Source organism: Vigna unguiculata, chromosome 2, assembly GCF_037176805.1.
Source record: "Vigna unguiculata cultivar grain cowpea cultivar isolate G323 ecotype 2 chromosome 2, ASM3717680v1, whole genome shotgun sequence".
Lineage (NCBI taxonomy): Eukaryota > Viridiplantae > Streptophyta > Magnoliopsida > Fabales > Fabaceae > Vigna > Vigna unguiculata.
Window position 1 is genome coordinate 23,040,070 of NC_140793.1, and position 69,620 is coordinate 23,109,689.

The window sequence follows — 69,620 nt, forward strand, 5'->3', positions numbered from 1 at the left end:
AATAATAACTTATTAAAGAGTAAAATTGAAAAAGAAATGTGCATACTAAAATGGAGAATCATCTTTATATAATAGTATAGAAATAATATAGATAGTATATATGAGACCCCTTTTATTATTCTTTCTTTCTCTTCTTTGCCTAATTCACAAAACTTGCATTCTTCCTAAAACCACTCTCACTCTGCATTCTTCTTCCTTTTTCCCACTTCCTCTCTAACAGGGGGCTTGAGCTCCTACCCAATTCTAATCCACTCCTCTCTTCCTGTTGCAACAAGCAAGCCTGAGACTAGTGTAGAACCTCTCCCTCAAGCTGAACATCCTTCCCCTACACGTAAGTCAACTTCAATTTCTCCTTTCTTTTCAATTTCCGAATTCTGGAGCTCCATTCTTGTTGAGTCGAATTAGGGTCTCATTCTCACTTTGTGTATCTATATACCTTAGGTTGTGCAGTTGTGGTACCTTCTTGTTGAGAGTTATTCCTTGCAAGGGGTGATTGTAGAGGTAAGGGAAACTGACTGTTTTTCTTGAATTTCATATGGAAACCATCCTAATGACCTTGATTGCATGTTTGTGTGTTAAATTGATGCTTGAACTGTATGTTTGGGTGTATGATTGAATTTAGGCATGAATTATGGACTGTTGCATGAGAGAACAATTGGGAATCTGGTATTTTCGCCTAAGCGAGCAACTCTCGTCTGAGCGAAAACACAAGAAACTCATCCTTGTCACTGTGCAAGTTGTCGCCTAGGCGATCCGGTTTCGCTTGAGCGAGAGACAATCTTGCCTAAGCGAGACAGCTTAGCTTGAGCGAGAATTCGTTCAGAGTTTGGGTTGTTCTCTGTTTCAAGTCTCGCTCAGACAAGAATGATCCGCCTAAGCGAGATAACTCTTTTGCCTGGGCGAGATCTTCTAGCTTGAGTGAGAACCACTACAACTGAGTGTGAATTTTCTGTTATTGCTAGATGAGATTATACCTAAAATGTTAAAGTGTGGCTTTGATAATGATATGTTTGAATTGGTGTTTTTGGCAACGTGTGTGGCTTAAATGTATGAATTTGATTATGAGAAGGTGCGGTTGAACTAGAATTTCAAGGGAAATCCTAGAAGGAGTATGTTTTTAGTGTATGTAAGGTCATAAGGACTCACTATTGGAGGTATCTTGAAACTCCAATAATCATTCAAGCTTAGATAGAGCAGAATGGATTGTGTCGTGAGGAGTAGCAAGAGGTCCTAGTCTTTGGACTTGATCAAGTCTTAAACGAGAAGGGGACTTACCTTGTGAGTGGTTGAATGATAACCCCTTGAGGCCAAACTCTGCAGAGTTTGGAAACCATCACAGGTGTATGCCACCAAGAGGTCCAATGTCACTTACATAATCCGGATATCGAGTCTAGAGTAATATATATATATATATATATATGTGTGTGTGTGTGTGTGTGTGTTGTGTTGTGGTGATCTAAGTGATTCTGGTGAAAATGAGAAAGATTATATGGTATTTATAACTGAGTTGCATGTTTCTTTTAATCAGATTAGCTTACCCTTTTTATTTTCTCTATGTGTTCTATGTTTGGTTTTTTTCTTGCAATGATCACTGTGGTGTGAGCAGATAAAGGTGCAAATGAAGATACTCCCCTCTTGTATAGGAGTTGAGTTAGTGGTTTGAGAGATATCCAACAGTAGACTCAGTTCCATGTTTTGTTTAACAGTTGGATTTTCTGTTAACTTTTTCTAGCATAGGCTGTAAATATAGTTGGTACTTCTATGGTTATTTTGGATGATTGCATTAATACTCTATATTGGCCTATTTCTACCATCTGCTTTGCTTGATCATGATATAATGTTTTGTTTAGTAGCGTAAAAACTATTAAACGGGATATTACGATATACAAGTATAGATAAGATCCAAGATAATGAAAATAAAGAGTAGTTTTTATTTTTATTATTATAATAGTTATTTTAGTATAAAAAAATTAAATTATACAAAAAAATGTCAAATTGAAAAAATGGTTAAATTTAGAAAAAAAAAATTATCACTCACAAAGTAAAATTAGTAAAATAATTATTTTGATTTAAAAAAATGGTTAAAAGGTAAAATAGGAAACGAAATGTGTACAAGTAATCCTATATAATAATATAGAAGATAAAAATATTTAAAAAATAATTACTTATTAAAGAGTAAAATTGAAAAAGAAATATGCACACTAGAATGGAGAATGCTCCTTATATAATATTATAAAAATAGTATAGATAGTATACAAGATCCAAGACAATGAAAATAAAAAGTAGTTTTTATATTTTAAAATATTACAACGAAATCATTCAATAACAATGAAATTTTGAGATAAATAATTAGTATTATATGACTAAGTTAGAGATAACTTTATAAACTATTTTTTTATATCTCAAATATTTTTTATTATTAATCAAAGAATTATAATTAGTTTGTATAGAGTTTAAATTGATTTCTAACCTTAATAATAGATATTATTTTATGCTAATAATTTATAATATAAAATGTCTTTAACTTAGTCTATATAATGGCTACTTATTTTTTGTCTTTAAATGTAAATATTATTAATAATTTTCTTTTAGTGAAATATAATAATTAAATAAAATATTAATTAAAAAAATAAATTTTTAAGACTCTTACCTTAAAATAAAAGTTACATGTCAACTTTAAAACCAATAAAGTAAAATATAAATTTATAAAATGTAAATTAATATTATCTAATAAATTTTCTAAAAGTCACTAAAGATGACAACATCTTCAGTGTTTGTGTTTGTTTCCAAACGTCACAAAGTTTCAAAGGTGTGGACATCTCTCTCATGCTGTTGATACAATGACAACATAATGTGAGAACATTATGAATCCCTCAAACATATTCATACCAAACAACAAATGTAGCTCATTACCATAGATTACCATGATTTCATAACTAATTATATTATTATTATTATATGTAAACAGTTTTAGCAGCAATACTTGATGTTATTTAATTAGCAGAGTGCAGAAGAATCTCCACACAAACATAACAAAAAGTTAAACTCATAAAAGGCTTTTCTAAACTTACAAAACTCATGGTGTTTTGTGAATGACAACATAGTGACACGAGGCCTTGATTTTTATATATAAAGAAAGTTGCTGGTCCAACATACTGAATCTGCTGTTTTTCTCATCAAAATATTTCAGTCAAGTCACAAGGTTAATTTCAGAGGAGTGAATTTGACAACACAAAGCTGATTTGTGGTTCATATCATTATTTGTTGGTATTTTGGTGAATTTACTTTGTGTTCTCATGTCACTTCTTTGAGCCAACATGTTAACGACATTCACCAAAACATGTTTTCAATTTAAGGAAATGTTGCAGAGGTTGCCTTTATACATGGTATAGAAATCAATGTTGTTACTTTTGCACTTCATTTTCTATGGTTTTCCTCTACAGCTCTCTTTTGGAGAAAAAAATTGGATTCTGTTCTTTTCGATCAAAAGGAGTTGCAGTGGAAGACCATAAAAGTAGTGTAAGAATGATACACTAGTGCAGAATTCTCATTTTACCTCGCCTTATATGCCTCGGTTGGTCAGGAACCGAAATATATAATGGCGCGGTGGCATTTTTGCAATTAGAGCCAAGTTTTAGGTCTCGGTTCTCTAAATACCCGGAACCAAAGAGGGGCCGGTATAGGCCCTGGTTCGCTCAAAACCGGTGCCAAAGAGGGATATAGGCCACGGTCCAGTAGGACCCGAAGCCAAAAAATGGCTGGAAATCAGGGTATAGGCCTCGGTCCAAGGAGACCCGGTGCCAAAAGGGGATTAATGGCTTCGGTTCCTCTAACAACCGAAGCCATAGAGTTTATTTAGGGTTTGAAATTCCTGAACCCTTCTTCCTCCTCGCGCCAGCGCTCCATAGGGTTCCTCTCTTTGTTGCTCTCTCTCGCGCGGTCTCTCTCTCTCTCTCGCTTTCTTTCGTCACCGACAACGGCGTCAACCGCATCTCCAGCAACAACGACGACTGCATCGCCTTCGCCCTCGACCTCTCCCTCCTCCTCCACGACCTCCGCAGCACCGTCGCCATCGCCTCCGAGTACTCCGCCTCCTCCTCCACCGCCACAACCTTCTGCAATCCTGCGTCAGCATCTTGAACCCTCTCAACGTAAAGGTCTAGCTGCTGCTTCAACGCCAAATCCTCATCGGACTGCACAAATTGCGACAGAACAATCGATTTTAATTTCTAACTCTCAAAAAATAGCCTAACAGGCATTAGAGTTGAGGAAGTAGTGAAATTTTGATGCACAACTTTTGAACTTACCAGATCTTCGTTCTCGACCTTTTTCTTTGAAACAGCGTCGTCTTTGGCCACACTGGTGCTGGCGCTGGTGCCGTCGCGGTTAGGGGACATTGATGATTCTGGTGCAGAAGCTGTGCGATAGAAATCCTGTGGTGGGTATGGGACTGGAACGTAAGAAAATATTTATCACTTATGGCCTAGGCAGAAAACGGTGTATATGGCACCGGTTTAAAACAACCGAGGCTAAAATGTGTACCTTTTGGTCTCGCCCAATATATTTCGGTTTCAGACCCGAAACAAAATGTGAAAAATAATCGAGACAGAAAGCCCTTACTACACTACTGAAATCATTGTGGTATACAAGTGTTTCTAATTGTGGTATACAAGTGTTTCTAGTTGCAGACATTAGAAAATGACCATATTTTGAGTTATTACATACATCGGTTTTAGGAACGCAAAATCAGAAGATTCCATTGTCAAGATAAGACTCACCTTGTCTTCTTTTACTTCTTCTTTTCTTCAAGTTGATGGTAATAATTGTGTTTAACTATGGTATAAATTCGAAGTTCTTTCTATTTTTGTGTTTATTTTGATGCAGGAAAATTAAGGACAATGGAAAGTTAAAATACAAATGTAAGCAATTTTCAAGAAGTTCTTCTATTGAGAAAGAAAAATGGTGGGGAAGCAATTAAGTTGTCTCAATTCTAAAACTATAGTCCTTAATAAACGATGTGGCAATGTTGGTGGAAGGCATTTCAAGTACAAAGAAAGCATGAAATTGAAAATGATTTTTTTTCTCATGGTGTATATTAATCAATATTTCATCTCAAAATAATATAATTTAAATAGGATATGAATCATAGGATTGAGATAGTATTTCTATCATTATTTTTAGTTCCATATTAACCAACCATTTGTGTTCATAATCAATCATTGAAGAATATTATGTACCACAAAGGAGGAAAAAAACACCGATCATGTGTACCAAATTCTATAGGCCCAATTCAAAAAATCTATCAGGGTCTTTGAACGTTCTATTTATCTTTGAATATCAGGTCGGATTTCGAACTAACAAAACGCTACACCTTTTTTTTTCCATGTTATATTTTAATCATTTTTTTATTTTTAATATTTTTTAAAATATTATGTAGTATTGACATAGGTTTAAATACTAATTGATAAATGAGCTGTATTAAATAAAAAATTAGATATGAAAAACATCTAGGTAGAAAATGTGATGAATGTAAATATGTTTAATTTACTACACGTATAAAAGTTAATTTCTAAGGGATCTATATGTGTTTAAGTTACTACATGTATAAAAATCCATTACTACACGCACATTGGTACAGTGTGTCTACAATTCTTCATTTTTTAAAGTCTTTTGAGATTTTTCAATACACATCTTTCTTATAAATTATCATATAGTGAATTCATAATATTTTGTATTTCTCGGTCAAGTTTTAACTTTAAAAGTATCAACTAAGATTTAACTTTTACATTTAATTTAGTTTATACTTTGTAAGGTCCACTTTTATTCTGTCCTAACTTTAAAAGGGTTGTCCAAATCAATTGGGTCTAAGGCTGGCCCATAGGGAGCCAAAAATCCTAATCTGTCCTAACCTCACTCATTCGTTTCTTTTTCAGAAAAACAGTTCCATTATTCCCTCTTAGAGCAGCTGCGAACTCTCTACTAGGGTTTAACCCTCAATCTTGGTCAAGGTTACTCAAGCTCGATCTCATTTTCCACTCCATGTAAGTGATTTTCCAGCTTCTAAGTTTGTTCCTTGAGCTGTGGTGCTCCGTTGTTGGTGTCGAGGCCTTGTACTAGCTCATTCCAGGTAAGGGAAGCTAGGATTCTTCATTTTTTTTGTCGTATGTTGGTTGTTTCACTTCTGTTTTATGATTGTTGTGCCTAGAAAATGCTTGTCTTGAAATAAGAATGAACTGGTTATCGTTGGGAATGTGTGTATGTCTCTGTCGCGTGAAGTAGGAGATGGCGAACTGATATTCTCGCCCAAGCGAGCTCATCTCGCCCAGGCGAGAGATGCAGAAACTCGCCCAGGAGTATTGCGCGAGTACTCGCTCAGGCAAGTGAATCGATTTTTGAGCGAGAAACCATCTCGCTAAGGTGAGATGGCCTCGCCTAAGCGAGCGTCCGCAAACTCTCCCAAGGCCATTGTCGCAGTCTCGCCTAAGCGAGAGTCTACAGCTTAAGCGAGGGTACTCCTCTCGCCTAAGCGAGGACGTCTGGCTTGAGCAAGACCCGCTGCAGGTCACGTTGTTTTCCTTCGCTTGATAGCTATGGACTGTTTGATTAATGAATCTACCCGATTTAAAATATGAAGCTTTGAAAATGCATGGAAATCTGTGGCTATGAAATTGGATTGATGTGTTGGTGTGATTTTGGTATGAAATTGATTGGATTATTGAATAACGTCATGAAAGGGATAAATATGCATGAGTGGGAGGGTGTATGGGTTATGAATGACGAACTGGATAAATTCTTGGCATGTAATGAACATGAGATGGTTGGTTATGAAAGTGGCATGGTAATAAGATGAGCTAAAATTTTATATTCATGGATGGAGTATGAGGAGTTGGTATGAGTTTGACCTGGAATATAAAAGGGGTTGATTATAAAGGTTGACATGGGATATATATGCGTGATGAATATATTACTTACTTGTTTGATTATGTTTGGTCTATGGTCAGTGTGTAATTCCTTGAAATCTCTAGGCGAGGTTTCAAGGTCGTGCTTCAGTGGTCGGGAAGTAATTCCATGGCCCCTATTAGTGGATGTCCATGGTGGTGCCCCATCTATATAACTTGGTAAGGATTCAAGGTAAGGACTGCATCCTGACACTCTAAGGAGTCAGTTAGTCTCACTTAGAGCGGACTGACTCATGTGGTGAGAGTAGTAGGAGGCCTGAAACTCATTAAGGGTTAACCTTGTGTGTGAGGGAAATTGATTCATTGTAACACTTGTAATACTTAGCTCGGGGGTGAGCAGAGGTATCCACCACAAGTGCAAGCATCCGCTGAATCCGACCAGGTTATATGTATCCGGATGAGTCGAGTCGAGTCTTAGTGTATTGTTTTGGAAGGTCATAACATGCTTGGATGATGTATGTATAATTGATTGTGAAAGTATATCTGATGGCATGATAAAACCACTTTTGGCTCTAGCTTACCCTCTGTTATTGTTGTGTGTTCTGCTGTGTGGTACTCTCTTTTGCGATGATCATCAACTTGTTGATGTGAGCAGATGCGAGGAACACCCGTGGTCAATAGGGAGGTGATGGTTCCGCTGCGTAGCCTTGGGATTGACTTCTGCTTTTGGGTTTTTCTTTAGGGCTATGACCCATGTACGCTTTGCTCTTTAGTATTCTATTAAATTTCGTTAAGTTCTTGGATTCTTAGTTGTATCTGGCATCATGGTGTGTCTTAATTTCTCCTAGCATTTTTGGATATTGTAAGGAGTAATGTTTATACTCCAGAACTTGTCTCTAAATTTCTATTTGTGTGACATATCTTTTATTTAATTTTATTAAATAAATGGGATGTTACATACTTTGTATAACTAACATTTAATTTTTTTAGTTGAGATTGGGTTTCAAATATCTTAGTTTATTCAAATATATTTCTCTTTAATATTGACTTCTTTAAAAAATATACATACACACATACCCAATAACATCAGTACTTATGCTGGTTACTATAAAGAAAATAAATTAAAACATGTTTTTTAAAACCTAAATTATAAAGAAAAAAAATTAAAAACACATATTTTGTATTTAGTAACACCGGTCAAATAAAAAATATGCAACGCCACCTCCACTGTTTGCCAAACTTATAAAAAATTTAACACAGTTGTAATTTATTTATTTTTCTGGTTAGATTTGTGGAAATCTTTATGATCTTTGCGCAAGTTTCGTGCTAAAAAAAAAACCCATCCCAAATTCATTAGAATTTGGACTTTACATTCTGTACTCTTTTGCAGTTGCATTGCAGCAAAGTTTGGCTCCCAGATAAACGTGAAAATCAGTGAAAGAAGAAAACGATGGAGATGGAAGTGGACAGCGAGAAGAAGCAACACGACGTGAAAGAGAAGGACTTGTTCAAAGCAGCTGAAGAAGGTGATGCTGCAACGTTCCAAGCGCTCTCCGCTGAAACCCTCTCTAAAGCGCTCTCTCTCAGAAACGAAGATGCTCGCTCCCTTCTCCACGTTGCCGCCTCTTTCGGCCACTCCCAGGTACCCTTTTGCCCCTTTTCAAAAGGGTCTCTTTGTTTTTCCTTCAATTGTTATAAATATGCATATGCATTCGTTGTGCATTTGCCACCAAAGTTTGAAATTAGGGTTTTTAGTTGTTGGAATCGTTGTTTTTATTGTTGTTCCTTGGAATGAATTTGTTTAGGTGGTGAACATACTGTTATCTTGTGATGGGTCTGCTGGTGTGGTGAATAGTGCCGATGAGGAAGGGTGGGCGCCGCTTCACTCCGCCGCCAGCATTGGGAATTTGGAGATAGTGAAGTCTCTATTGAGCAAAGGTCAAAAGATTTTTTTTTAGTTAACTCTACACATTACTTTTTACTTAATTATCATTATTATTTATTCCTGATCTCAATCAGCACCGTTTTCCCCCTTCAGAATTGAAGTGTAATCTGGGTGGATAAGTAGTTAGTGTCTGTTTACTAAGAACGATGATTGATTTTGTTGAAGATCTCACATCATATAGATGTGGCCAAATAATAATACATAGGTAGTTGAAAATCTCTTCTTTTAAAGTCAGTTTTGTAAAGATAAATTAGGTTTAAATTTCATCATAGTAAGAGGAGGTTTGTTGGTCTATTGTCTTATCTGTTATTTGGCCTTCCTCTGTTCACATGCCTAATCGTTAGGGTATGTGTTAGAAATCTCATATCTTCTAAAGATATGGCCAAATAATAATATATAGATGAGTACAAACCTAGTTTTACTAAGTCAGTTTTGTAGAGTTAAAAGTTTAGAGTTACCTTTCTAAAAGATTTGAATGCTACTGTATTGTGAGACTTGATATTAAGTAAGATGTTGTACAAAGGTTTTAGGAAGACAGTCCCGGTGACTGTGACCCTATGCAAATTTTTTGGGGTTTTTATGAAGGCATTAAAATCGTTAGTTCACCTGCATTGGTCGCATTTGTCAGCAGTCTACCACATTATCAAGGATAATGAGGAAACACTAATTCTGAGGGTAGCCACGGTTTAAAACCCTTGGAGCTGGTACTATTTATTTGTTTATAGTTGTTTATTAATAACCATCTTCTTTATGGGGTTTCTCTGATGTTTGATTTCAATTTCTTATTGTTATACAATAGAGTTGAGGACTTGATATGCATCTTTCTCCATCTTCATAGTGTTCCAGCCTTTTACTGCACATTGGTCCCATCTTTTGGCTCTGTTCAGATTGTGGATTAGTGTTGGGAAGCTTTTAAATTTATGTAGTTTGTGATGAAAATGGTGGTAACAGTTTGTTGGGTGCTTTCAAGTGTCATTTCTATTAATTTTCATTTTCTACATCGTTGATTGAATCTGTAGGCTACTATTGTGCGCTGTCTGTATTTTATAAATTGTGGAATTGCTCTTGAAGAATCACAAGTCTAGTGATAAAATGTAGCTCCTGCGTGTTGACCTATACCTTTCCAGACTAAAACTTCATTTGCTAAAGATTCATCAATCATCTCAAATGTTCTTGTTCTTCGTGTTTGGTAGGAGCTGATGTTAATCTGAAAAATAATGGGGGTCGCGCTGCTTTACATTATGCAGCCAGCAAAGGTTGGTTGAAGATTGCTGAAATCCTCATCTCCCATGATGCCAAGATTAACATAAAAGATAAGGTTGTAGCATGGAAACATTTGATGGGTTTGTGACACTAGTTTCACTGTATCCCTTTTCTTCATAATCGCATTGTTAAAGATAACATGTATACTAATTTAGTGTATGTCTTGTACTTAATCAGATTGGTAGCACTCCATTGCACCGGGCAGCTAGCACTGGTAAATCTGAGTTGTGTGAGCTTTTGATTGAAGAAGGAGCAGAGGTTGACATTATTGATAGAACTGGTCAAACTCCTCTGATGAATGCTGTGATTTGCCATAACAAAGAGGTATGCTTATTTTATATGTGAGCTTGCACACATGTGTACTCTGCAATAGCAAAAGTACACATTGAACCATATGAACAATTTTACTGAGAAATATGTTATATGGAGTTGTTAGATGTTGAAGGCACCTGAAAAGGAAATTTTGGCTGGTAGTTGTTAGATGTTGGCTATGTTTGACAAAACTTGTCAAGAAACTAACTATCTGGTAACTTGTTATATGGAGTACATTTCATGAATGATGAGGAATATGTTTTGGTGACAGTTTTGTTATACGAGTCCTATAATTATTGAACATTATACATCAACTCTTGGGACATAAACCTTTTTGATGTGTATGTTTTACAGGTAGCTCTCCTTCTGATAAGACATGGAGCAGATGTGGATGTGGAGGACAAGGAAGGGTACACAGTTCTTGGTCGTGCTACAGATGAATTAAGACCATTACTAATTGGTGCTGCCAAGGCCATGTTGGAGTTATCAGTATAAAAGAGTAGAGTCGTAGGGTTATGGTAATTATATTGCGATTCATTAGTAGTGGTTACTTTCTTGAAAAATTGAGACCATCATACCATTGTTCTGCACAGCCAAAAACTTATCTTTACCTATATATTTAGTTGTCAAATTTTGCCATCTTTTTAGATCAGAAAGATGTAGATAAATTATATATCGAATAATTTAATTTGGCTACAATATTAAAGTTAATTTAATTATGTAACGACATATTATTTACCGAGTTTATTAAAAAATATTTACTATAATTTTTAATATAAACTAGTCATATTAATTTTAAGTTATTACAATTTCATTAGGTGATTAAGTAAGTGGTGTAGTTTATGAAGTTTTAGTGAGTAAATCCTTAAAATCTATCTATTTGTATATTGGGATATAAGATACAAACAGTATGATACGATAGGATTTTCCACACTCGAGATATAAATCGTTGAAATGTTAGTATTTATATTTACTCTCCAATTGCTCTTGTATTATGTGAAATGTTTTCAAAATTGCACGAATCACGGTTCTTGTATGTATGGCATCCTGAATTTTAGTAAATGTAGAGCAAGGATGAAGCATCATCTCGTTGGAAGAAAAAAAGATGTTATTTTTTGTTGTAGTGTTTCAAACGAGGTGAAGGTAATATTTGTGAAGTTGTTAAAAAAAGTAAAAAGATAAAAAAAAGAAGAGGATAACAACTTTGATTGAGGAAAAAGTTACAAGAGAAGTTGAAAAAAGAAAAGAATGATCTCCAACAAATAAGAATAAATGCATGTTATAAGAATGGAGAAGATGTAACTCAAGAAGATTTTAACTACATGGTAATGCATTGCTAGTCTACTTTGTAAAAAGTCATCTTTTTATTCAAATGCTAAAGGCTATTTAGAGTATGAAAAAGATTTAAAGCCTCTTGCTTATTATAAGATAAAGGTTTCCTATTTAAGAAAAGTAGTGGATAATGTACAAAAATGTCTAGAAAAGTATAGGAGTGACAAAAACAAATGGGAATGCACGTTGATAATAGGGTTAAATATGTTTTTGCTCTTTTGACTTTTAGTGAATTTTGAAATTAGTCTATTTTGAAACTTTGAACCAATTTAGTTTTTCATCTCTCAAAATAGGTGGATTTAGTCCTTTTAAGCAAATTTTGTTAAGTTTATTTGACATTTGAAGCGCGTTTCATAATAGAATTTGACTTAACATTAAAAAAAATGTGTTAAACAATATAAATAACTCAAATTAAATCCTGAAATGTGTACGAAATATTAAATAAACATAACAAAATATGATTAAAAGGATTATATCCATGTATTTCGAAAGATAAATGATTAAATTGGTCCAAACTTTCAAAATGAACTAATTTCAAAATTCACTGAATGTTAAGGGATAAAAACATATTTAATCCTTGATAATAAGTAGTTAAATTTTGACATCATCTAAGATTTACTAATTTAGTCTTTAATTTATAAATTAATTGTAATTTTTTTATTTATAGTAATAACTATTTTAGTAGTTATCAGTAATTTTTAGTTTTTAAAATGTTTAAATTTTTATAGTGATATTTAACATTTATTTTTAAGAATTAAAAGTATTTAATAATATGTATTTACTTTTCTTCAATTTTTATAGTGATATTTAATATTTATTTTTAAGAATTAAAAGTATTTAATAATATGTATTTAGTTTTCTTCAATATACATCGCATCAAACATTTGGAACATTACTTTTAAACTCCTATTATAAATAAAATACTTCTGATTTCACTTTTAACATACGTAAAATTTATTAACAGTATTTTATCTCATAGATCATGATATTATATAGAAACACAAATATTTTCTTATTAAAAAATATTTATTATTTAACAATGTCATTTTAATGCATATACCATTTTCTTTTCATGTATTTAATTGCTGGTGATATTTAAAATCAGTATTTATGTATAGACATTAGTTTAATTATTTTTAATCCTGAAATTTAGGATAATTCTAGTTTTTATCCTCAAATTTTATTTTTTTAAGTTTCTTAAAATAAAAATGAAAAAGATTTTAATCCCTAAACAGAAAATTTTAAGGGTTAAATTAAAACAAGTTTAAAATCAAACTCTTAAACTTTTAATTCTAGCCCTCAAACCTTAACATCTAAATCCTAAAAAAAGCATTTAGTCTCCCAAATTTAGTGTTGAGTGAAAAAAAAACTTTATTTTCAAATTTAGGAGACTATACATATTATCTCAAATATTAAAAACTAAAAGCATAATTAAATCTTAATTTTTTTTTCTTGTAATCTAGCCTAATTAATTTTAAATATTTTATAAATGTAATATTTACATGGTTTTCAACTTAAACATTGTAAATTCAATACGATCTTATTACATAATCTATTCGACTTCTTTACACTACTTTTAAGTGATAAAATTTAAAAGAAGAAAAAAAAAGACTTACGAACATCAGATCTATTTTTTTTATTATTATTACTATTATTATTATTATTTAATGTCTTTAATAAAATGTAAATTATTAATAAAAAATTAAATTTAGTTAAATAACAACTAAAAAAGTACCATGTGATGCCGTTTAAAAATTGCATTAGTTTAATTGTTAAAGCAAAATATAGGAGAGTAAAAATTTAACATAACATAAAATAGATCATATAAGGAAGCAATATGAGCCTTCTGTTTCTGCTCTCCCTTATCTCATTTGCTTTTTCCTTCTCAGTGTTGTGCAGAAAAGGGAGAAGCCAATCAATCATGGTTTCCACTTCACTACCCTCTTTCATTCAGATTTCATCAACAAATTCTTCTTTCACTGAAAAACTCAGCACTCCTCAAAAGAAGTTTCAAATTAGAATATCCACAAATTCTTTGCCTTTTCCTTCTCTTCCTTCATGCAAACCACTTCAAAACTCAGTTCCTTTGGCTGCTTCACTTGCCATTCTTCTTTGGACAACCCCTGGTAGGTACCACTATCATGTGTTGCTGCTTTCTTGTACTATGTTGTGTCATTACGTGGTGTTGTGTCGGCTGAAATTTCATTCATTGATTTATTATTTTATCGATAAATGTTTGTTGGAAGTTTATTTTATAAGTCAAGTTTTTTAGAGTTGAGTTGAGTTAGACTTAAAGTGTATTCTTTAATAATGTTTTTTTCATTTCTCTTTTTAATCGACCGTACCAATCTTATTTTCCTGAAAAATATGGTTATTATTAACTGAAAGTATGAGCATTTTCGTATTATGCAGCAAATGCTGGATTCATGTCAGGAATTTCTGGTCTAGAGGCTGTTCCTGGTCCTCAGCTACCACAGATTGACTTTCTCAAAAATCTCAATGGTCCCAACTTAAACTATTGTGCTTTTGTTTTCTGAAATCAGCTGAAATTGATGAAACTGAAACTGGGTTCATTTCTGTTTTTGCAGATGAAAACCAGAAGAAATATGCAGAGAATGATGAAAGAATTAAGTCGTCTCCTTTGCTGAAGAAACTGCTTGAGCAATCCAAGTTGAATAAAGAGAAGTAATCTTTTTTGTTTTAATTGCGTGTGTTGTTTGCAGAGTCAAAATCTTATGATACTGCATTGGACTATATAGATGGTAAATGATAAATGAAAAATGCAAATATGAAAGTTGAGAATTGAATACCATACAAGACCATACAAGGATGAAGACTAGTATACTCATTATTTTAAGTTTTTGTGTTGAAAATATTGTTAATCCCTTATTTTTGTTGAACTCGACTCATGTCTCGTTGTGATGTTGTATTTTTCTGCTAATCTAAAGACCTCTCAAATTTTACTTATAATTGTATAATTTTTAGTAAATTTTAGACAATAATCATAGAATGAGTTATTTACCAAGTGGTTCAAAGTTTGAAACCTAATGTTACTAGTCATGAATAATCTCTACCAGGGCCATGTTTAAGAATTAAGAAAAATGAGTAAATTAGTTGTTATCTTTTTCAGTTTCTTTCCATGTAAAAATTTAGGAGAAAACCCTTATGACTGCAATCTAATACCTTAATGATTCGAATGACTTGTTTATGATTTTGTTGCATCTATTGTGATGAAGAAACAATGACAGTTTTTTGGTGTTCAGAAACCGTAAAGAAATTGAGAACAAGTACTGCATAAGAGGAGCAGAATGGGGAGTTGGAGATTGTTCTGCAGAGGGAATGTCTCCAGAGGAGAGGGACAAATTCATAGCAATGTTGAAGCAGAAAGCTGGACAAGAGTAACATCATCATCTCATTACACCATACAGAACAAAAGATAATCAAAAAGGGTTTAACATAAATTATGAACAGCTGCAACTTTAAGCATTTAGAATTCTACAAGGTGAAGAAACAGATAGGTCTATTGCAGATTTTCAAAATTTTGTTCTGAATCCTTCCCACATCATTTATTTATGTCTATTATTATTCAGAAAAAAACTCATACTTCATTCCTACTTTAGAAGCTTTCATCTCATTTTCCTTTATGCTTCTTTCCCCCTCTCTTGTTATGTTACTACCATTCTTGTGCAGGTTCATCACATCCAAAAATTGGTAAATTCATACAAATTCTGATAAGCATTCTAACAAAAAAAAGTAATAAAGCTTTCACAAATTAACATAAAAATTTGTCTGAGGATCAAACTCTGATCTCACATGCATGTATGAATAATTCACAAGTATCTATTTCAATACTTTCAGGTAAGATTTGACACCTATTTATCTAAATTTTATAATAAAACAAACACTCAAGTTCCTAACATCAAACATTATTATAGGTTAGAATGTCACATAAACCGTCGAATTGACAAAAATTAGAGAGTATTCGGATCAATTTGCCTATTCCATTATTGTATCACACTTAGTGTCGGGTTATTATCCGACTACTATTAATATTCAGTTTCAAGTTTTTAAGATATAGAAGTTTCGACATGAAAACTATTCTACATCAATTAAAAATAATATATAATAAGAATAAATTTTATTTTATGAATCGGTTTTATAAAATAATTTCACATCGATTAAAAATAAAATATATTTATAATATATAAGTAGGTGTAAATTTTATTTTATAAATTAATTTTATAAAAAAAATTAAAATTAAATTAAACTTAAAATCTAACATAAAAAATCATAAAATCAAATAGTACTAATGGATTGGAAAAAATACGGGTGTCAAAACGGATTTGGTTCAACGGGCTAGTCTGTCAGCCAGTGTTAAAAAAGACGAGTTAGGTTGAAAGTTTTAACCTGTTAGCCCGTTTTGGCCGTCTCGTCCAGCCCGTCAACTTGACAGGCCAAAGTATCGGCCAGCTAACCCGTTTTAAAAAAATAAAAGTAATTAAAAAGATTAATTTTTTATATTATATTTTTTAAATATGTAAATATATAATAGTATTATAATTTAAATCATTGATACCTACCAATTAAGTTTCAATTATTAGTTATAATTTAATAATTTAATATGTAAATTTAATAATTATTTTAATTTATCTAATTAAAAACATTAACTAATCAATTAAAAATTTTAAAAATATTTTATTTGATTAAATATGCCTTTAATAATAATTTATATGTAAATATAAACAAATTTTAAAAATAAAAGAATTAAAAACAAATTAAAAAAGTTTTAAAAAAATTTAAAAAAAAAAAGAAAAAAAAGTGAACGAAACAGTTCGACCAGACCTGTCCTATACGGACTAAATTGTAATTATTGATCGGTTTCTGTTTGATAAACTAGCTCGACTCGACCATTTTTTACAGGTCACAGACGGTTGAATAGACCGACCCATTTTGTCACGTCTGAAGAAAAAAAAAACAATTGCACGGTTTTCCAATCAATGTATTACTTGGTCACTAGGGAACATGGCACGTGAATGTGTGTTGAATCAGCATAAAGCAAGGGTTTTGTGTAGAACCCACTACAATTGTGTCCTTTTCCCCTTGCCTCTCTTGTGTTCGTCAGCATGTTAAGTTCTGGATTTAATTTGCACACAACTCAGCACACACAAGGAAAACTTGGTTTGTTTACGTAAAATCACTTCGGTCATTTTTGTCACGATGTTTGAAACTTGGGACTTGTGAAGTGAATTTCAGTAGGATCAAAGTTCTGAAGATGTTCAATATAAAACTAATTTGCAATATATAAATTGAGTAATTCTTATCTTATAATCTAATTTTATGGTATCAAATTAGATTTAAACTCGATTTTAATATAATATCACAATATTATTCCTAATTTATTTAGGAACTAAGCATTGGTATATGTAGAAACATTTTCTATTTTTTTTCTCGTTATTTCCTTTGTTTTGTCAGATTAACTGTCATGTCACGTTCAAATTAAGAATATCGATGGATACAATAAAAATTTGGTTAATATAACTTTCTCATATTTAAGAATTACGCTTAATTTGAACTCAAAGAATATCGGTTAAAATCTTTTTTTTTTTTCTAAAATTATCGTTACTATTGGAAGATTCACTTAAATATTATTTTGTTTGAAATTGATTGAATTATTATTCTTAGTACCTTGATGGCATGTTTGTTTATTCCCAATATTTTTTGGGAGATTTTGTATATAATTAAGTAAATACTTACCAAGATGAATATAGTTATTGATAGATTTTTTTTATTAATATTTTTGGTGTAAATGAATCTTAAATTTTCATGGAAATACATAATTGAAAATTTTATTTGAAGATAAATTTAGATATTTAATAATATATATATAATTAGTTAAGATGTGTACTCATAAACAGTGAATACGAACCATCATAATTGTATGTAAATAGTAACATTGCAATTATTCTTAAAAAATATTACGGGAAACTATTAAATAATCAATTAATTAATATTAATTTGTTGCTTAATCATTGGCACCGCAATCTGATAAAAACATTACCTAAAAGACAAAAATCAAACAAACGTAATCTTTTTTCTTTTTTTTTTTATATATATAAAATCAATAATTAAATAAAAATTTAAACTTTTCAAGCTCATCGTCCCGTGTAACCAGCAACAACAGTGTTGTATTATATCTCATTTGATCCCCAAATGAACAAACTTTAAGGAGAAGAAGCGAAAGAAGGTGCTGCTTTTCGAAACCCAGATTTCAGTTTCAGATATTAACGTTTTCTCCATGAGAAATTAAGGTTTTCCCTTTTCATATATATCAAAATTTGCCCCCTTCATATCGAAGGGAAATAATATGACGAGTTTTCCTCTTCATTTAGCCTTGAAAATTGAAAATCCTGTTTTTTTTTGTTATTGCGTTTTCTTCCTCGCTGGACAAATGTTAGTTGAAGAAAAGGTTTGCCCATGAAATTTGTTTTGGAATCTCATGTTTTGTTTTATAGGAGGTTCTCATGGTTGAGATTGTGCTGATTGAATAGCCAAGGTGTGAATTCGGGATTGTTAATGTGCAATTGTGGAACTTGCAAAGGTTATTTGGAAGAACCTCAACATAAGGATTGGTGCTGTTGATTTTAGGAGTCCCTGAAATGTATAGGCCTGTGGCTACTGCAGATTCAGCCACATCCCGGGGTGGATTGCCAAATGATAGTGGGGACTCTGTTGTGACTTTGGATCAAGTTCCAAGGTGGATTGATGCTGAACATTCCTTAGAGCATAACAACGGAGACTCAGCATTTTCTAGTTCATACTTTCCTGATCCCTTGACGTTCAAGTCCGGGACAGAGAGCGGTGGCAGTGGTTCTGAGTCAAGGTTTCCTGTTAACCATGAAGTTAATTCCAAGATATACTTGTGGAGGGGTAACCCCTGGAACCTTGAGGTGGATGCTGTGGTAAATTCAACAAATGAGGTGAGTGAGTGCATGTGTGTTTAGTAGTGACATAGTTTGGTTTTTCTTTACATATTTATGTAGTTTGGTTTAGCTTTTCTTGGTTTGGTAATTGAGAGTTAGTTAATGTTAAGATATTTTCTTTGTTTTTACTGTAATTCAAGTTGTGCAAACAAAGCAAGAAAATAGGATCACCTGTTGAAGGAGTTTGCGATCATTACTTGTTTGTGTCTACACTAGAAAACAATTGACATTGAACTTTTTGGATAAACTGTAAATTTCTACTGCTGTTCTTAAGTTAAGTTAAAGATTGTTTTAATTTCTGATCGGTTTTCCTTTCTTCATTCTTTTATGATATTATGATCTGTAAGGACTCCTAGGTAACAGTTTGGACTGATAAGGACGCCAGAGTGGTTGTTTTATCATATAAAGCGATTGCTTTATTCATGTGCATGTTCTCTCCAATTGAGAAAGTGTTATTGTTCTTCATGCTCAATTTATTTATTTGCATGCATCTCCTATTGGACACTGGCATTGATGATATTAGAATATCTATAAAATATCTCAGTGTCATTGTTTTATTTGAAGTATTTTGATTACTTTAAATGTTTTCTTACAATTTGTTTCCACCTTCCATAATATTTTGTTTGCTTAATTAATTATAACTAGTAGCCTAATATTATAATAAACAAGAGCTAATAGTTTGTCTAATGTATGACTTCATGTCCATCATGGGGGTGCCTTCTGCCCCTTTTTGGTCACTATTACCTCCCATCTTCAGACGTTGTTCTCTCTTGTCAGATGAGGCCTCCTTGTCAATGATTAGCATTTGCCACCTTCCTGAGCTTTAAATGTTCATTAACAAGTTGGAAGCTGAATAAGCTTTAGTTTGAGAATATGTAGAAAATATCTGATAGTACCTTTATGGTATTTTTGAGTATGTTCTCGTAGTCTAAATGGATTTTCCATATTTCAGGATTTGTTCCTTTATTTAACTAGAATTAGGATTTAGGAGCTCAATGATATTATCATAGATACTAAATAGACTATTCTGTCTTTTTTATTATCTCCTTTCCTCTTTCCCTATTAATTTCAACATACAAGAAACCCATCTTTAGAGAAATTGCATAAATATTTCTTTTTGAGTCATTGAATTCTTAGAGGCACTTGCTTTCTGATGCTTGAGTGTAATTAAATTTTCAGCTAAAAGTGACTTATTCCTGATAAGTAATAAAATCACACAATATTGAACCTTAAGAAAGAATCTCTGGGTAAATTTATTGAAATGATGTCATTAACGCAGGATCTATATTTTAAATAAACTTGACAAAGACCAATTTTTACCTGCCTGTTGCTCAATGCTCACTTTTTTCTGTCCTGTGTCTGTCATGACATTGGAAATTGAGTCACATATAAGTTCTATCAATTCTCAACAATTATGTTGCACCTTAGACTATTATGATTATGTATGTAATGATACTATACTATGTAGCAAGTCGGTACTGGACCTCCAGTAAATAATATAATTGAGCTAATAGCATTATATTTCTTAGCTTGCTTGCATTTATTGTCTACAGGTCTTGGATGAATCACACAGCAGCCCTGGATTGCATGCAGCAGCTGGACCTGGCCTTGCAGAAGAATGTGCAACTTTGGTATAGTTCTTATAAGTTATAAATTGTAATGTAATAATTTTATTATGCGCTCAATTTTATTTGAGCTCGTAAATTTAGTGATTATTATATTTTCTTTGGAATTTTTTATTTGTTGGGTGTGATAATATTTTGGTTGGGAGATTGAGCTCAAGATGGCAGCATTGTGTCATCATTATGTTTCAACAATCCATAAAATGACATGCCAGGAAGCAGCTTTCTTGAAATGGTTATGATAATTTAATTGATATCACATATCTCAATTGTTGACAGGGTGGATGTCGAACAGGGATGGCGAAAGTAACCAATGCCTATGACCTTCCTGCAAGGTTTGTATATAGACTCCCTTTTTTTCCTTTTCAAAGTCGGAAATTGCTATTACACTATAATTTTTTTTTGTCTCCACGCTATTACAGTATAATTTTTTTTGTCTCCTCTCTTGGAGAAAGGAAACTGAGAATGTCTTTAAGTCAGTGCTGTTGCATTCTCATGCTACCTTTGATCGCTTTTGAATTTTGATTGTATATTATGAATGGCATATGTGATCCAATGCACGTGTATAAGTGTACAGTGGCATGGATTTGGATTTGTAAATTATAGCATATGCGATTGTGAGTGCATGCATGTGGACACTGCAATGTGGACATTGGCAGAAACTTGTTTTCTCTTTTCGTATGTTTTGGTGTGAGATGAGATCATTAAGTCATTTGTCATGCTACACAAATTATGTTAATGGGTTCTGAAACCTTGTTTCTGATCTGTATTCGTTTGCATATATAATTCTCTCAGCTTGAAGTTAGATTCATTGCATAGGGTTTCTCCCTCTATGGCTTCTTCCGCTGCCACTTCAGGTGTGTCATCTTCAAGCACCTCTCTGTCTGAACCCTCTGTTTATACCAACTACGTCAATGTGCATTTATACATTGACAAGTTGGATGGCACAAATTATGTGACATGGGCATCCGATATCAAACTTTGGCTCAAGAGTCAAGGATATGAAGATCATCTCACCCAGAGTGTAACTACAGTTGCTGCAGATGAAGCTTCCCGCTGGACAAAAATTGATGCCCAATTATGCATCGTCATTAAGTCCACCATTACCTCTTCGCTGAAACAAATGTTTCGTTCATACGAAACATGTTCAGACGTTTGGGCACAAGCCAAGTTATTATACACCAATGACACTCAACGTCTTTATGGTGTTTGTCAGGATCTTCTCACGATTGTTGCTCCGCGGAGTCCTGGTCTCATGGCTGAATATTTGGGCAAAATTCATGCCCTTCTCCATGAGTTTAATGAGTTATTGCCTCCGGCCTCTACTCCAGCCAAAGAACTTGAGCAACGGTCAAAGTTCTTTATGTTGTTGGCATTACATGGTCTTTCCGATGAATATTCCCATGTTCGCGACCAGATTTTGGGGTCTTCTGTTGTGCCCAACTTTACTACTACTAGTTCTGCCCTTTTACGTGTGCCAAGAAAACAAGTTATTGATACATCTACTTGTGCTGATGATTCCTCAGTCTTGGCCTCTCAACGAGATGATCGCAATCGTTTTCGCAAGCCAGGAAAGGGACAACCCAAGTGTGACCATTGTGGCAAGTTAGGCCACAAGATTAACAAGTGTTATGCTCTTTATGGACGTCCTCCTCGGTCTACTGTAGTGGTTCACTCTGATCCTCCTCCCCGATCAGCGACTGCGGATCCTGCTTCATCTGATACCGCAGGGCACCCTGCCATTTTCAATGACTTTCTCAAATAGTATGAGGAACGTTAGAGTTCTAGTTCCACTATATCTGCCTTTGTTGCACGCACAGGTACATCATTTGTTGGCCGGACTCACTTTGATTCTCTTGGTCCTTGGGTTCTTGACTCAGGGGCCATAGATCATATTACTGGTAACAAATTTTTGTTTTCTTCTTTGTCTTGTCCGGATCATTTACCCTCAGTTACAATGGCTGATGGGTCTAGAGTCTCATCTCATGGTGTTGGTACTGTTAATATTTTTTCAGCCATATCCATTGATCATGTTCTTTATGTCCCTAGGTCTCCATTCAATTTATTATCCGTCAGTCGTCTAACTCGTTCTCTTGATTGTATTATTTCCTTTACCAAAGATTCTATTTGTTTACAGGACCGGAGTTCGAGACACATGATTGGCACCGAATGTGAGTCTCATGGTCTGTATCATCTTCGTCCTCCTTCACATGTTGGCGCAGCTATGGAATCAACATCCCTTCTTCATGCACAATTTGGTCATCCCAGCCTTGCCAAACTGCAACAACTTGTCCCCAGCTTGTCCAAGTTATCTAGTTTGTCGTGTGAGTCTTGTTAATTAGGAAAGCATAGTCGTAGTTCTTTTCCTTGTAATGTCTCACAACGGGCTTTGTCCCCTTTTGCATTAGTTCATTCGGACATTTGGGGACCTAGTCGTGTTAAATCTACTTTAGGTTTTCAGTATTTTGTTACTTTTATTGATGATTATTCAAGATGTACTTGGTTATATTTAATGAAAAATCGTTTTGAGTTGTTCTCTATTTTTCAATCATTCTTTCATGAAATTAAAATTCAGTTTGAGAGATCTATTTGAAATTTGCGAAGTGATAATGGTCGTGAATATCTCTCTCAATCCTTCAAACATTTTATGGCTTCTCAGGGCATTCTTCATCAAACATCATGTGCTTATACACCCCAACAAAATGGAGTGGCTGAGCGCAAGAATAGGCACTTTATTGAAACAACTCACACTCTTTTAATTCATGGTGCAATTCCTTCACATTTTTGGGGTGATGCATTAATCGCATGCCTTCTTCAGTCTTGCATAACCAAGTTCCTCATTCTATTTTATTTCCTCACGACCCTCTTCACCCTTTACCTCTTAAAGTCTTTGGGTCCACATGTTTTGTTCACGATTTTAGTCCTAGCCTGGATAAGTTGTCTCCGAGAGCACACAAATGTGTCTTCTTAGGATCCCACGCTCACAAAAAGGGTATAAGTGTTTCTCTCCTTCCCTCAACCGTCATTTTATCTCTGCTGATGTCACCTTTGACTAGTCTTCTTTTTACTTCACACACTTCTCTTCTCGTTGTGAGCCACCATCTACTACTATAGATATCCCTATTGTGTGTGATCCTCCTAGTGTGCCCACTTCCAGTGCCACCTCGGATTCTCCTCAGCCACCTCCGAGTGTACCTATTGCGGATAGACCACCTCTTCAGGTTTATAGCAGAAGACACTGTTGCCAACCACCACCACATGACTCACATCAAGTGCCGAGTTATTTGTTTCCTACGGTTCCAAGAATTGAGTCTGATCTTCCCATTGCCCTTCGTAAAGGTATGCGTTCTACCCGTAATCATTCCCCCCATTATGCTACTTTGAGTTATCATAGAATCTCTCCATCTTTCTATACATGCCTTTCGTCTATTTCCTCTTTGTCAATTCCAAAATCTTTAGGTGATGCATTAGTCCACCCTGGTTGGCGTTAGGCCATACTTGATGAATTGAGTGCTCTCAGGCATAGTGGAACGTGGGATCTTGTCCAATTACCATCTTGGAAATCTGTTGTTGGTTGCAGGTTGGTCTATGCTATCAAAGTTGGCCCTAATGGTACTGTTGACCATCTCAAAGCTCGCCTTGTTGCCAAAGGTTACACACAAATCTTTGGTTTGGATTATGGTGATACCTTTTTTCCAGTGGCCAAGATGGCATCTGTTCGCTTATTCTTTGCCATGGCTGCTCTTTGACAATGGCCTCTTCACCAACTTGATGTCAAAAATGCATTCCTAAATGGCGATTTGAATGAAGAAATTTATATGGATCAACCTCCGAGTTTTGTTGTTCAGGGGGAGTCTTCTGGATTGGTTTGTCGTCTTCACAAATCTTTATATGGCCTAAAGCAGTCTCCTCGGGCCTGGTTTGGAAAATTCAGTAGTTTTGTTCAACAATTTGGTATGTCTCGCAGTGAAGTGGATCATTTAGTTTTTTATCGTCACTCCAGTCCTGGATGTATCTACTTAATAGTATATGTTGATGACATTGTTCTCACTAGAAGCGACAACCTTGGCATCTCCCTCTTAAAGCAACATCTTTGTCGTCATTTTCAGACCAAAGATTTTGGAAAACTCAGGTATTTCTTGGGTATTGAAGTAGCACAATGCAATAGTGTTATTGTCATATCTCAGAGGAAATATGTATTGGATATTTTGGAGGAAACTGGGTTAATGAATTCTAAAGCTGTAGAAACACCCATGGATCCTAATATTAAATTTCTACCTAAACAGGGGGAGCCTTTCTTAGATCCTGAACAATATAGACGATTAGTTGGAAAGTTGAATTATCTTACTGTTACTCGTCCTGATATTTCTTTTGCTGTACGCGTGGTGAGTCAATTCCTTAATTCCCCATGTGAAGAACATTGGAATGCAATCATTCGCATATTAAAGTATATCAAAAGCTCTCCTGGAAAAGGTTTACTATATGATTCCAAATCTAATACAAAAGTTGTATGCTATTCAGATGTTGACTGGGCAGGATCACCTTTCGACAGAAGATCTACTTCCGCATATTGTGTCTCGATTGGTGGTAATTTGATCTCTTGGAAGAGCAAGCAACAAAGTGTTGTGGCAAGATCTAGTGTAGAAGCGGAATATAGAGCTATGGCTTTAGCCACTTGTGAACTTGTTTGGCTTAAGCAATTGCTTTAAGAATTGCAATTTGGAGATGTCACTCAAATGACACTCATATGTGACAATCAGGCTGCTCTTTACATTAGCTCTAATCCTGTCTTTCATGAGAGGACCAAACACATTGAAATTGACTGTCACTTCATTCGAGAAAAAATCCTATCCGGGGACATCAAGACCGAGTTTGTCAACTCAAGTGATCAATTAGCAGATATTTTCACTAAGTCTCTTCGAGGACCTAGAATTGATTATCTTTGTAGCAAGCTTGGTACATACGATTTGTATGCACTAGCTTGAGGGGGAGTGTTAGATGATATAATGTTTTGTTTAGTAGTTGGGCTGAGCCCATTATGTATTTTTGGGTTTGGCCCATTATCATTATAAATAAACTATCCTTTGTGTAGGGTTTACACAAGGGAGATTAATCCCAAAACCCTTTTTCATCTTATTTTACAACACCAATTAATTCTCTCAGCTTGAAGTTAGATTCATTGCATATGAAATTTACACCAATTAATTCTCTCAGCATGAAGTTAGATTCATTGTATATGAAATTTACACCAATTAATTTCTTGCAGGAAAGTTATCCATACTGTGGGGCCTAAGTATGCTTCGAAGTACCAAACTGCTGCAGAAAACGCTTTAAGCCATTGCTATCGTTCTTGCCTAGAACTTTTAGTTGAACATGGGCTTAAAAGGTTTTTGTTTCCTTGAAACATTTTGTTTTCCATATAGCTTCAAAGATCTGAGACTTACTTTTTTGTTTGGCACTTATCAATCAGTATTGCTATGGGATGTATTTATACTGAGGCAAAGAATTATCCCCGTGAGCCAGCAGCGCATGTAGCTATAAGTGAGTTTTTTGCACATTTTACATTTCATATGTTCATTATTGTGATATTTATCCTGACCAAATAAATTAAACAGGTTGAGGCTGATAATGTTGTATGAATTAAACTGACCTTCTTTTGGAGATAAATTACTTTATTGCTGTTCCATCCATACAGAGAATATCAGTCTTTAATGTGAAAAATGAAAAAAGTAACAAGCTAATTTTATCTTAAGAAGAAAAGTAAATCAATCATTGATTGAAAGGGAGAGGAAGAAGATATAATGACAAAACATGCTCGGGTGCATATCAGTTTACTTCTTTAGTGTTCCATCTTACTAACTAGTATTAGATTATTGATTAAGGGGATGACAAGGTTCAAATTACGAAGAAGGCAGATGCTTGTATAGTTGCATCCTTTTGTGCAAAATTCTACCATTTTATGTAGTTCCAAAACCCTCATTTCATTGTATAGACATAACGAATGACTGGTTTTAACTGTTTGTGATGTCTGATTATTGTTACTATTGGTTTCTATACTTTGCATTCTTCTATATCTTTGCTAAGGTGTTTGTATTCAGGAACTGTGCGGCGATTTCTTGAGAAGCACAAAGACAATATAACAGCTGTCATCTTTTGCACTACCAGCACAATTGACACTGAGATATATAAAAGGTAATTTTTATTTTCTGTTATTGACGTATCCGGTGCTTTATATGAAATAAACTTGTCGAAAGTATATTTGTTTAATTTTCTTTTCTTTTCAAGTTTGTTACGTATTCACTGTTACCTTTCATATAATATCCATGTAGGTTGCTTCCGCTCTACTTTCCCCGGGATAAACAAGAGGAGTTGATGGCTTTGGCAAAGCTTCCTGCAGATGTTGGGGATGAGAATGGTGAGACTGTCATAGATGAGCGCAAAATCAGAATAAAACCTTTGCCTAAAAAGATTGCTTCAAAACCTGCTAGAGCTCCTGTTGATCTTCCTGTTAGTGATGTCGGTTCACTTCGCAGGTTAGTAAATTTTTTAACTTAGTGCGAGATTCTTGAAATATTTACCATTCTAAGCTCAGATTAATAGATCTCACCGAATCTAATAAAACATTCTATACTAAGACCCTATATTAGTCTGTATCACATATAAATTCACTTTATTTAGTCTATCTATCTATTATAAATGATGGGACACCATTATATGATTTTACTTGCCATTTGGAATGTGGGATGAATTTTTCTCTCTCTTCAAATGGTAATTGACGAATAAAACTAACATTTTGATTGTTGTCATCCAGTCATTCTATCGATTGTCAGATTTGTTCTTAATTATCATCTCTAATGGTAATAATTTGGAATTGTTGAAATTGCTTGGTCTTAGGTATTGTGGGGGAGGGGAAAGATACTTTGTATAATATTCTATAATGTATTATATTGTGTTGATTGTGTTGATATTCTATGAAACCTAAAGCACTAACGCATGTTCATTATCCAAAGAGAAAACAAATGAGATAACAAAATATGGAAACCGATATATATGTTTTAACAAACATTTTTGTTTCGTAGATGTAAAGTAGGTAGGGGGAGTGGATTGTATGAAAATGCTAAATGTCAAGAACTTTATTAAGAATGAAAGCAGATGGCAGTTTAAAATATGATTTTGGTCAGTAATCTAACTTTTTTGTTGCAATTTTGCGATGCTACTGTGCTTCATATTGCAACAGACAACATTTTCTTCTTTAAATGCCCCTTCAGCAGCAATGAAAAAAATGGTCAAAACCTACTTTTCCATTTCCTCAAATGTTTTTGCCGTGCAGGTCAAACAAGCACTTAAAAATTACTGTTCTTGTGGCTTTATGTTTGTTTTCCACAGTATTAATTGCCATAAGCTATATTTTCTTGGAGCTTTTTCATTGTATTTGTCTAAATAGGTGTCATCCATTTTTATAACTTGTATAATTTTCCTGATTAATTTGGTGTTTACAGGACTACATCTTATTTAGATACATTTCTGGATCCCGCCTTCATGTCTTTGATTAAGGACCCTGATGAAAGACGTTTGGAGCAGTGGGAAAAAACTGTTCAAGCACAAAGAGGCTGGAATTTTGCTAACTTGCTTGGATTTGGTGAAATAGGTGGATCTCCATTGTCTGCCGCTGAAGAATATTCTCTGCACTCTAGATATCTTTCGAAAGCAAAATCCTTAAATTTGTCTGAAATTGCAGAGATGAAAATTGTGTAAGTAATATCTATTTCATTGCTTTGTCATGCATACTTTCAGTTCCTAAATTAGTCAGGGATATTTATATGTTTCATTGTTTTTATTTATAAAATTGAGGAGAAATATGTGGCTAACAAGTCTGCACGTATACATGGTTATTAAAATCTGTCAACACTTAAAAACATACGAGTTTACGTGCTTATATATATTCCCCTAACCTGTTTAACTCGCAATAAAACTTGGTTTTGTGTAGGCTTGAGGCAGACTCCTTGAGAAAAATTGGTAGACTTGGCCCAACTCTGAATTCCTTAATGAGTGGATGAGTTTCATTGAGTGAATTTTCTTGTCCACAAGCAGGGGCATTTTGAGTCCTTTTCTTCAAAACAAGGAATCAGGGCTTCTCTTCTATTCTGGAAACCAAACTTGCGTTATAGTCCCAATTTTTATCCTTTGACGAATATTATAAATATGCGATCCTAAGAAAGGGAAATTTAACACTCTAAAATATTCATTCTAATTCCTTTATATTATCTTCATCTGGCTACCAAAGCCAGGTTCTGATCATGGGACCTATGGGTTATGGGCCCATCATCACTCAAACAATTGTAGAATCAACCCTAGCTAGCTTTTATGGGTGGTGAATCAAACACTTAAAATACTCCATTGAGGACCCCATATTACCCGATGTGGGTCTTGGGCACCTCATTACACCCAAGTTCCTATTAGAATCATCTCCTAATTTAGAGCTAATTAGCATTAACTATAAATGAGGAGCTTGTTAGAGATCTCATGTCAACTACAGACTTTAACCAAATTATAGTATAAAAGAGGATGCAAACTTCACATCTAAGATTAAGTTAGGCCTAAATCCCATCCATAAAAGAACTAATAGCTAATTCCTAGTACCATTCATTTTACGCTTGCTTAACTGTAGCAAGATTGATGAATTCAATTGATTGTTAGCAAAATTTCTAGGTTGAGAAATTTATGTCATTTGAACAAGTGATGAACTGAACAATGGGTGCTAAATTCTTCAGTCCTTTTGGTTATGACTTTTTCAGCTTAACTTGAAAATATATTTTCTCGTGATGTAATACTAAGACACTTGTGCAATATTAATGATACAAATTTTATTTTGTTAGAGAGAAAAGAAAAATGTTTTCGGATTATATTTATTAGAAATCTCTCACACCAAATAATAGTATATAGCAAATACAAACCTTATTTTACAAATCGATTTTACGAGGTTGAGTTAGGTTTATATTATACTTAATAATATCTAATTCTTGTAAGAATTCAACCATAGATACAATAAATAACAAAGTTTTAGGCCCTTTGAAGTTTTCTGGTATTCTGGCATCTCTTAACTATCCAAAAGGAAGATTTCATGCATGTGTTCAGATTGATATTTACTTTTAATTTCGGAGATACTTATGTTTTTCAGTTATCGTGGAGGGGTAGACAGTGAAGGCCGTCCTGTCATGGTTGTTGTCGGGGCCCACTTTTTGCTTAGATGTCTTGATCTGGAGCGATTTGTGCTTTATGTAGTGAAGGTGATTGAGCTATATCCTTCAGCTTGACATTGTACTGCTGACAAGCATAAGCTCAGCTATTATAAATTTATCTTCAATGTTGGGAAGTTTAATTTTCTTAATTTATCTTCATTTATGAATAATTTTTAATCCTTATTCTTTTGGTTTATGCTGTTTACTTTTTGAGTATACTAAAAGTTGTGTGTTAAATTTCAGGAGTTTGAGCCTATAATGCACAAACCATATACTATTGTATATTTTCACTCTGCTGCATCTCTGCAAGTGTAAGTGTTAAATGATGGAATTCTGGGATTCTCATATTGGTCTATTTCTTGTGTTATAGATATGAAATATGCTAGGGTTGTCTGTGAAAATATTTGGATGAGCTTACTGTATACCTTAATTGTTGAGCTAGTTATATAATTTGTGAATTAGTTGATTATGCAAATAAAAAATTCTTTCATACCTAAAACTCTTTAATTTCACTTTCAAATAGAAAAAGGGATCCGGAAATTCAACTGTCAATGTCGCAAAATATCGCTAACATTTTTGTTTGAGCTTGTATGGTATTTGTCAAAACCGTGGTTGCCCTCGATACATTTCAGGAAGTTTTATATTAGCCTTGCTGTAATTTTATTTTATATCACTACAACATGTCTTGCTATTAATACTAGGATTGTATATGGAGAAACGATCTCATAATCAGAGGGATTTCTCCCCTAGAATAAGTTTTCCCTATTTCGTAGAATTGTCAGCAGGTTCTTGTATATATAAATCTGATGTATCTCGTAAAATGATATATCACAGCTTATTCCTAAACTTGAGAGTACTTAATTGGCAAAACAGCTAACATTGTATATGTCAAAAGTTGATTTTAAGCTTAACTCAATCCCACAAAACCGGCTTATAAGGTGAGGTTTGCACCTCACTTATATATTTTGAAATTGCCTTATCTCTAGTCGATCGATGTGGGACTTCCAACACATTCCCTCACGCCGAGGTATATTCATCTTGTGCGTGGGACTAAAAATGGGTGGTCCGACATAGCGGGTGGAACAGAATGTCCAAGAAAGTTTACTAGGATAAGCTTTAATTTGGTTCTGATACCATGTTAGAAATGAGTTTTAAGTCTAACTCAACCCCACAAAACCGACTTGTAAGGTGAGGTTTGCACCCTATTTATATATTATGAAATTATTTTATCTCTGATCGATGTGAAACTTCTAACAGTATAAATAGCACTTTTTATTGATGCTAGAAACATTAGGTTGACCTTTTTCCGTTTTTGCCATGGTTTCTTGATGTTACTTTATGTAGTCATGTTTCTTTGTTGTGGTTGGTTCTGCTATATTGTTATGCCCGTTTGACATTACTAAATATGGCTACATACTTCATTTAAATGTGGCAATCTTTTGATGTGTTGTACTGTGGCTTAATCTATGCTCCTTTGTCATGGGTGGATTTTTCTGATAAGTTTGAATTCATTATTATCGTGGTAGCAGATTTGCATGCATGAGTGGTAGATTTTCTGTGAAACAAAAACTTAAGAGGGGCAAGGTGAAAGTAATTGGGAGTTGTTCTATAGCTAATACAACTTGCCACTAAAGTGAACCATACTTGAATATAGAATACATAGGAACACAATTGTGCTTTGATAGTTGGTTAACAATTATGAAACTGTGTTTATTAATAAAGCTTATCATCAGTTACTCAAGATTTGTATGCAATACCTTTTGTCACATAAATAGGCAACCGGACCTAGGTTGGATGAGAAGATTACAACAAATACTTGGGCGCAAGCACCAGCACAACCTGCATGTACGCATGCAACACATCTTTTTCCTTAAATGTATTTCTGTTATGCCTTTGTAATTCTTGTTCTGATCTCTCAATCTGATATGTACAGGCAATATATATCCTTCACCCAACTGTTGGACTAAAATTGACTATTTTCGCACTTCAGTTGCTTGTCGACGGTTTGGTATGAGTCAGATTTATTAACATACGTAAACATTTTTAAGAACATCATTTGCATGTTATTAACATTGATGATTAACTTTTAGGTATGGAAGAAAGTGGTGTATGTTGATAGATTACTACAGCTCTTCAGATATGTACCCCGTGAACAGTTGACCATCCCAGATTTCGTTTTTCAGTTGAGTCTTTATGTTTTCCAGTTTGCATTCCTTTTCATAATGCCATTCCGTGAACTAGGAGTACTAGTAGCACACTTCAACTGAAAATTTTGGAAATTACAAAATCACAAGTGGGAAATGGTGAATGAGATCTGCATGATTTTGTTATCTGTAGTTATATTAAAACTGTCCAAATGTTGGATACACATCAGCATTCACTTCTTTTTAATACCGTAGGAGATCTCTCACATTGATTAGACATAAAGTTAAATTATAATATATAAGTAAATACAAACTTTATCTTACTAAGTTGTTTTTATAAGATTGAATTAGATTTAAATTTCACTTTCTTAAAAAAAAAAATACACTAAGCAGTTATCCACTTACCTTGTGAAAGCAAAGGCAAATTGGTTTAGTTTTCAAGTGTGTGTAAAGAGTATGTTAAAAGTCTTGTTGCTAGCGTTTTTCTTTTCATAAAATGTTGTACTTCATTTCCGAAAGCATTTTGGCTTCAGAAAGGTGTAGCATATTTTGTTTGTTGTTTTCTATTTCCTGGTAAATGTTGCTTAGATTATAGGTTCTAATTCATTCTTTACTCATATTTTCATAGGCATGACTTGGAAGTGAATGGAGGAAAAGGTCTCATTGTGGATCCTAGAACAAAATATGTCTATCACCGACCATGATCATGCCATCTTCAGTTGATACAAGAGCTTCACTGAATGTAGTTTCTTCATTATTTTTGCCATGCCATTATTCTCTTTGGCAAGTGGAAGAGGGTCTAAGTGTATTGAAGAATTTGTTACTTTTTTGAACTACTGGAATGTTTTTCTGTAAGTAAAGTAATAGCATTTTCTTTATTTGTAATGAATGCCTAAGCGAGTTGTGAATATAATTTAAAGGTGATTTTGATCTCTGTTGAAGCTGGCTTGTTGTGCTTTACTCTTTACGTTTATGGTTGCACATTGGCATAATTTTTAATTAAACTGAGTTATGAATTACATTTGTGTTTAATTTAAACCACTTTTTTCTGAAAATAAAACAAAACATACCACAAACACTCCTATTTATTTTCATCTTTACATTGGAAGAAAACATCACTTCAATATTTTCTTCTGCTATAAGAAAATATTTAAACAATGACTAATTTTAGTGATAAAAAATAATTGTTCATATCGTGATTAGTTTGGATATCAAAACATTTGGTCACCAAAACCTTTAGTAGTCAAAATCTTGATAGGTAATGTTAGAAACCAATTCCTAAATACAAGACTTTAATTAACTCCTAAATACAAGACAATTAGTTTGAGCCAAAGGTCAAGCCAAGTCAACACATGTTAAAGGTCAAATCAAGCCATCCCAGTCTGTAGGTCGAGACTTTGGGTCAAAGGCCAAGCCGGGTCAACACATGTTAAAGGTCAAATCGAGTCACTCCGAACTGAAAGTCGAAACGAGTTCGTTCATGCCAAAAGTTAATAGGAGTTAGTCTGGTTCAAAAGTTGAGATAAGTCAACTTGGATTAAAGATCAAGTCGAGGCTATCAAGGTTAAAGGGTTAAGCCTTTAGCTCAAGTTAACTCAGCTCTATCCTTCAACATGAGCCAACTCTAGTCAACATTTAGTCTAGGCCGACTCGACTTGATTTTGTGACCCAGGTTGTCATGACTCGATCTTCGACTAGATCGATATGGATTGGCCTTTAATCGGACCAACTTGATTCAACTTTTGGTTGAACTAACTCTGGTCAACTTTCAACTGAACCAAGTTGGATTGAGTGGCTCCTAGGCTTGTGATATTATGGATGAAATGTAATGTGACAAGGTTTAAAAAACACTTCAAGTGAATTTCAAAATATTGTGAATAATAAAAAAATAGATTAGTTGTATTAGCATGAAAAATAAAAATATTCCAAACAAAAATTAGATTTTAGATTATGAAATTTATCAAAACACTATGACTCCAACACAAAGATATCTGTATAAATTATTTAGACTTTGTTCAAGATAATAGGATAATTTGTGCTCCTTTATTCAAGAGACTTAGAAAAAATCCACTAGCAAGAAGAAATGACTCAGATCATAAAAAAAAGTAAAAAATTAATTAAAATAACTTCGATGTTCAGTTATACCAGACCCAAAATTCTTTCTAACAGGAGAATATGATGCTTGATAATTAGGATACGGGAGAATGTAAAAATAAAAACTACAAGAGTCTTCTAAAGAACAAAGCAATATATACTATTAAGGTGTATGGAACCCCATCTTGGAAAAAATATTCTACTATTAAAAAAGAAATTCTTGCAATAGTTTTGCCTTAACCAAAATTTCAAAACGATTTATTTAATAAAAAGTTTTTGATTGCAAAGCAGCACCAAAGGTTTTAATAAAAGATGTTAAAAATCTAGCTTCAAAAGATGACAAGCTTTGAAGTCCATTCATATTTCCGAGAAAAATGGACATTTGTAGTAGGGTAGGGATAATTTCAATCATAACTTCTCAATCCATAACTTGGATATTAGCATGGAATTATACATCAGTTCATCTAAACGAAGGACTAGAAATGGAAATGTTGGCTAAAAAATTAAAGATGAAATGGTGAAAGAAATACAACCTTGATTTGTTAAGTAAAGGAAAATAAAAAATAAAAAAACCAGAGAATGGCTGAAGATAAATGTAGCAACTGCAACCACAACAATTGACTAAGGAGGCATTGGTTACAGCCGAAAAGCAAAGGATAACACTTCTTCGTCGTGCTCGTTTAGGTCGTCGTGCTCGTCAGGGTCATTAGATCTGTCTAGGATGTCGGGTTTGTTTTGGTCGTCATACTTGTCCGGGTTGTCGAGTTCGTCCGAATCATTGGGCATGTTCGCCTCGTCGGGCTCGTCTGTGTCGTCGGGCCCGTCCGGGCCATCGTGCTTGTTCAGGACGTTTGGCCCGTCCAGATCGTCAGGCCCAACTAGATAGTTGGGCCCATTCAAGTCGTTGGGCTTGTTTAGATCGTCAAGCTCGTCCGAGTTGTCGTGCCCTTCTGGATCATTGGGCTCGTCTGGGTTGTCGTGCTTGTCCGGATCGTTGGACAGGTTTAGGTCGTCCGGCCCTTTCTAGTCGTCTTGGTTGTCAGGCTCGTCCGTCTCATTGTGTATGTCCGACTCGTCGGGGACATCCGGCTTGTCGAGTCCATCCGACTCATCGAGTTCATCCGGCTTGTCGAGTCCATTCGGCTCGTAGGGTGCGTCTGGCTCGTCGGGACCGTTTGAATTGTTGTGTTCGTCCGACCTGTCCCGATCGTCGGGTTCGTTCGTCTCGTGGGGCCCGTCAAGTTCGTCGGACCTATTTAGGTGTTAAGGCCTGTCCTAGTCGTCGAGCCTGTTTGGGTCGTTCTAGTCGTTAGGTCCGTGCACGTCGTTGGGCCCGTCCGAGTCATCGACCCCGCTCGACCCGTCTGGGTTGTTTGGCTCGCTTGGCCAATCCGGCTCGTTGGGCACGTCTATGTCGCCGGAAAGTTTAATAATATATTTTAAAAAGAAGTATATTTTTCATGTTGAAAATAAAAGCCTATCATGGATTGGTCGTGACCCACAGGGTTTTGTGGGATTTTTGGCCTTGTGAGCTTTTTTGATTGGAGCTTTTTTTTCAATATAGGTTTTTTTTTTTTGCTCTAGTCTACTTGGGCTGGGACAAAGCTATGTAGACTGGGTCAAATTAACACCTCTACTTTAGAAGCCACAAGTAAATGAACAAAAATATGAATTTATGCTGACAACATTTACAATTTGTTTGGTCTTTGCCAAAATAAAAATAAGTGGTTCATTTGTGTTTGTATTTGTTGATTTGAAGAAAGAAAGAGTAGGGTAGGGTTCTCGTGAAGAGATGAACTAAAGAGAAAGACTGATATCATGGTTAACTTTACTGTTTTATCCTTGTTTTTTTAGTAGAGGATGCAACATTATTGAAAATGTAGACTATGAAAAAAAAATCCTTAATAATATTGTAAAGGCCAAGAACATATTAAAATACTAAAAACCTTTCTAATATATCCATAATTGCATATTGAAATCACATATTCTCTATATTAGAATATTCATGTTTTCTTATTATAATATAATTAGAAAAAACAAATGTGTTACAAATATTTTTTTATGATAATAAAAAATAATGAAATTATTATTATTGTCATTATTATAGTTATAAAATTAAATATAAATAAATTTTATAATTTTATTGCAAATATTTTTTATTTATTTTATAGTTAATTTTTAATTAAAAAAATAATTAAATTTTAAAAAATCGTTTAAATTGAAAATATGATTAAATTTAAATAAAATGTCACTTAAAAGATAAAAGTAATAAAATAATTAGTTTAAATTAAATTAAATTAAATTAAATTTAAAAAACAAAATTAGAAAATAAATGTGAATACTAAGAAGAAGAATCTTCTAGGTAGAGATAAATAATTAGTGAAATATTATAATAATTAAATAAAATAAAATAAATTCATTTAAGTTTGTAGAAAATAATCACTTTATAATTATTATTCTTTTAGTTTTAAATGATGCTACTTTTATTACATTTTACTTAATAGTATTTTTATATTTTATTATATTATCCAATTCATTTATTCTTTTTATTCTTTGATATCAATCAAATGTATCAAAAAATATATACTCGTTTTCATTCACTTCTCACATATTTTTCTCTTGTTTCATTTCTTTTTCTTAATTAAAACATTATGTTAATGTGTTACCATGTTTGTATAAAAGGATATTTTCACAAATAATGATTAAATTTACTAGTTTTACAATCTCTATAAAATTTCAGTTGCAACATTTTAATTTATTGTATCATGTCATGATTCTCTTAACGCGATTATCATCAATTCAACTAAGCAATCAAATAAAAACATTTAAAAGCAGTAAAACTAAAACACCAATCAAATAAAAACATTTAAAAGCAGTAAAACTAAAACGAAAAAAAAATACAAAAAAAAGACCATGAAACTTATATTTAAAGCAGATGTAGAGTTTAAAACAGCTAAGTATTAATTAGTCACCATGTCACTGTTACTTTATCTTGGTAAAATTAGTTTTATTTTTCTTCAAATATTTAAAAAGAATTATTAAGCCAGTTCACACTCGAATCAATTTTCTTAAAATTTGAAAGTCTAAGATCTACGGCCCTATCAATTACATTACATTTGACCAGTGTAATGATTCTATCTGCAAAATCGTAGTTGAAACAAAAAGTAGACAGAGGCAAATTTGCACGGTGCTTTCCAATATCAACGTCAAAAATCGAAACATTGGACTCTACGAGATGAAGTAACTGCAAATCCACGGTCTCATGGGCAAAACCAAAAACAACAGCTTAGGATTACATGCATGTTGTGTTATGTTACCCTTATAAAAAGGCACTTTCTCAAACACCATGTATCATCAGCAAAAGAAAACACACTTGTTTTTGTTTTTGGTTTTTGTTCAGTTGATTCAACAGAAATGGCAAACTTTGCAACCTCATTCTCATTCTTCACCTTGGCACTGTTGGCACTAGCAAGTGGTTCAAACGGTGGCAGCATTGCAATCTACTGGGGCCAGAACGGCAATGAAGGAAGCTTAGCAGAAACATGTGGCACAGGGAACTATGAGTATGCGATCTTGGCCTTTTTGCCAACGTTTGGGAATGGCCAAACCCCAATGATAAACCTTGCTGGTCACTGTGACCCTTATAGTGATGGTTGCACAAAGTTGAGCTCAGACATAAAATCTTGCCAAGCCAAAGGCGTAAAAGTGTTGCTGTCTTTGGGAGGAGGTGCTGGTAGCTACTCTCTTGCATCAGCTCAAGATGCAAGGCAAGTGGCCACTTACCTTTGGAACAATTTCTTGGGTGGAAGCTCTCCTTCTCGCCCTCTTGGACCTGCTGTTCTTGATGGCATTGACTTTGACATTGAAGGTGGATCAAACCTTTATTGGGATGATCTTGCAAGGTACCTCAAAGGCTACAGCAACAAGGGCAGAAAAGTGTACTTGACTGCAGCCCCTCAATGCCCCTTTCCTGATGCTTGGATAGGAAATGCCCTCAAGACAGGTACATGAAACAGCATAGAATTTTCATATAATATAAGAGGTTTAGGATATATGTGAATCATTTCACTACTTTATAACTTATATAATGTAGATTTCTCTTTCTCGCATGTGAAATGACATAAGGTGTGTGTCTACCTATCATTTTTGCAGGTCTTTTTGACAATGTTTGGGTCCAATTCTACAACAATCCACCTTGCCAATTCTCTAGTGAGATTACCAACCTTGAAGATGCATGGAAGCAGTGGACTTCTGATATTCCAGCCAACAAGATCTTCTTGGGGCTACCAGCTTCCCCTGCTGCTGCTGGCAGTGGATTCATTGATGTGGATGATCTTACTTCCAAAGTGCTTCCAGCAATTAAGGACTCTTCCAAATATGGGGGTGTTATGCTCTGGTCTAGGTACTATGATGGCCAGAGTGGATACAGTTCCTCCATCAAAACCCATGTCTAAAATATAAACCTATCTGGGTTTATTCATATTGGTATATCTGTATCATGATATGTAACATTTGATATTGTAGTGATGGTGTGTGATCAAAATATATATATATATATATATATATATATATATATATATATATATATATATATATATATATATCATTACATGTGTTGTGAACAAGTTCTTAGCATAAATACCCTGCACTATCTTTGAGTTCTTTTGAGAATCACACATGATAGAAATCAAGAGATAAAGCCAGAAAGTCACAATTGAACATGAACATAACAAAAATCAATGCTACACTTAAACATTCAAAATCTGTTTTTTTATTTTTTCTAATTTTTTTCCCTTCTAGATATTGTGTTTAATTATGTGTATTTTATTTTAACTTCACAATTTGTTTAAATTAGCAGCATTTACAAAGTAAATGTAATTCTTTTCTTGCATAAAACTCAAACTAAATATTTTACTTCCTTAAAAGGAGTACTCTTCTGAGAAATCAAAACTATAATATCTGAATTAACTACCCTTAATTACCATAATTAATGAATACCGTTTATATTGACACCATAATAGAATTAACTACCAGTTAACCATATTTTTATGTTTTATTGAGATGCGACCGCTGAAAAGTATAATAAAAAATTCAGTTACAAAAAAAAAAAAAGTAACTGAAATTTTCAAGATACTCGTTACATTTCTTTTAAACTTTTTATGTACATTCTTCGTTTTATTTTTTGCTTTGTTATTCGTGTGACTGTGAGGCCATCGTCGCAGTTTGAAATCGTTCCTACTTCCTTTTCTGCATTTTCTGCATTTTCTGCACGCTCTTTGGTAATTTTTTTCTGTTCATTTCCCGGGGAAACCTATCTCTAATTTTCTGAAAAGAAAAACTCATGTCTACACGGTACCTTCTTGTTATTTTCAGCTTCCATATCTAATCCTCTATGTTCTCGCAATACCCAGATAAGAAACGGTTTAGTTGAAGTCCAATTTAACCAAAGTTTCACTAATCTTGATGTAAAAGTGATTTTTTGTTCTCTGCTTTTTCAGTGGGGTGTGTGCATATTGAATTATTGAGTTTGCATAGTGTGGTTTTGAAGCTGCATAATTTGCCCTCATGTAATTTCATTAATGCAGGAAAGTTCTCGCGAGGAAAGGGTGAATTTGAGTTTCTATTGTACCTCTTTGGGAGAGGAACAATTTTTTTTTTTTGGCTTCCCCCAAAAAAATGGTGCAAAGTTTGTCATTGAGTACTCTAGCTACTTGCGGAAAGATCCCAAATCAAAAGATCCCATCTTGGATGACACCCTTTGAGCCATTCAAAAGATCCCAAATTAGCTCTTTCTCTGGCAAACACTTGGTTTGTTGGAACCATTCTGTTCACAGCTTTTTCTTGATTGGGTACCCTTATGTTTCAAGGCACGGTGGTTTTAAGGCTAAAGCAGCATGGATGTTTAGAGGGGGAGAGCAAGGGTTAGATGCAAGTTCAGAGCACAGTGAGAGTGCTAATGAGGATATCTTGATGTTCTTCTTTCAGCTAGATTTGGCCACAAGAGTACAGGTCTTGCTGCTTTTACTCCTCTGTAAGAAGTTAAGTGGAGTAGGGGTTATTTCAAATTTATGGATTTTTAATGCTTCATTTCTTTGGAACTTTTGAATATCAGTATGCTTTGAATATGGAGCAGTATGAAGCTGCACAGCAACTGAGAAACAAACTTACTGAGGTTAGATAAACTTCTACTTATCCTATTCTATATGGGTATACCGATTGTGCAGGCTTAATTGAGGTTGAATTTTTACACTTTTCAGTTTTTGTGAGTGATTTCATTTTCTGTCGTTTTTCTATTACCCTTGAATATGAGTCTAGTCCCTCTATAATTTGAAGCAATAACATGTTTATCAGTTTATCTTTGTCTATATACATGTCTTCAAGATATCTAAATTTTGTGGGATTGGAGCATTGAATAACTTGGAGCTTGTTTGGATGTTTTTGGAAGGTTGAAGAAGAGGTAATCAAGCAACAACAGTCAAAAAGGGGATTATCTTCAAAAAGTGAAGCTCAAGATAAAGCTCTAAGTATTATACGTCTTCGGTGAGTTTTCTTCTTCTTTTGTGTCAAGCTGTTTTGTTCATCATGATAAATTGGTTTTTTTCCCCTTTCACATATCTGTGGATCAACTTGAATACTGACAGTGATTTCTGTTTCCTTGCAGTTCAGACCTCCAGAATGCTGTTGAGAATGAAAATTATGCCTTGGCTGCTGAATTACGAGATGAAATTTTCAAACTAGAAGCAGAGTCTTTAGCTGCATCAGCTAAAGCTTTGGCTCATGAAAATGCACAATACGCATTTCGCTTGGGTCAGAAAGTGAAACATAAAAAGTTTGGTGAGTGATTGAATTACCTTCCACTGAATACAGAAAATTATTATTAATTTCATTTCAAGTATGAAATATGATGTAACAATAAAAATTGTGCTTCTTAGTTGTACTATGAAGCTTTTCAATAGATAAAGTTATAATTATGTTGTGATAATTGTCATAACCAACTTAGGGTCAGGAGCTAAATATCGATAATGCAGGAAGACAGAACTTCATTGACATCACCTTGTAAATCTTTCATATGGATCATTGATGTACACAATCATAAGTTGAATATCTCATAATTGTGGAGGATGATTTCCGTACCGCTTCCTACATTTTGATTGCTCAAAATAAGTTGCAGGCTATAGAGCTGTGATCTGTGGAATGGATCCAGTATGCAGTGAATCAAGTTCATGGATGGACAATGCACAAGTTAAGAAGTTGACTCGTGGTTCCACTCAACCATTTTATCAGGTTTGATTAACTTCAGCATGGAAATTGCATTTTGCATGAATATTCAGTTTCTGTAAGACCAAGTTTAATTTTTACGCCATCCATCTCGTACACTTTCAATTCTTAATAAATATACTTCAGTGTCACCTTGTAGAATAGTAGTGTTAGAGATTATGGTTGAAGGCATGATTGATTATGCCTAGGCATAATCAATTATGGGTGGCTACATGATTGATTATGTGTTAAGATGTCCTCAACCATAATCAGTTGTGTCTCCTTTCAAACAACTTTGTAGAAGATCACTTATAAGTTTATTTTTGTTTTAATTTAACACTCTATGGTGCCATTTGTACTCATGCATATTTGTGGTTGTGAAATTTAAATTTAAATTCTAATTCCAAAATCATATTTAAAAAAAATTACCATTTTTTATTTGTATGACCGAAATTTTGAACATCATTTTCAGTTCATTATTGTATACTTATATATATATATATATATATATATATATATATATATATATATATATAAAATTAAAAATCGAATAAATTTATCTCGATATTTTTTTCACTTTATAAATAAATTACTTCAAAACTATCCATTATTCAAATTTATTTTATAGTCATTCTCAATAAAATACAACCAAGGCAAATTAATAATTCATTTTATAACAACTATTTTTAATTTTTTTTAGTCACATCAATTACATCTACTACAAACCTTCTATACAGTTTCCGCTTATTTATTTTCAATTCAAACAATTTACTTTTCACTTTCCACAAGTTTTCTTTCTTTATTTTCCTTTCCACTCCAACCCCTTTGTTAAGTAAATATTTTACCAAACATTTCTCATTATTTAATGTTGATTTTTGTTCTTTATTATTGTACCTCTTCTTCATTATGGACAAGAATACTCATATATGTACTCAATCTTTGTAAGTAGATTTATGTTCAATTCAACTTTATAAAATTAACTTGTGAAAATTGCACTTTACTTACATATTATAATACAGTCTTATTTTTAGTTTATGTAGATCTAGAACACACTTCTTCAAGAAGATGAAATGAGCATCAAATGTGTGATAAGATATTAATATGTGGTGGTCTAACACAAATCCAATAATGATGACATAATAATCTTGATAGCTTTTTAGTGAATTTATGTCTAATTCAAACTTATAACATTGACTTAGTAAAAATTTTACCTTACATATTTTGACTTTATTCCTGGTCGACGAAGGATCTCCGACACAAAACTTCTCATACTTATCTCTTCCTGATATGGTAGTAAGGAAGTACCATCCTCTATAACCTCTCAGGTCACTAGTCCTTTCAACAGGATATCAAGATCCTAATAACTGAAGTTTGTGCTTTCCCATTGGGACCACTGATTATAGAGTAAATATTTTAGAAATAGCGTACCTTTTTCGGCTTTTGTCTTTTTTCCTGCCATCACTGTTCATGTCAGACACATTGTTCTTCTCCACCACCGTCACTGTTCACAGCTTGTGTCATCACTGTTCACCGTCAACGACTTTCCAGCAAGATTTTTCTGGTCAACGTTATTGCTCATTCTCGACAACTTTCAGGCTAGGTTTTTTTCAGCCGGCTTTACTATTTTCCTTCAACGTCTTTTCAACCGTGTTATTTATCAAATACTATCTAGCACTGACATTGCTTTTTGTGTCACCATGTAAGCATTTTTTCTTTCCGGCAGGTACTGTGTCCCTTTGGTCATCTTTGTTTTCCAGCAACCGCTACATTCTCTGAACATCTGTTGCTTTCTAGCTAGTGTCATGTCCTGTGACCATTTTTCTCAAGCTTGAAATGGTACATTTGCTCCAGTTCTGTTAAAGATATGATTTGAAAGGACGAACCATATTGAAAATTTATTGTCATTTAGACAGAGAAAATTTTGTCCAAGAAAACCAAATATTCACTAGGTCTCTCAGGGAGTCTTGTTTTGATGACATTTGAAACAAAATAACTTGTCTCAGAGATGTAATTTCATTATATTAGAAATATGATATGATTTGATACTAAATACTTTTCATTATTGGAAGTTGATTTTGTTCCTTATTATTATGTGTGTATCAGAACTCAAGAAGGAGTATATTTGCGTCTTTAAATTCTCTCTTCATACTGAACATAAATTTTGGATAAAAACCATTTTCATGATTACTTATGCAAGACAATGCGGTTGGAAGTGTATATGTTGTATTCTGATCTCTTGGCATACAAATTTATCTCATTTTGGTTATTGTTGAACTGGCTCTGGTCAAGAAGTGTGCTACTCCTGGAACTTGATCTGTTTTCTTTATATGTCTAGGTTCTTGTTGATGTACGTGCTGAACCCAATCTATTAGTGGCATACGGTAAAGCTGGATTACTTAATTCTTTAGGCTTATGTGTTTACTTACATTACATTTAATGGTGTTTATTTAGTATTGCTTATCTTGACATTTTTCAGAAGTGAATTGATTTGATGTGCATAGTTATTGGTTTCATTCTGAATACAAATAACTTGCTGATTGATTTTTCTCTTATTCTTTTGCAGTTCCAGAGGAGAATCTTTTAACACCTGATAAGCCAGACATGGTAAGTAGATAGATCTATACTTGAAAGCCATACACTATGCTGTTGTTATTTCTATCATTTAATTTGAACTTTTGTTGGTGTTCAGGGAAGTTTTGATCATCCCTACATCTCTTTTCTTTTCTATGGAGTGGATTCAGCTGGAGATTTCATCCCAGTTAAGCAACTACGGGAGAAGTACAATAAACCAAGGCATGAAATACCCATTGATCCACCAAATGATGAATGAAAAAGATGGATTCAAAGCTTAAAAACCAATGTGAACTATATGCCCTGTTCAACCGGGTTGGGAATTGCGGGGTTGAAAATCTTCTGCCAGGAAAGCATTTCTTGTGTGACCTGCACAATGATTATGGCCCTGCTATGAGATCACTCACTTGCCCACGTCTTATATTCAGTGTATAACTTTCCATTTCTCCATCACAGTGGTGAAGATACTGAATAACTACATAACCTTACTCATATATAATGTGTACATTGCTAAAAAGTGTTACCTCCTGAAATGGTGGGAGAGTTTGTCTTTATAGCATATATAATAGGTATGATATGAGACTCCATTAAGGATGATATTCCGGCATGTTATCCACCTCGTCTTTGAAATAAAATTTTATACTCTTATAATATCTTAAATATTAATTTACTTATAAAAAAAATCATAGTAAAAAAAAAAATCTACAAATGCACCTAATCCCTTCTTCCCTCCTCATTCACTGTTTATCCTAACTTAATCTCTGTCACATTGAAATTTTGCTTTTAAGTTGACATAATGGTTATCATAAACCATTTTAACAACATAAAAAATGGGAGTTGTTTAAAAGTTAAGAAGCAAAACTGAATATATAACACTTCATGGCTGCAATTTATAAGAATCCAAAACTTTTGTGTTCCCGCGAGCTTGATGCCTTTTCTGTGTCTTCTGTTGTCATCTCTTCTCCCCTTATTTCCTTTCTTTCATTCTTCCGCATCTTTCGCCTCACTCCATTGCCTTCTCCATTATCAACCAAAACCCAAACACAGAACTAAAAATTGGAGAAAGAAAAGATGACATTGTATATGCCATTGTTCAGGTCATGTTTTACCTCCAGATCACTCACCCAACTCCATGCCCACCTTGTCGTCACTGGTCTCCACACCGACCCACTTGCCTCCACCAAGCTTCTCGAGTCCTACGCCCAAATGGGTTCTCTCCCTTCATCAAGACTCGTTTTTGAAACCCACCCATCTCCCGATTCTTTCATGTTTGGTGTCCTCATCAAGTGTTACTTATGGCACCAATTGTTTCACCAAGTGGTTTCTCTTTACCACCATCACATTCAAAAGGGATCCCACCTCACGCAGAACTGCACTTTCCTTTTCCCTTCTGTTCTCAAAGCTATTTCTGGCGTTGGGGACTTGTTTATGGGCCGGAAAGTGCATGGCAGGATAGTAAGGTCCGGTTTTGGCACTGATCATGTCATTGGAACTTCGTTGTTCAACATGTATGGGGAATTGAGTTGTTTGAATGATGCCCGGAAGGTGTTTGATGAAATGCATGTTAGAGATTTAGTTTCGTGGAGTTCGGTTATTGCGTGTTATGTGGAGAATGGGCGACCGCAAGAAGGATTGGAGATGTTGCATGGGATGGTTTCCGAGGGAATTGAACTGGACTCTGTTACAATGCTCAGTGTGGCTGAGGCTTGTGGCAAGGTTGGTTGCCTTAAGCTGGCAAAATCGGTGCACGGGTATGGAATCAGGAAAGAGATGGTTGGTGATGCAAGTTTGAGGAATTCTCTTATGGTTATGTACAGTCAGTGTAGTTACTTATGTGGAGCAAAAGGGGTTTTTGAAGGTGTTGGTGATCGAAGTACTTCTTGTTGGACTTCTATGATCTCTTCGTGTAATCAGAATGGGTGCTTTGAGGAGGCGATTGATGCATTTAGGAAAATGCAGGAATCAGGAGTTGAAGTCAATGAGGTGACTATGATCAGTGTTCTGTCTTGTTGTGCTAGGTTAGGCTGGTTGAAAGAGGGAATGTCAGTTCATAGCTTTATTTTGAGGAGAGAAATGAATGGTGCTGATCTTGATATAGGGCCTGCACTGATGGATTTCTATGCTGCGTTTTGGAAAATAAGCAGTTGTGAAAAGCTTCTTCATTTAATTGGAAACAGCAGTCTTATATCATGGAACACTCTAATATCAATTTATGCGCAGGAGGGTTTAAACAAGGAAGCCATGGTGCTCTTCGCACGTATGATAGAAAAGGGGCTAATGCCGGACCCATTTAGCTTAGCAAGTTCTACTTCAGCAAGTGCAGATGCTGGTTCAATACTATTTGGACAGCAGATTCACGGCCATGTGATGAAAAGAGGCTTCCGGGATGAATTTGTTCAGAACTCATTGATGGATATGTATTCAAAATGTGGCTTTGTGGATTTCGCATACGCAATTTTTGACAAGATTAGAGAGAAGAACATTGTGACATGGAACTGTATGATTTCTGGGTTTTCTCAAAATGGCATTTCAGTAGAAGCACTGAAGCTATTTGATGAGATGTACTTCAATTGTATCGACATCAATGAAGTAACCTTCTTAAGTGCAATTCAAGCATGCTCTAATTCGGGTTATCTCGAGAAGGGAAAATGGATTCACCATAAGCTCATTGTATCTGGTATGCAGAGGGATCTATACATAGATACAGCTCTGGTTGACATGTATGCCAAGAGTGGGGACCTTCTAACAGCCAAAGGAGTTTTTGATAACATGGCAGAGAAAAGTGTGGTGTCATGGAGTACCATGATTTCTGCTTATGGCATACATGGTCAACTAACTTCTGCCACCACCCTCTTCACCAAAATGGTAGACTCACATATTAAACCAAATGAAATAACTTTCTTGAACATCCTTTCTGCTTGCAGGCATGCTGGATCAGTTGAAGAAGGAAAGTTCTATTTAAAGTTAATGAAGGATTATGGCATAGTGCCTAATGCAGAACACTTTGCCTCTATAGTTGATCTTCTAAGCCGTTCCGGTGATATCAATGGAGCATATGAAATAATTAAGTCAACATGTGTACCTGTAGATGCTAGCATATGGGGTGCTTTGCTTAATGGCTGTAGAATACATGGGAGGATGGATTTGATTAACAACATTCAAAAAGAACTTAGAGAAATAAGAACAGATGATACAGGACACTACACTTTGCTATCTAACATATATGCTGAGGGAGGAAACTGGTATGAATCCAGAAAGGTGAGATCAAGGATGGAAGGACTGGGGCTAAAGAAGGTCCCTGGGTTCAGTTCAATTGAGATAGATAAGAAAATTTACAGATTCGGAGCTGGAGACACTTCTTCTGAATGGCAAATGAAAGAAATTTATATGTTTTTAGAAAATTTTCAAAGTTTGGCTCAGGAACAAGGATGTGATGTAGAATGTCATGGCACAATGTTTGGAACTAGTGGGTTTTTTGAGGATTATAGACCGCGTAACTTGCAGAGAGAAACCAGAAAGTTCCATTTTGAACAAATCAATCCAATCTTAGAATGATACCATCTTTCCGGGAAAATGTTTGTAGAGATTATTCTGTTGTATCATACAGGCCGGCAACCTACATACATACATATATATATATATATATATATATATATATATATATATATATATATATATATATATATATTAGCAACACAATTTTATACGAAAAATTCAATGTTTTACATCTAATTTTAACAAATAGAAATTGCTCTCCATAGTGGAGAACCTAGGATTTTAAAAAATTGAATAATAGAGAAGAAATTAGAACCATAAAGTAGAAGCAATTCATCTCCCAAAGTTCTTTACAATTACTTCATGCTCTAATTGCACCTTCCATTCGCATCTCTGCCTCCAATTCCGTAGCTCATCATCCTCTCCAACTCAAAAGGGGTAAAATCTCCATGGATGAAGAAGGAGAAGAGAGAGTTTCCTAACACCCCTAACAGTCTCCAAGAGCTTCTTCCCAATATCCAAGGTGTTTCTATTCATGCAAAATGAGAAAATCCCCCAAAAATCTCGTAGAAACATGATTAAATAATCTTATTTACGAATTAAGGTCGACATCCTTACCTAGCAACTTCATTCTTGTCCAGTGAGACCCCATGTTCTCTAACTTGTCACTCGCTGGGCGAGTCATATTTTCGCCTAGCGACTCAAATATTACAGGTTTGGGTTGTCATTTTCACCCAACGAGCCACCAGATCCCCCAATGAGTTAGCTTGGCACCCAACAATGGTCTTTTGGCTGTCCAAGGGTGGTCCAAGGCAATATATACCTTTAGGTGAGTTCTTTCTCCATGTTTGCAGCATTGGGCACGATTCTAATGCCCCTTGACATGGTTATTTGTCTAAAACTCAATCTTTCTTTTTCAATCATGCTTCTTTGAGTTCTAATTTGTTTTCCTTTACTAAAATTGCTTCCAATTGACTTATTTCACACTCATAATAGAGATTAGAAGTTAAAAAACATAAAACAACTAAAATACCAAACAATGCAAAAACAAGATAAACTTGAAGATTAAATAAGTAAAAGCGATGGAGAAATTAATTTTATTCACAAAAACTAGACACCAATAAGAGGTAGAAACAACGTTATCACCTATGACAGTCAAAAAGGGGTCATTCCCTACCCTTTTCTAGTATAAGAAACTTCCATCGACTCTCACAACTAAATATATTACTCTATATGAGTTGAGATACCTAGTATAGTTTGGATAATGTCCTCCCTCAAAGCCTCTACTCTTATATACCTAACACAAAAGTATAATGTTCCTTCCTATCTCAATCATGCATCATCATATTCAAAATCACACATAATCATCACACTCTCTCATATTTTAATTTAACCATCCAATAATAACTCATTCAAATTATAAATCATCAATAAAGGCTAACTCATAGTCGCTCAATGCTCTAGATCACCACTCAACACCATCCAAACGGAGTTGCTTCCATCAAAATAGCGCCCAACCAATGTTGTTAAACTCGAAGATCGTAAGAGGATCGGAAAGGGGAATGAAAACTCATAACTCGAGGATCGTAACTCGACTCGTAAGAGTTACGAGTAGATAAAAAAATATATTCATAAATAGGTGCATCATTTAAAAAAATATAAATGACAAAAACAACTCATACATAATTCATAAAATGAATCCATAACAATTAAAATAGTTTCATAAGTGTGGCCAAGCATAAAACATCTAATAAATTGTTCAATGTTTAATACAAACTATCCAAGGAACTCTCCAACTTCAACTAAGACTTCTTCATATGAAGCATCCAAACTTGAACTTGCTTCATTTTCCTCCACAGTCCATTCATCATTAGAAGCAAGATCATCCATGTTATAGTCCTTTGTTTTTCTAACATCCTTCTTCTTTTTCAATCTTGAATTAGCCATTACAAAGACCACATCATTCATGGTCTTTTGTTGTAAACGATTTCTTTTCTTGGTGTAGACCTAAACAATTACAAAGTTAATTAACACCTTATACTAACATCTAAAAAATAATTATAAAATCAATTTCATAAATAGGAATTCTTACCTTTTCAAAAGCACTCCAATTACGCTCACATCCGGATGAACTACAAGTCAAACTCAATACTCTAATTGCAAATCTTTGTAGTTCTGGATGTTCATCAACATATGATTCCCACCATTGGGATGGAGTTTTAGTTTTGAGTGCGCGTCGAGCTATTGCACTACCAAAAAATCCAGATTTACTCTTGAAACTCTCAATTTGAGAGTTAATCTTACCAATCTCATCAATGTCTCTCACTAGCCTTTCCAAACAATCATACATCCCACGTTTCACCTCATAATCAACTTTAAACTCGGCATCATAGTGCAACATGGGATTCAAATAATAGCATGCAACATGCAATGGCCTATGCAATTGGTTGTCCCATCTATGATCGATGATTTCCCAGGGGTGTAGCTATGTAAGATAAAAATAAATGAATTAATCTCCAAATGCAAATAAATTAGAAAATTAAATATTAGTATAAGGGAATTAGTTATTATTATTACCTTTTACTAACTCCATTGAAAAGACTTTGTATCTTTTCTTTAGCAATATCCATTTCTTCATAGATAAATTCCATGGCTGGTTTCTCATCTGAATCCACCATGCGTAGCACCTTAATTAGAGGAAGTGCACCTCTCAAGCAATTCAAAATACTTTTCCAAAATTCCTTATCAAATATCAAATTTTCCACAAGTCCTCCATCTCTAGTCTTTACCAATTGACTAGATTGACACTCATTTGATGTGAACATCCTAATCAACGACCCTTTATTTTCATTCAAGCATCCCAAAGTCAAATAAGAAGTGGCAAAATGAGTATTTGCGGGTCTTATCAAATCTTTCCCCTTAGTAAATTTGTGCAACAAGGAAATAAGACTTGTTCTTGAATAAATGTAGGTTGTGATTTTCTTACCACTACCTATTATATCATGATGAAGTGGAATTTTCTTCTTAAAATCTTCCAACATCAAATCAATGCAATGGGCTGCATAAGGTGTCCAATATAGCTTTTGCCTCTTTTGCATTAACAAGTCTCCAGTTGCCTTGTAATTTGCTGCATTGTCAGTTTCAATTTGGATCACATTGTCTTCCCCAATCTCCTCAACAACATCATCCATCATCTTATAAATTTTGTCAACTGTCTTGCAAATGTTAGATGCATCAATAGACTTCAAAAAGACAATGCCCCTTGGGCTATTAACTATAAAATTAAGTATTGTCCTTCTCCTATCAATCCATTCATCTGTCATTATTGTGCATCTGTTTTTTCTTCCAAAATAGTTTATGCTCCTCCAAAATCAGATTAGTCTTTTCAACATGTTGCTTCAAATATTTCACCCTAATCTCATGGTAGGATGGTGGCTTAAATCCAGCCCCATGGCAACCAACTCAAGCATCCTCCTAAAACTCTTCATTGTTTATCACATTAAATGAAATTGCATTGTTGTAGAAAAATAAAGCAATTTCTTGACAAGCATCCTCCCTCTCAATTTTCTTAAAGATGGAATTGATAGTAGTCTGAGTATTCCTTCTCTTAAAAATATTTGATGACTCATCAGTATGTTCTTCACTTGGTCTTTTTCTAGCAGATACTGATTCACCCATGCCACCATCCCCTTCAAATTCTCTGAATATTGATTTTTTAACCAAATTTTGTTGCAACAGAGAATCCACACCCAACATTGATTTTTTAACGTCTTCGGGAACTGCAATACATGCTCCAACATCCTTTGAAGTTCCTACTAAATGATGTTTGAGTCGATAAATTCCACTCGTCAATACCTTTTCACAATATTTACATTTCAAATTTCTTGTTTTCCCATAAATAGAAATACAGTGACTCCATGCAGGATCTGTCCTCAGCCCAACTCCACTCCCTCCTCCACTTATTGCCATTTTTTTCTTCAAGCAGAAAATAAATACAGGGGTTGTGTAGAGCCTGCGTAGAATAGTGAGGGAAAAATAAATACAGGGAGAAAAAATAGAGCCTGCGTAGAACAGTGGATACAACTGAGTAGAACAGTGAGGGAAAAATAACAAAGTGACGTGGGTGGAGAAGACAAACGACGTTGGGAAGGGCGACGATGGAGTCGGGAAGGGCGGTGACAGCGTCAGGAAGGGCGGCAAAGGTTTCTAGGAAGGGCGGCAACAACGTCAGTAACGAGACAATGCAGTAGGCGCGCAAACGTGAGTGAGACAGTGCAGTAGGCACGCGAACATGAGTGAGACAGTGTAATAGGCGCACGAATGTGAGTGAGGTTCGTTAGTCTTCGTTGAGTCTTCTCAGGAGGTGCAAAAGTAACCTATCTAAAATGGGGGAAAAGTATTGTTGGGTTTTAAATTGGGTCGGGTCAACTTTAATAAGTCATGGAGCAGCCTATTTTTAATATTAGGGAAAGCCATCAAACTTAACCTAGCTACCCCATTCACAACTCTCACAACAACAGAACCCTAAAATGTCGTCCATGGAAGATTGATACAAGATCGACGCGCCTCCGATCCTCTGATTTGGCGACCAAACTCGGAAGATTGCTCCGATCTGGGAAGCCTCCGATCCAACAACCGCGTTAGCTCGTTTGGAGGACAGAAACTCACAAGATCTTACGAGTTTGCAATCTAGATCGCGATCTTCATAACATTGCGCCCAACACCCGCTATGCAACCCTCAACGCAACTTCATGCGCCTAGCAAGGGTACTCCTGGAATTTCAAAGATTTAATTTCACAAAAATTGCACTCAAGAGTACTAGGTGGTACCCAGCGATACTAAGTCAGTGAACTCTTTGACTTTGGTGTCATTCAACAACGAGCTAGCTCACCTAACAACAACCAAGTCAGAGATTGACAACATAAGTGGCGCTCAACAATATCAATGGTGCCCAATGATGTATCAGAACCTATAACTCTCTATTTTGAGCTTTAAGTTAAGTAGTTTTTGAGTTATCTCCCACTTAAAACTATCATAATACTTTGATTTATAAATCTCTTCACTTAAAAAGTATCAAAATATAGAAATTAAAGGTCTCATAGGGAGATTCAAAAAAACACACAATTTCAATTATGCATACATCACAAAGGCTCTAATACCAATTGAATCAAAGTTATATTTCAACTCAAAGGAATGCTAAAATTGATCCTTATATTCTCAAATGGTGTTGTTTAATCTTCTCCATTTTAAAAATGAATGGAAAATATAGTTCAAATATACCACTTAGAATTAAACAGTGTTGTTGAATATCGGCCATGGCCCCGATATGGCGGAAATCGGTAGCAGTTTTCCAGCCAGCCGCCATTACAAGGCGGGGACGAATCAGATTTTTCTTGGCGGCCGCTTTGCGCATAGAGGGTGGCGGTGGTGGACGCTCGTGGCGAAAATCTCGAACAAAATAAAAAAATGGAGAAGAGAATAGAGAAAGCAGCAGGAGAAGAGAAGAAAAAAAGCAAGAGAAATGAAGAAAGAAAGCAGCATGAGAAGAGAAGAAAGAAAGCAGCGACGGCGGTGTATGTTGGTTGGACCATTTGTTATTCTTTTAATTTTGTAACCAAAAGCTTCTAAGGCTTCCCTACCAGCCGTTGCCACCCGCCGTTAGTCGCACCGACCGCCATAGTCGCCGGCCGCCACCAAGTTTATTTTTTTTCAATTTTTTTATTTATTTTTTCTATTTGTCTAATTTCACTATAATTATTTTTTAAAAAAATATACCTATTTTTCAGCAATAATAATGGTCAATGATAATGATCCTTCAAGAACATCTCATGGGAGTGACTCGGGATGGAAACATTGTCATCCGATGGATGAATCAAATTTAAATATAACTATTTACAATTATTGTGAGAAAGTTATGAAAGGAGGAGTTACTAGAGCAAAAGAACATCTTATGGCATAGAAGGGTAATGTTGCTGCTTGCACAAAGACTTCGAAAAATGTGAGAGAAGAACTTTGGAAATTATACAAAGAAAAAGCAGACAACTCCTTCATCAATCCTAGATACACTACAACCAATGATAATCATGAGAGTGAAGATGAGGTTGAAATTTCCACGACTAGTAATGATAAAGGGAGAAATAGCGGTGGAAGAAAAGGACTAATGGATATGTTTTGTAGAAATTCAATTGCTGCAATAGAGAAGAGAAACAAGGAAAAATTAAGGCAAGCTAACATCAAAGAGGCATGTGACAAAAATTTAAAGGCATTGGTTCATCAATATATTGCTCGATTTTGGTACCAAGCAAGCTTGTCTTTCTACCTTGTGAAGTTGAAAAGTTTTCAAGATATGATTGATGTCATAGGTGCTTATGGACCTAATTTACCCGCTCTTAGTTATCATGAAATTAGAGTTCCACTTCTCAACAAGGAAGTTGAGTACACTGAAAAGTTGTTGCAAGATCATAAATTGCAACGGAGCAAACATGGTTGTTTTATTATGTCAGATGCATGGACTGATCGAAAGCAACGATGCTTAATTAACTTTTTGGTGAGCTCCCTTGCAGGGACAATATTTGTCAAGTCCATTGATAGTTCAAACTATGTGAAGTGTAACATCCATAAATGATACTATCAATAAATAATGTATTACTTTATTTATAAACATTTTAGTATATACCTATAATTAATATATATATATATATATATATATATATAATATACATATTATAAAAATAATAATATATCTATTATAATAGATTATGAACATATGAATGTAAAGATTATAAATATCCAAAATATACAAATAATTAAATATTTTATAAGAAATATATTAAATATTTTAGAATTTATATATGATAATTAGAAAGAATATTTTTATTATAATAATAGAAGAAACGTAAATAAAATGAATGTGTGTGGTGAATGATTGAGTTATAAACATATTCAAATATTATCCATAGAAAATATATCTAATTAGTATATATATATATATATATATATATATATATATATATATATATATATATATATATATATATATATATATATATATATATATATATATATATATATATATATATATATATATATATATATATACATGTATGTATGCAAGCACATGTAATAAAGGTATGTAAGCATGAAAAGAATAACAATAAGTGCACGTCTATCTGAAGATGAAATATCATGAATGAATGTTTAGTTAGTAATGTAATTGGCACAGTGTTGGAAAGAATTTGGTTCAAATAAAACTAACATTAATCATTACTTGAGTAGTATAAATAGGTGAAGGGTGAGGGAATGCAGGGGGAAAGAAGAAAAAACTGAAATAGAAGAAGAGTTGTGCGTGTGAGAAGTAAAAAAGAGGAAAAAATTTATATATCATCAAAGTCTCAGTACAACCTTGGTATAATTTCCACAATAACTAAGGTAAGGGGAATGTGACATCTATCATTTTATTTTTTTACTTTGATTATTTTTTTATCTGGTCATAATTATTTTTATCTTTATATTTACCTTAAGTGAGGTGTCCCTAACCTTATTCTAATTTATATTTAGTTTTCATTCATCTCTAGTTGTGCACTAATCATATTTATTCAATTTATATTTACTCTCATTTACTTATTTATATTTATCTTCAGTTACGTACCGATCATTTTTATTCATTTATATTTATTTTAATTATTCATTGATCCTATCTATTTATTTATATAATTATATGGTCTAATATTGAAATAAAATTTATGATAAATAAAGATTTGATTATTGTAGTTGGAGGTATGATCTTGGGAATTTAAACGAGTTAGTATTACTCAAGATGATATGTTCTTGAGTTACTTTGTTTGGCCATGAGCTCATTTATCCTAACTAGTCACTACAAAATTTATCAATATCTTTATAAATGTATAATAAAAATCCAGTTTTATGGATCCAGTTATATATATATATATATATATATATATATATATATATATATATATATATATATATATATATGTGTGTGTGTGTGTGTGTGTGTGTGTGTGTGTGAATATTTTAAGTATAATTAGATATTATTGTATAATTTTGCATTTAAATTTTATAAGTATATTGTAGAAAATAATAATAAATAAATAGAACTTTTTTTTCGTCACATGAAGACAAGAGAAAAACTATTTGAGATGCTTGATTCCCTTGTGGAGGAGATTGATGAGAAAATGTTGTTCAAGTTATAACAAATAATGGGAGCAATTATGTGTTGACTAGTAAGTTGTTAGAAGAGAAAAGACCACATCTCTATTGGACTCCTTGTGCTGCCCATTGTATAAATTTGATGCTTGAAGACATTGGAAAGCTTCGTTTGGTAAAGAAGATAATTCAAAGAGGAGTTAGTCTTGTTAGCTTTATCTATAGTCATTCTAGTACCTTGAGTTTGTTGAGACAATTTACAAATAAGAGGGTATTAGTAAGACATGTCGTTACAAGGTTTGCTACCTCTTATTTATTATTACAAAGGTTGCATCAAGAGAAGGGAAATTTGAGAAAATTGTTCACCTCTAATGAATGGAGCAATAACAAGCTATCTAAGGAAGCCAAGGGGAGGGAGACTACAAAAATTGTTCTTATGCCTTCATTTAGGAATTAAGTAGTATTTACCTTAAAGTCATGACTCCTCTTTATTCATGTGCTTCGTCTAGTGGATGGGAAAGAAAAGCAGTTATGGGTTATAAATATGAAGCAATGGAGAAAGCCAAGGAATCAATAATGAAGTCATTCAATAATGATGTATTTACAATCATCGCCCCTTGCATGCTGCTGGTCACTTTTTGAACCCAGAGTTCTTTTATTCCAACCCAGACATGGAATATGATTTGGAAGTTACAAATGGATTATATGATTGCATCAGGAGGTTGGTGCCAAGTAAAGATGTGCAGCAAAAAAATTTAACTGAGTTGCCTCTTTATAAGAGTGCAAATGGGCTATTTGGTGATGATTTTGCCAAAGAATCAAAGAAAACCACAACCCCAAGTAAGACACTTAAACACTTTTTAAATTGTGCTAAGATATAATGGTTACATTCTAAGCTACTTTTGTTGCTTGTGTAGCTTAATAATGAAAGAATTATGGGCATGCAGCTCCCAACTTACAAAAGCTAGCAATCAAGATTTTAAGCTTGACATGTAGTTCATTGGGATGTGAGCGCAATTGGAGTGTTTTTGAGCAAGTAATAAGACATGACTCATTTCATTATTATATTAGTTTGTAAGTTGTAGAAAGAAATTAATTTACATATTACTTATTCACATTGCAGATTCATTCAAAGAAAAGGAATAGACTGGACCACAAAAGGTTGCATGATTTGGTTTACATAAAGTATAATCAACAACTTGCTCAAAGATACAATATTAGGGATGAAATAGACCCTATTCTATTGAATGACATTGATGAATGTAATGAGTGGTAGTGGGAGAAGTTGATGATGATAACGATAATGAATAGGGAGGTAATGACTTGGTTTTTCATGATGATCCCACTCTTAATTGGGCAATTGTTTATGAAGCTTCGGGTATTGGAGAACTAGTAGTTTATACAAGGAGAGAAGCAACTAATAAAAGAAAGCAACCATCAAGTGATGGTATTGTTATTGGATCTTCCCATGCTTCTAAGAAAGGTCCAGGTGCAACTCCAACTCCAACACAACCTAAGAAGGGTAAAAAGAAGACTCAAATTCAAGTTCAAAATGAATTGCATGATAGCTCTGATTCCGAGTTTGAAAGATTACTTAACTTTGACAATAGTCTCTTAGAAGGGGAAGAGGAGGAGGGATATGCCCCATTGGATGATGACATTGAAGACAATCATGTTGGAGTTGAAGAAGAATATGATTATTAGAAAGAAACTTAATACATACATTTTATGATTTGTTATTATTTTATGTTTTGAACTTTAAACTTGTAGTGTTTTGATATGATGTTATTATTAATTGAATTTTTATACATAATATCATACTTTAAATTATATGTGGTGGTATTATATTTTCTTGACCGCAATACTTCCGCCATAACCCATTATGGTTTCTGTAATTCGATATCAATAACACTGGAATTAAATGAGTCAAACTTATCAATCTTTGAGATTGAAATATAATCAATCATTCTTCCACATCACATTTTTGTCTAACACAACAAGACAACCATACACAAAGTCATACAATAGATCAAGCTAGTCAATTCAAATAACACATCATTCAAATGGGCCATATAACAGTTTCACTCTAATTATTCAAGTAACATAGTTAATTATAATCAACTAACTTTCCTTACCTATTAAGGAGCAACACAAAGGTCCTTCAACTCTAAGCACCCCTAATCACTGAAATAGGCAGAATTTGTACAAAGAAGATACAGATAAAAAAATCCGATCACACTCTACTAGTCCTAATTGGACAAAGATTCCTCAGAAGCCCTAAAAACCCACATGAAATAACAATCCACCTACGTGCATACTAAAACTTCAATTGACTTAAAAAAGAATAAGAAAGAACTTACTTTGTTCAACAATTTAATCATATCAAAATGTAGCAGTCGTTAACAAGAGTCCTACATTACTTTCTAATCTTCAAACAAATAGACAAAAAGTAAAAAAGCTAGTAGAAAAGATAGAAAAAAAGAAATTTATAATAACTTTTATACAAATCACCTCTCATTTAACTATTTATTTATACTACAAAAAGTTTAATAATAAAACAATCATGTACATCTTATAAAAGTTCTATCTCGTTTCTTACACTTAAAATGTGTAAGATTTTTACTTTATCTTTTATTTTTAAAAGATTAATTTAAAGTGAAATAAAAAGGGACTACAGACTAAATCAAGAAATGAATAAATAAATAACAAAGACTGGTATATAAATCAAGGATTTAACAAAAAATTAAAAAATAGTTGTAGAAACTGAAAATAAGTATTTAGAAAAGCATCTAAGTTATTTTGATTTGTAAGAACTAACAGTTAAAACTATTGCAAATACATAAATGATATTGAAAGATTAGTGTTGGTTTAGTGAATGATTTTGTTAAGGAAGAAGATTGAATTAGAGAAAGAAGGAAAAAAAGAAAAGGACAAAAAAAGTAACAGTAGAGCACTGAAATGGGATGTGAATTATGATAAGTTGGGGGATTGAATGAATGACAAGAAAAGTACCTTTGGCTATGTTGTGTTTGAAAAACAGTGATAGAGAGAGAGAAAGATCCTCAACAACAGAACCAAATTATGTTATTTTATGGTAAGAAAGTAAGTACCAATAACATCAACTGAACAGAGACATAGCCAATCAAAATTAAGTATTCTCTGATTTCTCTCTCTCTCTCTTTCTTTCTCTTTCTCTGTGCTACCATCTTTGTATGTCCCACACAACATTTAATAATATTATACTATTTCATTCTCTTCTGTGCAGTGTTTGTCTTATTTTAAGAATGTTATTATATGAAAACCTTATAATTGGACATGTTCTAATTTGATTTGTTTAACACTTAACTTCTTCATTATATAGATTTTTATAATAATATGTTAAAATAAAAAGTTAAACTAATTTTCCCATATCATTCTTTTAGGTCAACAGTTAAGATTTATATATATATATATATATATATATATATATATATATATATATATTTTCTTTCGTAAAATTATGGGTAAAAGTTGAGACAAGCATGTGATGTAAAACAAGATTCATTCTATAAATGATAGGAAATAATAAGAATCAAGTTAACAGAGTATAAATAAAACTTACTATCTAAACATCTATTTTTCAATAAAAAATATATTTTAAAAATTATATTTATCTTCCAGAAAATTATATTTCAAAATACATATTCACCAATTTTTTTTAATTTTAAATAAATATTAACCTCATTCACATTTTTTTAATAAAAAAATAATAATAATTTCCTTGTTTTATTTAAAAATAGCATGTTGACTAAAATTTAAATAAAATATTGTGAAAATTTTTAAATTATAAAAGTTAAGAACTTTCTTACAAATAATAAATTAAAAAAAATTATAAATAAAATAATGGAGATGGATATTACTTTATTAAAATATAAAGAAGATGGGTATCATTTTATTAAAAATATATATAAAAAAAAGTGAAACATCATATAAGTAAGTTTTATTTATTAAAAACAGAAATAATATAAATATTTATTTAAAATTCTAAAAATATGAATGTTATTTTATTAGAAACACATAAATAAGTGTTTATTTTATGTATATTACACAATGGTTTGAGAAATTTGTTCAGAATTAATTTTTTCTTATAAATTATTAAAAAGAATGATCTATTGGAAACACAAGCACACAAAACTATTGATATTAAAATGGTAATAAATGTGTATGTTTCTCTTTATTGTTCTTTTCAAAAAGAAAAGAATTCTTTTTATTTCAAAAGATGAAAACACAAAAGGAACAAAAAAAATTGTAGAACTTTGGAGCATAGACAATTTAAGATGCCAAAATCTCTTTGCCCTCCCTAATAAGTCATTGTCATCTCTCTTCTCTTTGGAACAGGTCTCTTTTCTAGAAATAATAAATAAATAAATAATAAAAACACCTTTAATTTTCATTCTTATTTTACAATAATTGTGTCATTTGTAATAAACAATACTAGTCCAACAAAACATAATAAAGTTGTGGTCAAGATACAACTTAAATCAATAATTGCATAAAAGAAATGATATTTCATTTCTTTTCTTCTTCTTTTTCTTATATATTTTTGTCTCTTGTCACTTTCATGTGTGTAGGACTATTCTTGTCTAACTTATTTTAATTTAAGATATTCTTCTGCTCCTTTACCAATCAAACCAAATGTTTAAAAAATACAAAAATAAATAAAAATGATAATAGACAAACACATTAAAATAACATATGCACTTGCTGTGAACAATTCTGTTTGGCATCTTGTCTTGATTACTCTTCTTTCTTTCTTGTCTTTACCATGTGAACCAATCTTATATGTAGCAGGTCAGAAAAAGGAATCAAAGAATACCACACAACCTTTGTTTTTTTTTTTTTTTCTATTTTTTGAGTTAAAGAGAGAAAAGTAAAAGAACAAAAGAAGAACATTTTTCAGTCATATAAATGACTTTTCCAAATTGTTAGGCAATAAATCTGCTAGACAATTATCTGCTGTTATATAATATGGCATATTTGTAATAATTGCATATATTTAGGATTCCTAATTTAGGTTGAAAAAAATCAGGAATTAGAATCAATTATCATTAATAGGGTGATATGTTATGTATTATTTAATGAGGTGAATAGAGGAGTAAAGGGCATCGAAAACAGAGAGCCCATTTCGTGACATGGTATCACGAGTCTCTTGACAGAACCGTGAGTGTTCCCATCTTGCTATCGATCCCGTTCGTGACTTGCTAATCACGAGTCTCTTGACAGAACCGTGAGTGTTCCCATCTTGCTATCGATCCCGTTTGTGACTTGCTAATCGGTTCCTGGGTATTTTCGATCACGTTCGTGAGCTTTGATCTTGTTCCTGTTCCTGCGCTTGCTTCTTGGTTCGTGGGTATTTTCGATCACGTTCTTGCTCCATTGTTTTCTCGGCACGCAACTCTTTTCTTTTTCTCTGTTTTCATGGCTACGGAGAATCTTTGTGTTCGCTTTAACGGCAAGAACTATGCTGCTTGGGAGTTTCAATTCCGAATGTTCGTGCGAGGGAAAGGCATGTGGGGTCATGTCGATGGGTCCTCCCCTAAACCCACGACCACGGCTGAGTTGGCTCCTTGGGAGACAAAGGATGCCCAGGTTATTTCTTGGCTTTTGGGGTCAATCGAACCTCTAATGGTTAATAACCTACGTTCATTTTCAACTGCCGCAGACATGTGGAATTATCTCAAACGCATTTTTAATCAAGATCATTCTGCCAAACGGTTTCAGTTGGAATTGGACATAGCCAATTATAGTCAGGCTAATTCCTCTATTCAGGAATATTATTCTGGTTTCCTCAACTTATGGGTTGAACACTCTGCTATACTACATGCTGCTGTTCCGGAAACTTCTTTGGCAGCGGTTCAAGAAGTTTACGAGGTCACTAAACGGGACCAATTTCTCATGAAGCTTCGCCCAGAATTTGAAGTTGTCTGTGCCGCTCTCTTAAATCGGAACCCCCTCCCTTCTTTGGAGGTATGTGTTGGTGAACTTCTTCGCGAAGAACAACGTCTTCTTACTCAGGCAGCTTTGTCCCGTGATTCTGTTGTTTCGGAAGCTATTACTGTTGCCTATACTGCCCAAGATAAAAGCAAAGGTCGTGATACACGACAAGTTAAATGTTATTCGTGCAAACAATTTGGTCATATTGCTCGCCATTGCACTCAAAAGTTTTGCAACTATTGTAAGCAACGTGGTCATATCATCACAGACTGTCCCACTCGCCCACCCCGGCGCCAGGTGCAAGCTTTTCATGCAGCTAGTTCCATGACTGAGACACCTTCTGTCCCAGTCCCTGAGGCTTTAACGCCAGAGAAGGTTCAACAAATGGTGCTTTCAGCATTATCTGCATTAGGCATCCAGGGTAAGTCTCACAATATATCTTCACCATGGTTTGTTGATTCTGGCGCCTCCAATCATATGGCTGGTACCTCTGAACATTTAACCAATGTTCGTACTTATAATGGTACTCAAAATATCCAGATTGCCGATGGTAATACTCTTTCCATCACTGCTATTGGTGATATTACACCTTCCTTTCGAAATGTATTTGTGTCTCCTGGACTTGTTTCTAATTTAATTTCGGTTGGACAATTGGTGGATGACAATTGCACTATTAATTTCTCTCGGGCTGGTTGTGTTGTGCAGGATCAGGTGTCGGGGAAGGTGATCGCGAAGGGGCCTAAAGTGGGCAGATTATTTCCACTCCAATTTACTTTACCTAGCCTTTTGTCTTTTCATTGTATTGGAGTCTCAAATAAGTATACCGAGTGGCACAAAAAGTTAGGTCACCCAAATCCAGTTGTTTTGTCTCATCTACTAAAAAATGGTTTCTTGAGCAATAAAAGTATCATTCCTGATTCATCTTTTCACTGTTCTGTATGCAAACTGGCTAAAAGCAAAACCCTCCCGTTTCGGTCTAATGCTCATCATGCTGACAAATGTTTCGACATTATTCACAGTGATGTTTGGGGAATATCGCCTATCTTATCACATGCCAAGTATAAGTATTTTGTGACATTTATTGACGATTATAGCCGCTTTACTTGGATATATTTTCTCCGTTCTAAAAATGAAGTTTTCTCCATGTTCAAGACATTCTTGGCCTACATTGAGAATCAATTTCACACTTGCATTAAGATTTTGCGCACTGATTCTGGTGGGGAATATATTTCTGCTGCGTTTCAAGAGTACTTACAACAAAAAGGCATTATTTCGCAACGTTCTTGTCCATATACACCACAACAAAATGGCGTCGCGGAGCGAAAGAATAGGCACTTGCTTGATGTCACACGAGCATTACTTCTTCAGGCGTCGGTTCCTTCTCATTTTTGGGTTGAGGCCTTGACCACTGCTGTCTACTTGATCAATCGCCTTCCCTCCCAAGTTCTTGGCCTCGATTCTCCTTTCTTTCGTCTTTATTCCACACAGCCAAGTTATGATGGTCTTCACCCTTTTGGTTGTGTATGCTTTGTTCACCTTCCACCTTCGGAACGGCACAAACTTGGGGCCCAATCTGTCAAATGCGCATTTATGGGTTATGGTACGACTCAGAAGGGTTTCGTGTGTTATGATGTTGCTGCCCGGCGTTTACGTATATCTCGGAATGTGGTTTTCTTTGATCATCAAGATTTTTTTCCATTTGTTTCTCCCGATGCTCCTGGTTTTGCTATTCTCCCGACCTTTCCTGCGGTTTCTCATGCTCCAGAACGGTTTAAACCAGGTTATGTTTATACTAGACGCAAGCCTGCCCCGCCCCTTCCTGACTCTGACCCGTCACCTGATCATACGCCAATAGCACCTCGTCGATCAAGTCGTATTCCTCGTCCACCAAATAGGTATGGTCACTCTCCTACTTCTCTTACTGCCACTTTATCTAGCATTCCTATTCCTACCTGCTATTCACAGGCTGTAACGGATGTGTGTTGGGTCAAAGCTATGCAAGAGGAGTTGCAGGCCCTTCAGGAGAATTACACTTGGGATCTTGTTCCGTGTCCCCCTAGTGTCAAACCCATTGGTTGTAAATGGGTATACTCTGTGAAACTTAATTCTGACGGTTCTCTTAATCGTTACAAGGCTCGTTTGGTTGCTTTGGGTAACAAACAAGAATATGGCGTGGATTACGATGAGACATTTGCACCTGTGGCTAAAATGACTACTATCCGCACGGTGCTCTCCATTGCTGCCTCCAAAGGCTGGTCTCTCCATCAAATGGATGTGAAAAATGCTTTTCTTCATGGTGACCTAACTGAAGATATTTATATGACCCCTCCCCAAGGTCTGTTTTCTTCTTCTACCGGTGTATGCAAGCTCAAACGATCTTTATATGGTTTGAGACAAGCACCGCGGGCATGGTTTGAAAAATTTCGGACTACTCTCCTTGGTTTTTCTTTTACTCAAAGTCAATATGATTCTTCTTTATTTATTCAAACCACTGCAACTGGTATTGTTCTTCTCCTTATTTATGTGGATGATATGGTCATTACTGGTTCCGATCATGAGTCAATACAACGCCTTAAACAACAACTTCAAGCTTCTTTTCATATGAAAGATCTTGGACATCTTCACTATTTTTTGGGTCTTGAGGTTCATTCTGGTCCAACAGGTCTATTTCTTCATCAACAAAAGTATACTGATGATTTGATCTCTTTGGCTGGTCTCCAAACTGCTGTTCCTGTGGATACTCCTCTTGAAGTTAATGTCAAATATCTACGTGACGAGGGTGACATTCTACCTAATCCATTGTTGTATCGTCAGTTAGTGGGAAGTCTTAATTATTTGACTATTACACGTCCTGACATCTCCTTTGCAGTTCAGCAGGTTAGCCAATTTATGCACAGTCCTCGCCATCTTCACCTCGCTGCTGTTCGCCGTATCATTCGTTACTTGAAAGGTACTTCTCATCGGGGATTGTTCTTCCCTACTGGGACGTCTCTTACTTTGGTGGGTTATAGTGATGCTGATTGGGCAGGTTGTCCAGATACTCGCAAATCTGTCACGGGTTGGTGCATGTTTCTTGGTTCTGCACTTGTTTCTTGGAAGAGCAAAAAGCAAGCCCGAGTCTCCAAGTCGTCCACTGAGTCTGAATATCGTGCTATGTCTCTAGCCTGCTCTGAAATTATTTGGCTTCGTGGTCTTTTAACCGAGCTTGGCTTCCCTCAAAACTCAGCTACACCTCTCTATGCTGATAATACTAGTGCCATTCAAATTGCAGCCAATCCCGTCTTCCATGAACGCACTAAACATATTGAAGTGGATTGTCATTCCATTCGTGAGGCTTTTGATACTCGTATTGTCTCTCTTCCCCACATTTCCTCGCAACTTCAGCTTGCCGATATATTTACCAAGGCTGTTCCTCGTCCTCGACACCAGTTTCTTATTAACAAATTGATGCTCCTTGACCACCCACATCAATTTGCGGGGGGATGTTAGGCAATAAATCTGCTAGACAATTATCTGCTGTTATATAATATGGCATATTTGTAATAATTGCATATATTTAGGATTCCTAATTTAGGTTGAAAAAAATCAGGAATTAGAATCAATTATCATTAATAGGGTGATATGTTATGTATTATTTAATGAGGTGAATAGAGGAGTAAAGGGCATCGAAAACAGAGAGCCCATTTCGTGACACAAATATGGTCAGGGATAGACAAACATGTTAGCATGCCTCTGTTTTGGTTTTTTCTGAGTCAACCATTCAAAAGCTTCACCTCAATTATCTTCTTTTATTGTTCATGTACCTTTCTGTACATAACAGAGATGAGATTATTTGCACAAGAGTATCTTTTCATAAAGAAATAGAGTGAACAGATAGAAAATTGGAATGAATATTAAGTTGTCTTGTTTAACAGTTTATATAAATTTAGAATGCAATTAAATATTTTAGTTAAGAAAAATAGGTTTGAGTTAGTATTTTTTATGTATCAAAATTTGTATGTTATTGTGTTTTTAATATGTGACAACTGCAAGTAATATTTACTAGTTTTGTCATATAATATTAATATGTATAATTTAAAAAAAAAAATCTAAAATTTAAGTTATTTATCTATCTTAAAATTATTAGTGTTGATAAAATTCTTTAAATATATTGATGTTTTAATATTTGAAACGTATTTCCTCCCTCATGTGGGAAGAGGAAAATTATAGAACCAATTATCATTTTAAGCTTTTAGCTTTATATTTTACTTACATGGAACACCACTCATTTTTTATCTTACCCATTGCATTCCTATCTTGTTGCAAGGGACATTAAAAACAAACTTTTCTCAAGAATTAAAATTAATTCAGTAGAGAAATTAATAAAAAAAGAATTCTCAATTTAACTTTCACATATAATAATTTTACCTAAAAAATAATATTATTTTCTTCTCCCAAAGTATCTGTAGAGATTTTTTTGTCTCTAGTTGTAAAGGGTAACTGAGACAATCTTGTTAATAGAGATTTAGTGCTTATTTTTTCTTGTATTTGCTTAGTTTTTGTTTTCTTATAACATGTTTTTAAACACTTTAAAACCTATTTGAGGGTAACAGAATCCCCTTAAAACATATAAACAAGTTAGAGAACAAATGAAACTTCCACTTATGACTTAATGATGGTCATCTTAAGCTCAAATGTAGATTTAATAGTAAAACAAATGTCTTTCTGCTACACAAAGAGCACTCTTTGTGCTAAATTTTAGTATTTTGGTACTTTTTAAACCAACCAACCTGCAACAAAATTAACAAATCATTCATGTATCACACTATGGGAGCATTCTTCTCAGATTAACACAGAGGGAGAGATACATTGCACTGCAACATACTCCAATAATTTATAATTTACTCGTGTGTTCCTCAAACTATGATATTTCTGAGATTCCAACATTTATGAGACAAGCTTCATCATTTTTTTCCTCCACCTACCATTGACCAGCTTCAAATGGACCATAATAGAACTAGAAGAGAAAACCTTGCACATGCTTTTGAAAAAAAGAAAGGTAGAATAATAAGGATTTTAAAATAATGGGAAAAATTTATACCTACGGTTCCTTGACATACAAACATTTCATTAAAGATTACACAACAAAATACATTTTATTGAATCTATCATTACACAACAAGATGAGCTGTGTTTTGGGACCACATTATGACCATACATATTCATAGCAAAGGAACAAATCTAATACCCTGTGATGTCAGCTAATAAACTCATCAAGAAATGTAAGCTAATATAAATCCTATTATATTAAAATGAAGGATCAACTCATGCAGAGTGAGACTGTAATCATAAAATCATTGATAAAAATCCTAGGATGTGAGAGAGCAGTGAAGTGAAGGAACACTGTATATATCTCAACAGTTCTATAAAGAAAAAATGAGAAGAAATCATGCAACATTATTTAAGAATAATACAAGTTGTTACCACCCCAAAGACTGAGAATCAAGCATATACCCAAATACGGGTTGAAGAAATTTACAAGAGAAATCCTCATGCCTGAGAAACATCATGTGTTCCATTAATATAAAAACCGGCACTGCTTACCTCTATAAACTGTCATCTAAAAGTTAAGCCTCTTAGTAGTGATTAGGTTAACTGGATCAATGGAGGGTTACCGGCCGGGCACCTCTGTCGGCGGGGCCTCCTTGTTGTCTTGCCCCAACCTGTTAAGTTTCTATCCTCCAATCCAATTTCAATGTTATTAAGCTGCTGAATCAGTGGGGTGCTAGTCTCATTTGTTGCCACCGGTGTAGGGGGAGAGGGGGCAACCTGTGTCCGCCGCCTCCCCCGGCCACCACCATTCCTTGATGAGCTTCTCCTAGTTAATCCGGAATTCCATGAATAACCTGTTCCCCTCATGATCCCACCAAATGTCTGAAGATCTTCTGTTACTTCATGCCTTGATAAAGATGCAAGGCCTGGAAGAATGTCCCTTTGGAAGTCCCTTCGCTGCCGCCCTCTCCTTGCTGGCCCCTTTCGTGTCCGAGTTGGTAACAAAGTAGTTGTTTCTTCCACTTTGAAGTTTTCAGGAACAAGAGGCTTGGGCATGTAGTCTTCTTCCTTGGTGTATGGCAAGTTCAATGTCATTGCCTCAAAGTAATCCAATCCTCCAGATGAACGCTGCTCGTTGTCCTCAGCATCTTTTTCCCTTGAAACATCACAATTTCCCTCTATATTATCTTTGCATGAGGAAACTATGTCCGCAAACCAATTTAGCATGTCCACCTTTGGACCTTCTGATAAACTTTCACTGGTCACACCATCCACTTCATCAAAGGAAAGAGTTGACAGGACAACAATTGCCTCTGCTGCATTTGTAATAAGTTCATTATCCTTTGACTGTTCAACTGAATGTTTTAGGACTTGCGATGACTGTAGAGAAGTTTCAAGTGGTTTTTCTGCGGAAAGAACATCCTCCTCTGTCTCAAGAACAACAGGGGCTTCCAAATCTATATCTGCCTTTATTTTTACATTGTCACTTGGTATGGTTGTGAAAGATCCTTCATCCTCACTCATACTCAAGTTCAGGTCAATTTGATTTCTAGAGTCTGCTTTTGTAGGAGATCTTGTCTTGCTAGCAGCAGTTTCAGTGAATGCTTCTTTGTCCAACTCAACAGCAGCAGCATCACAAGGCAAGTTGATATCAAATATCTGTTTTTTCTTATTTTCCACTGCTTTTACTTCAGATGGATTATGATTTGATACAGACTGTGAAGTGATTGAGGACAACTCCTTGGCAGAAATACGAGGCATCTCAAATATGGGAACACCAAGAATTTTCTTATCCCTAGAGCTTTCATACACCTCTGTCATCCTCACCTCAATGTCATCTTTTTTGGACAATGAGGCAGCATGGAATAAACCTGACTCTCCTGCAGAGTTTTGTACTCCATTCTTACATGTTGTCTTTCCTCTAAGCCAGGGTAACGCAACATGACACTCCTCATTCTTCTGTTCTCCATCCATCATCCCAACAATGCTTGACTGGGGAACAAAGTTGTTGGATGAACCATTCGGAAGCAGAACATTCAAGTCAATATCTTTTCCAGACTTCATGTTATTACAATTTGAATCTGAACCCTTACAGGATTTGGATGGAACATTGTTGATAAAGTGATCGGGGATTATCTTAAAGTCATTTTTATGATTGAGATAGTCGTAGCTAATAGAAGAGATGTTCATTGATGGTTCCTTTGAGCCAGATGAAGACCCAGGGAAAAATCCATTCTGTAGAGGCGCATCACAACGAGAACCTGTGTTAGGCTTGGAATTCATATTTAGAGGCCAGCATTCTTCCAAAATCCCATTGCTTTGTGACTGGGAAATTCTAGTCAAAGCACCAGATGCATGACATGGAGGTGTCTGAATTGACATCAACCTCTGGCTTAGGCTGCTATTGGCCATTTCCCAAGAAGAAGCTGAATGAGACCAAGACTTGGATAAATCAGAGGAAGGAGCAGCTCCAAAAAGACCAGGTCTAAGTAATGGTATCACAGACTCAGGATGCTTGTTGATGGAGAATTCATGATTTCTTTCACTGATATGCAAATCACTAACTGTCTTTTCCCTCCAGATGTCGGCCTTGTTTCGACCATTAATATAATCAGATGCAGGTTCATGAAATTTGCTAAATGCATCTTGTATTGTTTGGGAAGATAAAGGTGATTTCTCCAGTCTGAGGACGTGTGGACCAGATTGTGTGCTGTTATTAGCTTTCCCTGTCAATATTAGCAACATGATTGTCATGGAACAATTATAATCAGAAGTAAATATCAATGGTGATTGTTGCCAGATAAGAAAGACAAATGTACTCCAAACATATAGAAACACAAAGGAAACAGATTTAAATTTTACTTAGAGAAAAAAAATTTAACTTTCCTACTACTAAAAAATAGTTCATAAACAAGAAACCAGAAGAAAGGCAACAAAGTGCATAATGTACAGTAATTCATTCTCTAACCTGCCCCAGGTACTGATTGATACCACCCTTTTCCACCCCTATTGTTCTCCAAATAACCATTATTTTGAGCCCAACTGTCAGTTCCATGACTTGAGTTGAGCAATTGTTCCCTAGATAAACCAAAAAACTCTGACTTTGGTTTGGGAGCGGCAGAGAGATCAGAACATTCAGCTTCCCCTTGACAGGGATTACGGTCCAGAACTAGAACATATGGAGAATTGTACGTTTCTTCCACTTGAAGAGGTTCGTTTAAGTCAGCCAAACCATTTCTTCTCTTTAAAGATTGCTCAGATCTTGAAGTGTCTTGATTGCCGGTCTTCTCACCATTG

At 34.3% G+C, this 69,620-nt stretch overlaps 9 protein-coding genes and 2 pseudogenes across 12 annotated transcripts in view; 7 read left to right on the top strand and 4 right to left on the bottom strand.

Moving 5' to 3' along the window:
• Positions 1–2,663: 2,663 nt before the first annotated feature.
• Positions 2,664–4,497, bottom strand: LOC114174234 (uncharacterized). Its single transcript, XM_028059028.2, has 2 exons — positions 4,308–4,497; positions 2,664–4,193 (listed from the first exon to the last, which is right to left on the bottom strand). The coding sequence occupies exons 1-2, from the start codon at positions 4,395–4,397 to the stop codon at positions 3,852–3,854; spliced, it is 432 nt and encodes a 143-aa protein (XP_027914829.2). The 5' UTR covers positions 4,398–4,497; the 3' UTR covers positions 2,664–3,851.
• Positions 4,498–8,187: 3,690 nt separating this feature from the next.
• On the top strand, positions 8,188–11,058 carry LOC114171207 (Ankyrin repeat family protein). Its single transcript, XM_028056392.2, has 5 exons — positions 8,188–8,541; positions 8,705–8,837; positions 10,038–10,162; positions 10,285–10,431; positions 10,774–11,058. The coding sequence occupies exons 1-5, from the start codon at positions 8,350–8,352 to the stop codon at positions 10,912–10,914; spliced, it is 738 nt and encodes a 245-aa protein (XP_027912193.1). The 5' UTR covers positions 8,188–8,349; the 3' UTR covers positions 10,915–11,058.
• Positions 11,059–13,586: 2,528 nt separating this feature from the next.
• Positions 13,587–15,395, top strand: LOC114173159 (uncharacterized). The gene is made up of 4 exons (XM_028057405.2): positions 13,587–13,877; positions 14,164–14,253; positions 14,340–14,436; positions 15,015–15,395. The coding sequence occupies exons 1-4, from the start codon at positions 13,589–13,591 to the stop codon at positions 15,151–15,153; spliced, it is 615 nt and encodes a 204-aa protein (XP_027913206.1). The 5' UTR covers positions 13,587–13,588; the 3' UTR covers positions 15,154–15,395.
• A 2,479-nt stretch (positions 15,396–17,874) lies between these two features.
• On the top strand, positions 17,875–32,677 carry LOC114173850 (uncharacterized). 3 transcript variants are annotated; one of them, XM_028058500.2, is made up of 15 exons: positions 17,875–17,995; positions 18,264–18,728; positions 20,285–20,362; positions 20,633–20,688; positions 25,620–25,739; positions 25,824–25,894; positions 26,452–26,545; positions 26,683–26,886; positions 27,853–28,104; positions 29,532–29,640; positions 29,836–29,903; positions 31,368–31,437; positions 31,526–31,600; positions 31,683–31,774; positions 32,365–32,677. In XM_028058500.2, exons 2-15 carry the CDS (start codon positions 18,408–18,410, stop codon positions 32,438–32,440), a joined length of 1,686 nt encoding a protein of 561 aa, XP_027914301.1. In that variant the 5' UTR covers positions 17,875–17,995; positions 18,264–18,407; the 3' UTR covers positions 32,441–32,677. The 3 variants fall into 3 exon arrangements, 2 of the variants coding, with proteins under 2 accessions (XP_027914301.1, XP_027914300.1); XM_028058499.2 differs by having other exon boundaries at positions 17,900–18,059; XR_014993003.1 differs by lacking the exons at positions 25,620–25,739; positions 25,824–25,894; positions 26,452–26,545; ... (6 more) ...; positions 31,683–31,774; positions 32,365–32,677 and adding exons at positions 21,149–22,173; positions 22,491–22,901 and having other exon boundaries at positions 17,900–18,059.
• A 4,539-nt stretch (positions 32,678–37,216) lies between these two features.
• LOC114166383 (hevamine-A-like) lies at positions 37,217–38,357 on the top strand. Its single transcript, XM_028051105.2, has 2 exons — positions 37,217–37,833; positions 37,983–38,357. Exons 1-2 carry the CDS (start codon positions 37,245–37,247, stop codon positions 38,282–38,284), a joined length of 891 nt encoding a protein of 296 aa, XP_027906906.1. The 5' UTR covers positions 37,217–37,244; the 3' UTR covers positions 38,285–38,357.
• A 597-nt stretch (positions 38,358–38,954) lies between these two features.
• LOC114173902 (uvrB/uvrC motif-containing protein) lies at positions 38,955–44,311 on the top strand. Of its 2 annotated transcripts, none has more exons than XM_028058568.2 (9): positions 38,955–39,109; positions 39,416–39,839; positions 39,943–40,002; positions 40,276–40,370; positions 40,492–40,664; positions 41,002–41,114; positions 43,423–43,468; positions 43,651–43,691; positions 43,777–44,311. In XM_028058568.2, exons 2-9 carry the CDS (start codon positions 39,507–39,509, stop codon positions 43,915–43,917), a joined length of 1,002 nt encoding a protein of 333 aa, XP_027914369.2. In that variant the 5' UTR covers positions 38,955–39,109; positions 39,416–39,506; the 3' UTR covers positions 43,918–44,311. The 2 variants fall into 2 exon arrangements, with proteins under 2 accessions (XP_027914369.2, XP_027914370.1); XM_028058569.2 differs by having other exon boundaries at positions 39,038–39,182.
• A 122-nt stretch (positions 44,312–44,433) lies between these two features.
• LOC114173901 (Tetratricopeptide repeat (TPR)-like superfamily protein) lies at positions 44,434–47,262 on the top strand. Its single transcript, XM_028058567.2, has one exon. It carries the CDS (start codon positions 44,730–44,732, stop codon positions 47,211–47,213), a length of 2,484 nt encoding a protein of 827 aa, XP_027914368.2. The 5' UTR covers positions 44,434–44,729; the 3' UTR covers positions 47,214–47,262.
• A 1,667-nt stretch (positions 47,263–48,929) lies between these two features.
• Positions 48,930–50,999, bottom strand: LOC114174555 (uncharacterized). Its single transcript, XM_085670110.1, has 4 exons — positions 50,828–50,999; positions 49,731–50,614; positions 49,246–49,638; positions 48,930–49,160 (listed from the first exon to the last, which is right to left on the bottom strand). The coding sequence occupies exons 3-4, from the start codon at positions 49,552–49,554 to the stop codon at positions 48,930–48,932; spliced, it is 540 nt and encodes a 179-aa protein (XP_085526236.1). The 5' UTR covers positions 49,555–49,638; positions 49,731–50,614; positions 50,828–50,999.
• On the bottom strand, positions 49,727–51,122 carry LOC146888454 (uncharacterized; annotated as a pseudogene).
• A 1,882-nt stretch (positions 51,123–53,004) lies between these two features.
• LOC114174556 (uncharacterized) lies at positions 53,005–57,023 on the top strand (annotated as a pseudogene).
• A 9,531-nt stretch (positions 57,024–66,554) lies between these two features.
• Positions 66,555–69,620, bottom strand: part of LOC114173344 (T-box transcription factor, putative (DUF863)) — a 6,723-nt gene continuing 3,657 nt past the window's right edge. The window contains exons 3-4 of the mRNA XM_028057665.2: positions 69,292–69,620; positions 66,555–69,049 (exon numbers count right to left, since the gene is read on the bottom strand). The exon at positions 69,292–69,620 is cut by the window's right edge and continues 485 nt beyond it. Coding sequence (XP_027913466.2) covers positions 66,918–69,049; positions 69,292–69,620 — 2,461 coding nt within the window. The 3' untranslated portion in view covers positions 66,555–66,917. The remainder of the gene's footprint in view (positions 69,050–69,291) is intronic.

Excerpts from the sequence above, each read along its gene's own strand:
- LOC114171207 (XM_028056392.2), top strand. The coding sequence starts at position 8,350 with ATGGAGATGGAAGTGGACAGCGAGAAGAAGCAACACGACGTGAAAGAG. Across the intron at positions 8,542-8,704 it reads CCTCTTTCGGCCACTCCCAG|GTGGTGAACATACTGTTATC; the intron begins GTACCCTTTTGC and ends GAATTTGTTTAG. Across the intron at positions 8,838-10,037 it reads GAAGTCTCTATTGAGCAAAG|GAGCTGATGTTAATCTGAAA; the intron begins GTCAAAAGATTT and ends CGTGTTTGGTAG.
- LOC114173902 (XM_028058568.2), top strand. The coding sequence starts at position 39,507 with ATGGTGCAAAGTTTGTCATTGAGTACTCTAGCTACTTGCGGAAAGATC. Across the intron at positions 43,469-43,650 it reads CAATCTATTAGTGGCATACG|TTCCAGAGGAGAATCTTTTA; the intron begins GTAAAGCTGGAT and ends ATTCTTTTGCAG. Across the intron at positions 43,692-43,776 it reads CACCTGATAAGCCAGACATG|GGAAGTTTTGATCATCCCTA; the intron begins GTAAGTAGATAG and ends GTTGGTGTTCAG.
- LOC114174555 (XM_085670110.1), bottom strand. The coding sequence starts at position 49,554 with ATGTTGCACTATGATGCCGAGTTTAAAGTTGATTATGAGGTGAAACGT. Across the intron at positions 49,161-49,245 it reads ATTGGAGTGCTTTTGAAAAG|GTCTACACCAAGAAAAGAAA; the intron begins GTAAGAATTCCT and ends GTAATTGTTTAG.
- LOC114173159 (XM_028057405.2), top strand. The coding sequence starts at position 13,589 with ATGAGCCTTCTGTTTCTGCTCTCCCTTATCTCATTTGCTTTTTCCTTC. Across the intron at positions 14,254-14,339 it reads CTTTCTCAAAAATCTCAATG|ATGAAAACCAGAAGAAATAT; the intron begins GTCCCAACTTAA and ends CTGTTTTTGCAG. Across the intron at positions 14,437-15,014 it reads TCCAAGTTGAATAAAGAGAA|AAACCGTAAAGAAATTGAGA; the intron begins GTAATCTTTTTT and ends TTTGGTGTTCAG.
- LOC114174234 (XM_028059028.2), bottom strand. The coding sequence starts at position 4,397 with ATGTCCCCTAACCGCGACGGCACCAGCGCCAGCACCAGTGTGGCCAAA. Across the intron at positions 4,194-4,307 it reads AGGTCGAGAACGAAGATCTG|TCCGATGAGGATTTGGCGTT; the intron begins GTAAGTTCAAAA and ends CAATTTGTGCAG.
- LOC114166383 (XM_028051105.2), top strand. The coding sequence starts at position 37,245 with ATGGCAAACTTTGCAACCTCATTCTCATTCTTCACCTTGGCACTGTTG. Across the intron at positions 37,834-37,982 it reads AGGAAATGCCCTCAAGACAG|GTCTTTTTGACAATGTTTGG; the intron begins GTACATGAAACA and ends TCATTTTTGCAG.
- LOC114173901 (XM_028058567.2), top strand. The coding sequence starts at position 44,730 with ATGACATTGTATATGCCATTGTTCAGGTCATGTTTTACCTCCAGATCA.
- LOC114173850 (XM_028058500.2), top strand. The coding sequence starts at position 18,408 with ATGTATAGGCCTGTGGCTACTGCAGATTCAGCCACATCCCGGGGTGGA. Across the intron at positions 29,641-29,835 it reads TTGTGCTTTATGTAGTGAAG|GAGTTTGAGCCTATAATGCA; the intron begins GTGATTGAGCTA and ends GTTAAATTTCAG. Across the intron at positions 31,438-31,525 it reads AGCACCAGCACAACCTGCAT|GCAATATATATCCTTCACCC; the intron begins GTACGCATGCAA and ends TGATATGTACAG.